This window comes from Phaethon aethereus (genome assembly GCF_964289735.1).
Source record: "Phaethon aethereus genome assembly, chromosome: 26".
NCBI classification, from domain to species: Eukaryota; Metazoa; Chordata; class Aves; order Phaethontiformes; family Phaethontidae; genus Phaethon; species Phaethon aethereus.
Genome location: NC_138602.1, coordinates 4,912,410 through 4,978,489, shown reverse-complemented (window position 1 = coordinate 4,978,489; position 66,080 = coordinate 4,912,410). Strand labels below are relative to the sequence as shown.

The 66,080-nt window shown below is 49.8% G+C and overlaps 2 protein-coding genes across 3 annotated transcripts; both read right to left on the bottom strand.

Moving 5' to 3' along the window:
* Positions 1-1,439: 1,439 nt before the first annotated feature.
* NDUFA13 (NADH:ubiquinone oxidoreductase subunit A13) lies at positions 1,440-2,643 on the bottom strand (the record flags this gene model as incomplete). Its single annotated transcript, XM_082010960.1, has 5 exons — positions 1,440-1,559; positions 1,780-1,849; positions 1,926-1,997; positions 2,354-2,432; positions 2,550-2,643. The coding sequence occupies 5 exons, from the start codon at positions 2,641-2,643 to the stop codon at positions 1,440-1,442; spliced, it is 435 nt and encodes a 144-aa protein (XP_081867086.1).
* A 7,228-nt stretch (positions 2,644-9,871) lies between these two features.
* GATAD2A (GATA zinc finger domain containing 2A) lies at positions 9,872-37,774 on the bottom strand. Of its 2 annotated transcripts, XM_082011042.1 has the most exons (10): positions 35,252-37,774; positions 24,552-24,681; positions 23,878-24,009; positions 22,211-22,300; positions 20,047-20,178; positions 18,717-18,884; positions 17,580-17,859; positions 16,915-17,204; positions 15,867-16,053; positions 9,872-14,931 (listed from the first exon to the last, which is right to left on the bottom strand). In XM_082011042.1, the coding sequence occupies exons 1-10, from the start codon at positions 35,512-35,514 to the stop codon at positions 14,801-14,803; spliced, it is 1,803 nt and encodes a 600-aa protein (XP_081867168.1). In that variant the 5' UTR covers positions 35,515-37,774; the 3' UTR covers positions 9,872-14,800. The 2 variants fall into 2 exon arrangements, with proteins under 2 accessions (XP_081867168.1, XP_081867169.1); XM_082011043.1 differs by lacking the exon at positions 22,211-22,300.
* Positions 37,775-66,080: the final 28,306 nt, after the last annotated feature.

Here is a 66,080-nt window from a genome sequence, read left to right as displayed (position 1 = left end):
ACAGTTCCTGGTGCCTCCCGGAGGGGACGGTGGATGGCCGGGGCTGCCGCCGCGCCGGTGGGGCAGAGACCTCGTGGGGAGCAGGGAGGGGAGCCGAGGGACGAGGGGCTCGGGAGCGTCCGCCGTGTCCCCTCGCGTACCCCGGCCCCAGGAGCCGGGCACCCCGGGCTCCGCACCCCGGGTCCGAGTCCCGGCTCCGCATCCCGGTCCCGCCCGGCCGCGGACCCTCCCGGCCCGGCTGGGCTGCGGGACACCCCCCGCACCGCCGGGGTGCAGGCGGGGGGACGCCGGAGGCACGAGCCCTGCCCGGGGACCCCGGCGGGTCCCCCCGCTGCGCCCCCCCCCCCGCTGAGGCATCCCTGCCGCAGCCATGGAGACCCGGGATGCAGTTGCTTTGGCAACCGAGGCTGTTCGGGTACCAGCCCCCCGCCCCTCGCCCCCGCGGCTCGGGGGCGCGAGAACCCAGGGTGGGGCTGCCCCGGGGGACCGGCTGTGCCGGGGGGACACGTGTGGGGACAGCGCGGGGGCCAGACGCGCCCGGGAGTGCTAGAGGGGGCGGGAGCCGTGCCGAAGGGGACCCCGCGGCAGCGGAGGGTCCCGCCCCGCCACCGGGACCGCGGGAGCCCCCAGCGCCCTCCCGGGGTCCCCGCCGCGTCCCGCGGGGCGAGCCGGAGTGGGGGAGCGAACCCCCGGAGCCCCGGTGCGGGCGCACGGTGAGAGGCGCGGGAGCCCGGGACCCCCATCCCAGTGCCACCCCCCGCCGCGGGGCGCTCCCCGGGCCCGGGCAGTCCAGACTCACCTGAGGTACCGGGGCGGCACCCGGCCGGCGCCGGGCGCGGAGCTCATACCGGGCCGTGGGGCCAGACAGCGGCGGAGCCCTGCGTGAGCGGCGGCAGCGCGGGCCCCCCAGCGCTTCCCGGGGGAGGCGGTGCCGGCTGCCCCCGCCCCGGGCTCGCCCCTCCGCCGGGAGCAGCCCCCGGCCCGCCCCACGCCCCCCCCTCCGCGGGTGGTGCTGCGTGGGGTGGGGGGCGGTAGAAATCGCGTCTGTGCCCTCCCCTCCCGCAGGCAGCTGCCTGCACCCCCCAGCGACCCCGGGGAGCCCCCTCCCTCCCCCGAGCAACGGGAACACGTCAAAGACTCAAAATCGGTGTGTTTCACTGTCCCCCGCCCCCGTGCCAGGAGCTGTGGCACGGCCCAGCTCGGCCTCCTGCACCTGCCCCACGCTGCCAGCCCGAGCCGGGACCCCCGGGCGAGGCAGGAGCCGGGGGGAGCAGCGAGCGGCCCAGCCTCCCGCCGGGGGGGACGGGGAGCGGCGCAGGAACACGCACAACACTGCGGCCGATGCGTGATTTTAATAACGGATGCTGGCAAAGGCAGCACCGGGGCAGCCACCGGCTCCCGCGTAGCCCAGGAAGCGCCGTGCCGCACGGCGCCGTGCCTCAGACATAGTACTGCAGCCCGAACTTCTCGTTGTCCATCTCGCTGGTGGGGCGCAGGTAGTAGAGCTCGTCCAGCGTCGGGGGGACCCAGCGGTCGGTGTGGAACCGGGACTCGCCGACCTGGGCAGGGAGAGTGCACTGGGGGCCACCTGCTTCACCCCTCAGCGCAGCCCCCCACCCCGCCGCTTCCTGGGGGGCTCCTTCAAGCCCAGGCGATCCGAGCTTTGCAAGAGATCCCACCCGGACCCAAGCCCATGGGGACGGCTGCTTCCCGAGGGAGCACCGAGGGGTGGCCCCCGGCACGGCCGCCCCCACCGCCGGACACCGGGGAGCCACAAACCTTCCAGCCGGGAACATCCCTCATGATTTTGGCCTCTTCATCCAGGTTCTGCCGCAGCAGGCGGAGGGTTCTGCGAGAGGGGGAGTGCCTGAGCCCAGAGCGAGGGAGGGCCGCGCCCGGCGGGGGCCCCCTGCGCCCCCCGGTACCTGCGGTCCGACTCCGCCTGCAGCAGCGGCATCAGGGCGATCCGCGCCTCCAGGTCCTCGATGAGCAGCCGCCTGCGCCGGGGCAGAGCTCAGTGGGACGCCGGGATGGGGGGCAGAGCTCAGTGGGGCACGGGGGGGGCAGGCTGGGGGTGCCAGGCTGGGGGTGCCGTGAAGTACCCGGGGGTCCCGGGTAGGGGGTCAGACGGGGGGAGGCGAGAGAAACCGGTCAGGGCTGGGGGGACCGGAGCAGAGTCCCGGGGACGCGGCGGGGAGAGCGAGGTGCCGGAAGCGGCGAGCCTCCGGACGGCAGCGCAGGGCCCCGGGGAGCCCCGGGCAGGGGGCGCGGAGGCGGCGGGGGGAAGCAGGGCGCGGGCGGAGCGTTCCGGGGAGGGACCGGGGGGAGCCCCGGGGCGGGGCGGGGGCGGCACCTGCGCTCCCGGTTCCACTTGACGAGGGTGTAGTAGCCCAGCAGGAGGCTGCCGATGCCGATGGCGAAGAGGCTGTAACCTGCGGGGGGCAGCGGGTGAGGGGCGACACCGGGGCACCGGGCGGGGGGAGCCGGGCCGGGCCTCCCCGCGGCGCCTCCCGGGCCCGGCCCGGCCCCGCTCCGCGGCCGTCGCCCACCTGAGAGGCCGCGGCGCGGGAGGTGCCGCTTGTAGTCGATGGGCCCGTACCCGCCCGGCGGGGCCATGTCCTGCTTCACCTTCGGCGCCGCCATCCCGGCGGCCGCAGGACGTCACTTCCGCCGCGCTCGCCGGAAACGCTCCGTGGGGGGACACCACGTGACAGCACCCCCGCGGAGCGGCCGCCGGCCGCGCCTTAAAGGGGCAACACGGAGGCGGTGGGTCCCACCGCCTCCGGTCCCGACGCGGCCGCGGAGGGAGGAACGCGGGGGGCGGCTGCCGCCGCGAGGTGTCACCGAGCGTCCGGGCAGGGGGTGGGGACACCGGGGGCACCCGCTGCGTTCCGTGCAGGGATGCTCAGCCCCTGCAAGCACGCCCGCTCCCGGTGTACCCCCGCATCCTCCCCGGGGACCAAACCCCCGGCGGGGGGGCTGCGGGAGCTACACGGGAGGGTGGGGGACGAAGGGTGGGGTGCACCCGCTGGCAGGCAGCCCCCCAGCTGTGTGCACCCAGCAGCAAGCACGCACTAAGAGCGTGCACCCGCTGGCGAGCGTGCAGCAAGCGCGCAGCCACGGGCACGCCGGCGCTCGTTACGCGTGCGCTAAAAAGCGCGCACCCACCAGCAAGCGTGCAGCAAAAAAATGTGCAAGCGCGCAGGGGCAAGCGTGCAGCAATAAGCGTGCTCCCGCTGGAGCGCGCACCCACCGGCGAACGTGCCCCCCCAGCCCCTTGCACCCCAATCCTCGGCTGTGCTCTGCCCCCCACGCCCCACGGCCCCCGCAGCTCTGGCTGGCTCCGCAGCCAGCACCCACCGTTTTATCTGTGCAAACCCCCCAGCCCCGGGGGTCCCGGCTGCGCCCCAGCACCGCGGGGCAGGAGCAGGGCCAGGACCCCCGCAGCGCCCCGCAACCCTGGGATGTTTTTTTTCCAGCACCCCCGGCTCCGTAAGCCCTCAGATGCTTCAGATCAAGGTCACTCTTGTCTTAAGCTCTAATCGGCAGCCGTAATCCCTCAGCTGCCGCAGGGACTTAATAACTTTGCAGATGGCATGGCCGCGGCCACCGGGCAGGCACGGGCCGAGATGCTGGAGGCAGCCTCGGCTGGGGGGATCGGGCACCCCAGGGAGGGGGGACACTGGGGCCGAGCCCCACGGGCAGCAGGTCCTTGTTTTCTCCAGCGTTGCTTTGCCCCCCGGCCCCGGCGGCAGCCGTGCGATGGCGGCAGGATTGTGCCTCCCGGTCCTGCCCGCGGGGCTTGGCCCCGCTGCAGCCGGGATCACTGGCCTGGGGGGCACACAGGGGCTGCGGTGCCGGGGAGGACATGGGGAAGGGCGAGTTCAGGGATGCCCACGGTCGTCGCTGGCTGCGGGAAAGGCTCCTGCGCCTTGGCCCACCCCAAGCGACCCTGTGGGTTCGTTAGCGCCGGCACGCAGGACTGGGGTCTGTCTTTGCAGCTCCTGCGGCTTGTCCAGCCTTCGCCAGCTTGCTCGGCTTCCCCGGCACCGAATCACTCCATCACAACGGGATTTGTAGGACAACCGAGCCGAGGCCTCACGGCGGAAGGAGCATCCACCCCGTGACCCGCTCGCTGGCTCTGGGCCTCGTCCCTCCTGCCCCCATTTTGGGCAGAGATGGGAGATAAACCTGACGGCGACCTGTGATTCTCACCGGCGTCCCCTGGGGAAGCACATCTGGAAGGGGAAACGCAGGCGTTCTCTCCTCATCCAAGTGCTTTCCCGGTGGATGCCCCTGGAATAAGCTGCACCTTCGGGCACAGCCATAAATCCGGGTCTCCGGCAGTTTTTTGGCCCGCTGGGAAAACACAAACGTCCCCTCCTTCCCTCACTGTTAGCTTTGCTCGTGCCCCGCGCCCAGCCAGAGCAGAGTCAAACCTCCTCCCCCTTCGCTGCCGCGGTTCGAGCTGCAGCTTCCCTGGGGGGCTCCCGCTCCCCGGCCACGTTCCCACGCCGGGAGCCGTTCCCCCGCTTCCCGTGTGGTCCCTCCATCACCTCCATGGGCCCCATCTGTTCCCGGGGCCAGGCGCTGAGCTCCCGTTCCCCCAGGACTCTTGAGGTTTCTCCCTTTGAGGATGCTCCAGCGAAGAGGCTGCACCCCCGGGGGTCACCCCTGCGGCGGCAGCTCCCCGCCATGCCTGGGCTGATGGAAACCTCCCGCTCCCTTTGTTTTCCCAGCTCCGAGAAGACAGAAAGCCAGCGCTGGCTCATGATGAAGCTGACTGAGCTAACGAGCCAGGAAAATGAAGGCGTGGAGGGGACGGGGAGGCAGCACGGGTGGGTTTTTTTTCAGTGGGGGAGGACGTAATGCAAGTGGGAAATGGCCGAGGGCACGACTTGCACCGGCTCCGGACCCTGCAGGTGCTCCAGCCCCCCACACCACCAGGGAAAGGCTGGAGAAAACCCCCAAAGCCACATCAGGGGGACGGGGGCTTATGATTCAGGGGGCGAATTAAAGACCCTGGACGAGGGGAAGGGGGAAAAGGAAGAAACCCAGCCTCGTTTCCCAGGCTCGGTTCTGGGGCCGGTCTTGTTCAATGTCTTTATAGATGATCTGGATGAGGGGATCGAGTGCTCCCTCAGCCAGTTTGCAGATGACACCAAGTTGGGTGGGAGTGTTGATCTGCTGGAGGGCAGGAGGGCTCTGCAGAGGGATCTGGACAGGCTGGATTGATGGGCAGAGGTTCAACAAGGCCAAGTGCCGGGTCCTGCACTTGGGTCACAACAGCCCCAGGCAACGCTCCAGGCTTGGGGAGGAGTGGCTGGAGAGCAGCCCGGCAGAAAGGGACCTGGGGGTGCTGGTTGACAGCCGGCTGAACATGAGCCAGCAGTGTGCCCAGGTGGCCAAGAAGGCCAACAGCGTCCTGGCCTGTACCAGCAATGGTGTGGCCAGCAGGAGCAGGGCAGGGATCGTGCCCCTGGACTCGGCACTGGTGAGGCTGCACCTTGAATCCTGTGTTCAATGTTGGGCCCCTCACGACAAGAAGGATGTTGAGGTGCTGGAGCGTGTCCAGAGAAGGGCGACGGAGCTGGGGAGGGGTCTGGAGCACAAGTCTGATGAGGAGCGGCTGAGGGAACTGGGGGTGTTCAGTCTGGAGAAGAGGAGGCTGAGGGGAGCCCTCATCGCTCTCTACAACTGCCTGAAAGGGGGTTGTGGTGAGGTGGGGGTTGGCCTCTTCTCCCAAATAACCAGCGACAGGACGAGAGGAAATGGCCTCAAGTTGCGCTGCGGGAGGTTTAGATTGGATATTAGGAAAAATTTCTTCACCGAGAAGGTGGTCAGGCATTGGAACAGGCTGCCCAGGGAGGTGGTGGAGTCGCCATTACTGGCAGTGTTCAAAAAACGTGTGGATGTGGCGCTTCAAGACATGGTTTAGGGGACACGGTGGCGCTGGATTAATGGCTGGACTTGATGATCTTGTAGGTCCTTTCCAGCCTTAGTGGTTCTGTGATTCTGTGACTCTGTTCCCTGACCCAGCCGGGCTGCGTGCGGGGAGGGCGAGGGAGAAGAAAAGCAGGAGAGATCAGTCAACTCATGGAGGAAGAGAAATGCCCGTCCCCGAGCGGCCCAAAGCCCCCGGCTCCCACCTCGGAAACCAAATTTCTGCCTTTAACTCCCACCAGGTCTGGTGGCTTCACAGGACCCCGAGACTCCCCTGGGTGGGGGGCTCCCGGGCCGGAGCGGGGAAGCTCAAGGCTGAGGGAGTCTCCGGCCACGGGGAAAACCGAGGCCGGAGCCCTGCCTGACCGCCAGCTCCGTGCAACGGCATCCCGGGATGCTTCGTACCGCCCGCTCACGGCCGGAAGATGCAAAACCCGCCGGGTTTGTCCTGCGGCGGGGAGGAGGGGGCCGGGCCGGAGCAACACCCCGGCACGGCAACCGCGGTGCGGCGACAACCCCCCCGCCGCGATGCCGGCTCCCCCCCCGCAAGGCGCATCGCTGCGGGGCACTGGAAAAGCCGGGCAGCACGGGCAGGAGCTGCCGGGAATAACGTTCCTCGAGAGGTGGGAAAGAGCTGCCCAGCGAAGAGGGGCTGCCTCGGGTTGGGGGTTTACATCCCCGGGGGGCCACAACCCCCGGATCCCCTTGGGGCGACGCGGGCATCACGCACGCATCCGCTTCGGGAGGAACCGGCCGACGCCGAGGACGGCGCGGGAGCGGGGGGGTGGTCTTGGGAGCAGCCGGAGCCGGGGGGGGGGGGCCGAGTCCCCGGGCCGCCCCATCCCCGCGAGGGTCGGCGTGCCGGCCGCCCCGAGCTCGGGTGATGGGCACAGCGCCGAGCGCCGGGACCGGGGGTTGCATAAATGGGATTATTTCTGCATCGTAGGGGGAAGGAATACATTTGGGGAGGTTTCCACGTACCACCCGAACCCCGATTTACCCTTCTCTAGGGCTGTCAACACAAAACCTCGTACCCCCCCCCCCCAAAACAGCTCCGGCCGGCCGGGCCGACGCACGGCGAAGCCGGTTTCGCAGCACAGCACCCGCTTACCCCACAGACCCGTAATTAGCAGAGCAGGAGGCTCGGACCTGGCGCTAATTTTAGCAGCAGACTTCAAGGAGCTGGTCCTTCCTCTGCAGGCCGCCGGCAAGAGCACCCCAGGGCTGACGTGCCGAGCGCGCTCCTGCTTGTAAGCCCGACTTAAAAGCCTGGCTTTATTACTGCAAAGAGGGGACAAAGAAAAGGTGTGTTTTTCAGAAGCCATTATTTCACAGCTCAGTTTTCCTTTTAGGTAAATAACCTTTATCCGTAGGAATAGAATTCCTTATTCACATAATCATTATTAAGGCTTTTCCCAAGCAGCGCCTCGGCGTTCCCGTCCCTTTCGCCGGGAGGGAGATGCCTGGGCTGGCTCCAGCATCCCCTCGCCCACCCGCTCCCTGCCCTGAACCGTCCCGTTTGTTCCAGTCTGGGATGGCCTAAAACGTATCGACCGCCGCTCTGCGCATCACCCGGAGAGGGCAGCGGGGGATTGACAGGAAAAACAGCTTTTTAATATTTTACTTGCATTTAAAAGGGTTTTTATACGTCTCTCCCTGGTACGCCTTGAGCCTGCTGCAGCTGCAACGAAGAGGGGCTCCCTTATTCAGCATTTATTAATTTAAGAGCAAAGAAAGTATTTAAAGAGCCAAACTTGCCCTTCTTCGACTGTACTGATGACAGCCTAAGCTTTTCTTTTTTTCTGGTCAAGGACAGCCTAAGCTTTTCTTTTTCCCCGGCCGAGGACAGCACGCCAAGGTGCAGGACAGGACGGAGCAGGTCCCGCCGTCTCAAGCGGGGCGAGACCCCGCATCCGGCTCCGAAGCGGGAGCTGATGCAATCCCGCCCCGCTCTTACGCGGCTGCCGCGTCACGCCGCAACCGTCGGGCCCGGGCCAAGCGTTTGTTAAGATCAAAGCGAACCTTGAAGCTCTCCCTGCTCCCGGGGGGATGCCCTCGGCGGGGAGCAGAGCCGGGGGGCAGCCCCGGCACGCGGAGGGACGTCTCTCCTGTAGCTGAGGGGCAAGAGGAATAAAACAGGTTGCGGACGGAGTCGAAGCCGCCCGGCTCTGGGCGTGATGTGTTTTGCCGATACCCAAAGGGCTGCTTCTTCCTCCTCCTCCTCCTCCCAAGGGGCTCAGCCCCTGGAGTTTTTCAGGGTGGACGTGTAGTGGACTTGACCCTTTAGATGCCGGCAGCGTCTTAATTAACGCATGCAATTAGCACGGTAGAATTACCTCTGTGACTTCCCCGACGCTAAGCGGGCGTGCGGGGCCTCTCTGCAGCGTCCATCTGCCCCCGGGCCACGCCAGGTCCGGACGGCAACCTTCAGCTAGGTTCAGATGAAGTCCTCCCCCACTTTAATCCACAGCAGCTCAATGGTTTTGCTACCAAAATAGCCTGGCGTGAACAGCTGGCACGCAGCAGTTTTGCATAAAAAGACTTCCTCGGCGAGAGCCTGCACCAGCCCAGCAATTAAAGTGTCGAGGAAAACAAAATAGCTTCAATTAAACTGGTTCCTGAACTTGCATATTCAGAAATTCAGAGATTTTTCCAGTTCCAGAAGGTCAGAAGCAGCTTGTAAAGGACACAAAACCACCCCCCCCATGAGGGTCCCACATTTCAACCATCTGTTGAAACGCGGCGCAGGGTTCGGGTCAAAGGACGCTCCTCCCGCGGCTCCAAAACGGGGTTTTACGCCGCCAAAAACGAGTTATTCCTGCTTTCACCCAGAACAAACCGCTCTCCTTTCAGGCGTCCTCCGGCAGGGCACAGCCAGACGGCGACCGTCGCTTCTGCTGTCAGCCGGCGTCTTCCTCGCCGGCACAGGGCCGGGGCCGGCGGCCGGAGCCGGGGAGCAGAGCCCCTGGGGCTGGGGTGCGCGGTGAGGAGCGGGGGGGTTTCTGGAGACACCAGTGCTCAGGGCGTGAATCCCGTTACCGCCGTGGTCTTGCCCTTGACCATACGAAGGTACAGGCTGTGTATGCAAAGTTGAGCTGGGGGAAAAAAAGCAAAACAAAAAAAAAAAAGGAAAAAAGGGAAAAGAAGGGAGAGAGAGAAGGGGGGAAAAAAAGGAGGGGGGAAAGGAAAAAAAAGGAAAAAAAGGAAAAAAGGGAGAAAACAGGGGAGAAAGAGGGGGAAGAAGAAAAAAGGAGGGGGAAGAAGAAAAAAGGAGGGGGAAGAAGAAAAAAGGAGGGGGAAGAAGAAAAAAGGAGGGGGAAGAAGAAAAAAGGGGAGGAAGAAGAAAAAAGGGGGGGAAGAAGAAAAAAGGGGAGGAAGAAGAAAAAAGGGGAGGAAGAAGAAAAAAGGGGAGGAAGAAGAAAAAAGGGGGGGAAGAAGAAAAAAGGGGGGGAAGAAGAAAAAAGGGGGGGAAGAAGAAAAAAGGGGGGGAAGAAGAAAAAGGGGGGGGAAGAAGAAAAAAGGGGGGGGAAGAAGAAAAAAGGGGGGGGAAGAAGAAAAAAGGGGGGGAAGAAGAAAAAAGGGGGGGAAGAAGAAAAAAGGGGGGGAAGAAGAAAAAAGGGGGGGGGGGAGAAGAAAAGGAAAAAAAAGGGAAAAAAAAGTGGTTTTTTTTCCCTTCAAGCTGGCATTCGTTCCAGAGCGGGAACCACGGCCCTTCCCTCCGAACGAGCGCTCCGGAGCGCGGGCTGTCAGCAAAGCCGCCTTTCTTCGCCGTGCCGCAGAAGTATTTTGGCAACGTTCTCGTCTGCGCTACGAATCTCCCCTTTCTCCTGCCAGAGGGTAGCGATCCACCGGCTTCTTGGGTTATCCCGAATTATTTAAGTCAAGTCAGCAAGGCATTCAAGTATTTCGGGCGGTTACAGATCTGCTCTCGGAACGGCGGCGCGACCACAGCTGCGGCTCTCCGGCACCCAGCCCGCTCCGTGGGCTCGTCTCACCTTCTGCGGCTCGCTTACTTGGGAGGTCGAGTTTTTAAGACGGGACATGTACAGGGTTAAAAAAAAACAAAACCAAACCAAACCCCGGCACATGGGTAACCAGGGGCCAGAGAGCGGCGAGTCCGGGGCGAGAACGGCCGAAGAGGCGTCTGCGTCTCGTTTTGCGCGGAGAACGCGCGTGCCTCGTCTGCGTCCGGACGGCATCTTGCGACGGCGTTTAATCCCTTCGTGGCTTTTGATGTCAATCTTAAAATTCCCCGTTCTGTTTTTGGGGAAGAGCCTTCCCTTGCCGGGAAGGAGCGGACTGCCACCTCGTCTCCATCCTCACGGATACGCCAGCGGGACGAAGCCAGGCGCGTCTCAAAACCGGCAACACTCGAAATAAGAGGCAGACCCAACACTTTGTCCATGGGTTTATTGTCATTCAAATCCTAAAAATCCCGCACAATACAATATACAGTTACCGATTTCAGACTCTCCCGCCATTGAGACCGCCGATCAGGTTTTAGTGGGAATTTTTTTTAAATTTTTGTTTTATTATCAAAGGTTTAGAGTCACAATAAATACGAGTGACAAAAACATACCCTGCGCTGGCGTAACGTTACTCTGTTACGCTCCTTTGTTAGAGGATTATAAATTCTTCTTTTTTTCCCCCCTCCTCGTTTTAAAAAAAGCACAATGCAAGTTATTTCGCTAAATGCAATATACAGCGTAACTCTGCCTTAAGCAGACAAACACTACTGCGGTTCCTTGAGGTCTTTTTGCATTATATATATATATTTATATATTTATATATTTATTATTAAAAAAAAAAAAAAAAAAAGCCTTCTGTGCCCCCCTCCTTCCAAAAGGAGGAAGCAACAAATGAGCCAAATCGGGTTTCTGATGAGACCTGCCTAAGCCTGCTCTGCTCTACTCGCTTCTGCAGCCCAAGTCCCCCGTTTTCCATTCTGAACTGTACTTTGGTAAATTTTTTTTTTTTTTTCCTTAGTAAGCAAAGAAAAAGTGACAATTAGGTCTGAGGATTCAGAGGTAAATGAATGGTTCCCTAAAGCAATGATAAAAATACCTATAGGAAAAAAAACCCCAACCCCAAACTATCTTGAATTCAAGATTAACCAAGAGCCGTCCTCGCTATCACAGCTGGAATGCCATTTACAGGAATCTCTAGAATACAAAAATTAGCAAAGTCACCCTTTACACGAACTGGAAAAGCTGTCCAAGTCGACTCACTATAAAAATAAAAGGTTCAACCAGGCCACTTGCGGCGTTTCTGAGCGAAGGACTGCAATCTTGCCAACGCTCAGAAATCAAACAGATAATAAATTAGGTTATAAAAAATAAAATTAAGAAAAACACCACCACACAGCTCCCAAATTGCAACACGGGTTTCAAATGAAAATCCGGGGTTTATTTCACAAGTTGCTAAAATCTAAAGTACAATAGTCATTTTCATTATTACCGTATTATAAAATCTTGTAGTCGCAACGTCTCAAAGAAAGGTTATATGGCTTGCAAGAACCAACGCTGCTCTAACCCTCTCCCCAGGAGAGGGGGGAAGCAAGCAGCATCCGAGCGATGTCAAACCAGCTCATGCAGCAGTTTGCAGCGAAGCAGTGGAGGGTCGGGGAAACGGGACACGACGCCGGATACTCCGCCCGAACGGCAGCGGTTTGCGGGGCAGGCTGTCGAGCAGCACGTTCAGTCTCTTGTTCTGAGGGAGCTTTAAGTAAAACGGTCTTTTTTTCTCCCGGGAGAGGGCCGATGAGGTGACCGTCGGAGAGCTCTGCGGCAGAACTAGTAGCCCTTACGGAGGCAGGAACCCCAAACACGACAGCAGTAGACAGAAATCAAGGATTTGTTCTTAACAGCGTGTCTATCCCCCCTCCCTCACAATTCCCAAACGATTTAAACCTTTAGGGCGTACCACCTTTATGTCAATATTCCATCTGATTGAGCTTTTCTGTTTGTTTGGGGTTTTTTTTTTTGTTTGTTTTTTCTTTGCTTGTTTTCTGCGAGAAGGGGAACATACAGATGGGGAGGAGGAGATTTGGAAAGACTGCAGCAAGGGTTTTAACAACTACCCAAACCTAGCGCGGCACCTTAACCAGCCCAGTTCGATACTACTCAACTGAATATGCAGTTTTGACTATAAAGGAAGAAGCAATTCTTCTGGCATTTCACACACGTGTACCCCTGAAGCCTCTTCCCGGTGCATTTCTCTAAAACACAAATGCAATAAATAGATCCTCTAAGTCACCTGCAACGCTCCAAGAATTAAACCACGGATTAAAAACAATGTCAAAACTGGTTTGAATCCCGACAGCCAAGGATCTGTGTAGCATTTTCTCTTCACCTACAAAGCCTTCAAAATAATTCTGCCCCAATACCTAAGATAATATTTGTGGGGTTTTATTATACGTTAAACAAAATCAGATTGCGATCTAGCATTGCTGAGGAAGCAACGTTTGTAAGACGGTATAGGTAGACTTTTTCAGGTTTTTATTTTCAGTTCCAAATCTTAAAATAAGTCTTCTCAATTACTGTAAGGCTTATTTTAAGTCTCCCCTATTCATTATGCTGAAAATAAACTTTACAAGCTGCTGTACTGAACTGGTGGTATCCAAAAAGGCTTTGGCATAGCTTTTAAAACAGGCAAGTTTAATACTTCTGCCCCTTTCCATACCCCTTTTTTCCAGCATCAGCTGAAGCTAAGGCTACCCCAGCACTGGAAAGAAAGGAAGAAGTTATCCAGGCTTCCCCAAAAGGCTTCTGAATTTTAGGTTGAAGAGTTTTGCTTTTTCTTTTTAAACAAATGCATTCTTCCCAAGCGATTTAACGGTGCCGGACATTTGCATCAATGAGGAGATAATGCAGGCATTTGTCAGAGAGAAAAAAAACAACAAAAAAACCTCCACACAGGCAAGGAACTGAAACTCTTTCATAATATTTCAAAGTGCAAAAATAAAATGCACTCAATTTCTCTCTCCACATCTCCCAATCCAAAATATCTTGGAATGAAAAGAAAAATTAAAAACTCAAACCAATTCCTCTCATCCCCATTTAGCTCTTAATATACATTTGTAAAACAAACAAAAAACAAAGTCAAATTGAAATTCTAGGGCTTTATACAGCAACAAATACCATTTTGCAAAACTAGGTTTTCTATACTACTGAACAGTTTTCAAAGTATCTAAATACTGATATTCACACAACAGAAGAGGGGCTAAAATGAACGGCTTTTCTTTTTCACTATGCAATAGTTAGATCTGAAGGGGGACAACTCTATACAGTTATTGGTTTAAAGTTAGATCTAACAGCAACTGCTAAGAAAATAGATTCAGCATAGACTGAATAGTAACCCCTCCCCCCCTTTTTCTTTTATATATAGATATATAGATATATATATATAATTTTCCAAATAATTCTTATCAGCACTACTTCTAGTACTGATATGCAACGTAAGTAGTAAGGCATGTATTTCTGCCACTTGAATTCAACCTTAATTCGGGAGAAGCACAGGGAAGAAGGAGGGAAGGTGACAGGAAGAGAAAAAAAAAAACAACCAACCAACCACCTGGACCTGACAGATTTGGGTTTAACCTGTGGAATCCCCAAAATATACTGAAACCACGTAGAAACCTGTCTTTAAAGCAGGGTTACCTAAAGCTCTATCAAAAAAGAAATACTGAAGTGGACAGAGGAGCATGCTCGGTACGCCTGGAAGAACGGAGCTCTAGAGGGATCAAGGTAGGCAGTCCTGCCCCCAGCCTGCCCGACACGTGCTGCCACGCTCGTCGGGCCACCGCAGCACGGACCAGGAACGGCTGCTTCGCGGCGGGTATCGGCAGAGGAAGGAGCCTGCGACCTGACGGCAGCCTCCCCGTCCTCTGCTCCCTCCACTCGCCCTTTCTGATTGCATGCAGCTTTTGGAATTCCTATTTTTTTTTTTTCTTTTCTTTCTTTTGAGTGAAATTGCTCAAAACAACAACAACAAAAAAACCCTCCAAAAAGAAAATAATCAAAAACAGTTTCACTTTTAAGTCTCTGGAAACATGTGAAAGGCCCAACTGCTCTTCGCTGAATTAGAAAGACTGAAAAAAGGTGTTTTGTCTATTCAGTGAATTAGATTTTTAGACTACCAACAGTTCAAAGTCTATTCAAAACAGAATCCAACAAAAGTGAGAGACTCCTGCACCGGTTCCCACCTAGCAGACAAGTTTTGGTGGCAGCCAGTCCCTTAGGAAAAAACCATACTCAACTGGAATTTGAGTTTGCACTTATTTATCATTAGCTCGCCATCAGAAGATTTGGAAACATTACAATCTGCAGACTGCCTTCCTGGCTGGAAGAGGGGCAGGGAAGAAAAGCAAACATGAACTCGGCTCACTAAATGCATCTGCAAGATCGGGTTGAAATTCCTCTCTCCTTGAACTGACATCCGTGCTCGATCGCGAACGAACACCATGTTCCTGGTGAACGGGTAGTTATTAATAAAGAAACCAAAGGCAGAGAGTCATTTAGTCCTCCTTTTGTGCTGGTGACAAAAAAATCCAAACTAAATACATAAAGCCAAAAAAAAAAAAAAAAAAAGAAAGAAAGAATTCTTCCCCTTCCCTGACAGCCTTCATCATCAGTCAATCCTAAGAATCTGAGAACCAAATGAGCTTAAGTCTTTCCCACCCACGTGGTATCATTTTCTGATAGCAGGGACAGCAGCACTCGATGGGATGAGGAGTGGTCTTCTTGCATCCTATAAAGCCTGGGGCATATCCAGCTGGGATTAAAGCAGATTCCACTGTAATGTGGTACAAAAAGGATGGCAGAAACAGGAAAGTCTTCCTCTTGGGCGTTCCTCTGCATTATTTCCACGTGGCGGACTGTGGGATGGACCGTGGGGGAATCATATCCAGGAGATATTCACGCTGGCGGTCTACTGCTGAAGACGACTTGTGCACAGCTAAACTAGGATTAACAAAAGGTAAAGCCCCACCTGATGAGATATAAAAAAGAAGAGAGAACAAGTGTCACAGCGTGATAAAAACATGAGACAAAACGCTGGCAAAACCACGCTACTCGCATTTCACCCACACGAAAACCGATCATCTAAGCACGGGGCATTACTGGCCACAAAGGTCGGAAAGCTTCGGAAGATGAAGGCTTCCAAAATCATTTGAACAAAGAGGAGCAAGATTTTGAACCAGAAATGAAAACTTGAGCAGGCTAGAGCTCTCTGCAATGAAATTACATTTTAAATGATAAATTAAGCTGTCAGTTAAAAAAAAAAAAAATCCATTCAATACTGGGAAAGAAAACAGATCACAAAAGAGCTAGTGTTTCCTTCCTGGAGATCCTAATTATCATTTAAGAAAACAAATTACTCGTCTCAAGTCAGAGTCTTATATAGGTATAAAAAAAGATTAGATTAGAATTTATAATTTCCGTTTGTTCAAAGCAACAGCTTTCGTTATTTCAAACCCTGAGGAACACCGGGAGCGTGCACTGTAGCCTTACCTAGAGCCAAAACATCTATTTACTGCACGTTGCTTTCAGCAGAGAGAAAACCCCAGCCAGGATTCAAACGACTGAATTCAGCTCCCAGAAACGACTGACGAACCCCCGCTGCACGGCGCTGGCCGCGCGTACAGGCTCAACGATGAACAGTCTGACATTGCATCTACTTAGTCTATTTATAAATGCGTAGAGCAGGAGTTTTTATGTGGTAGCACCACCCGATCGCCCCTTTTGACGGGCATAAACCATACCAAAAGCAAGTGCCAACAACAATACTACGAGCAAAGCCTCGGTGCCATCAGGCTTTCATGCAGGAAGTGCCAAAGAGCAAGCATCCTTACCCAAAGAACTATGATTGTTGGACAGAGTGCAGCTAGTAAGTACAAGTAAAACAAACTTTAGAGAAAAATCTACCTGTATTGATGGAAGTCTTCTTCCAGGCGGCAGCGCTGCCCTTGCTGACAGGTCTCTCAGCATGCTTACCTGGCCTACTCCCAAGTGCTGCTGCAGACGATGCATTCTGCAACTTGGGTGACTGGCTAAATGCATGCAACACTCCTCGCGGAGCTCCAGGAGGACCTCGAGACATCTGGCTAGAAGTCTGGCAAGAGAGCAAACGGTAAGACGGGCATAGCAGTTTCCCGTTCCTCCAGCGCAATAGCCTGGATGGATCTGTACTGCTCCTCCCTCCTTTCCTGGCTGCTTCTGCCAAGTCTGGAATGCATTTCAGCCCATTTCAGGGCTGAAAACTTCCAAGACGTCGCTACAAGGAAATAAGAAGTAGCTTTCTACTACTGAAAGCACCTGTAAGGATGAGGAATTACAATCAACTGCAAAGCAGCGAAAAAAATGTGCCGTGTAAGCATCTCCATGCACAGGCGACACTACTTCCCTGTCCTAAATAACCAGTACCTTGACTATTTCAACTCAAAGCAGCACTTAAGCAGCTTCTGTCTTCCTCCAACTGAAAGGTGGTTTTACAAGGTGTGCGAGACCCAGTCTCTGTCATGGGTGGTTGCTACCACCACCTTAAAAAGTTCACAAGCAACGTTACGCGTTCCTGGCTCAATCCAAAAATATTTTTTTTTTCCTATCAGGTCAATTTACTCTTGGTAAAGTACTCCATTTGGTATAGCCTAAAAAAATAATCAGCAACAGACTTTGCAGGATACGAATTAAACACCCTGGATAATTACAGTGACTCTGCAGAAGAAACACCTCTCTCTGCTGTTCTTCAGGTACAGAGAACATAATTTAAGTATCAGATCCCCACATGACAAAAAACACTTTAACCAGCCTGGTTTTAAGCGTAAGCTTAAACTCGCACACACACCCCGTGGAGCTTAAACAAAGCAAGTTCACGTGTCAGTCTCACGCCTGCATACCGAACACTTGTGTTTGGAGCCAAGGGACCTCTGCCCCATCAGCACCAAGATCTGGCTTCTGGCGGACGGAGCCGTACCTGCTTGAGCGAGTGGTGCTGCACTATAGGGTCTGACTTGGCCTGCACAGGAGACGCAGTCTGTTGCAGTATCCTTTGCTCAATCTCCTGCTCTTGCTGCAGTGCTTTTACGAAGGCAGCCTTCAGTCGGTTAGTGTGCTCAGCTTTCAAGGCCTTTTTCTGATTTGATGTCATGCAGGTTTCACACATAATGGTTCCGTTCTTCTCCTCCCTCCAACGGCAGGTGAAGTCAGTCTTACACTGAGCACACATATAGGGCTCGCGAGACGATACAGCAACCGAAACTTTACCTGGAGAACACAACCAGCTTAGCTCAGCTCCATCGGTGGCTTCTATCAACGAATAATACTTGAGAAACCTCAAGAATATTTCAGCATTAAAAAAACCCAACCCAAAGCAAACCCTCCACCCTTAACTCTCCTCAGGCTGAAGCCTTCTGCATTATCAAATCTTTAAACTCTTCACTTCTCCGAGTGTGTGCATAGGTATCCAGCAGATACGTCACTTAGACACGGGTTAGTGGTGATGGACAAACAAGTGGCTGCTAAGAAGTTAACAGCTCTGGGGAGAACTGGATGCACTTTAGGGAAATCGGTGTCTAGCCTATGAGAAATAATAACTTTCCCCCCCGCCCAGAATTTAGACTTTTTTTTTTAGGATCTCACCTTGAGTTTCCAGCAAATTCTGCACAACTTCTTCCAACCCGACTAAGTATATAAATTCGTTGTTAGCCGCACTGGGCAGGAAGTTCATCTCTGGTGCAGGTGGCTTAGGAGGAGGGATCTCCAACAGCGTCTTCTCCAGCTGCTTCCGCAAGGCGAGCTTGGCGGCGGCTTGCCGGCTGGCTGGCGAGTCGTTGGAGTTGACGATGGAAGCGGCGCTGGTCGTAGTAGCATTAGCCTGAGCGGATGTCACGGCTGTACCTTTGATTGAAGTCGGTGAAGCCTGTGAGGAAACACGACACGGCTCGGTGACACGCGCCAGATGGTTCGGCGCTGTCGAGACACGTGCTCCTCTCCGACGAGAGGGGCGAGAGGGAGGGAAGCGGCGCCGGTTCTGACGCCGTGCGGGGCTGTTTGTGCGCGGTGAAGGCGGGCTGCTTGGCACTGGACTGAACTGCCTGCCTCAAAATCTTGTTTTTGTAGGTGACCCAACAGATCCCGATACGTACGTTCACTGCAACGCTGCACCTGTCATCTAACGCTAATTCTTGTTCTAAAGAACTTCACTTTTCTTTACTGATTCTTTTCATAAGGCAGTTTTAGAAATCCTAAAGTAAAAAAAGCCAAACAGGAGTCCTTTTCCTTATGAGTTTTCCAAAGCACTGACTTTAAATAGTTTCTTTGTCTACACCACTTGCATGGCAATATCCATGTTAGCTGTTAAGTTGCTGCCTCAGTATCTCGTGGTGTTTCAAACTGGAGCGCTAACCCATTTTGAGCTCTGTTTACCGGAACACTCATTTATGCTTCTTAAGGAACAGAGAAAAAGAAATATTCTAATGGACAGCTTCATATTGATACCAAAAGCAAAATGAGGCACAACATTCAATTCACTGAAATATATATTTCCTTCCAATATTCTGTAATGTTCTTCTTCCTTCCTATGTACAGGAGGTGAATGTGAACAGACAAAGGCACCGCATGGGAAGAAGAAGGAGCAATAATAAGCGACCACACCGGTTAAGAGGACAGCAGGCCACACCAATTAGGTACAGCGACCGGACGATCAGTAATTCAATCCATTGATCTGTTCCTCCGAGATGAATGTTATGTTTGGCACAAAATATCTTACAAACTCACCTGCGGGATATTGACAAGCAGGCTGGTGTTGGGGACGTTGGCGACGCGGATCAGACCCTGCTGGATAATTCGCTGCCCCTGAATTTGTACGCTGGGGACCGATGCCCGCGGTGCCAGCAGCAGCGGAGGCGGCCCCGTGCTGGAGTGCTGTCGGATGTTGTGGATTTGCTGGGAAGACACAGAAATGGGCTGATGCAATGGTGCCATGAACAACGGGGAGGATTAGATAGTGGGAATAAGTGGTGGGAGTTGAATGGGATGACATGAGACAGTGGAAATGAGGCAAGGCAGGGAACGCAAAGAAAGCGTGGTAATTAACATCCGTGTCAAAATGTGTTGTTTTTCTCTTTCCCTCTGTCAAAATGAAACAAGTAGAATGTAACATGAAAAAAAAGAGATGCTCACATGTGAGGCCATCACATTACGGCCAAAAGAGCTGTGCCCCAAAAAAAAAAAAAAAAAAAAAAAATCTAAGTTTCCAAGTTAAACTTCTTTCAAAATGTATAGTTGTTAAGCCTGTTTCATTTTAAAGGCATTAGGAAGGCTATTTCTCAGAATGAGTTTTTCCTCCATAATCAGAACAGAAGGAAAATGAAATAGCAAATCTCTACCTTCCTCCTTAACGCTGGCTATGCAACAGATAAAAGCAGACCTTTCGCTGCAAAATAAAGCCTCATTTAACAAGGAAATATTTTTTTCCTGGTATCCCACGGAAGTCACAATTTTAGAAGACAGTAACAAATTGAACATTGCTTTCCTACTCCTTTAGTGACACGACTATTTTCTGTCATAGGTGATAAAGACCCTGCAAAGCAGCACTTTCAAACTTCCAGTTGACTACCTCATTTCAGCAGCTCTTATTCAATCGGAAGACAGACAGAAAAAGTGAGTTTTAGCATTTGAAAAGGTGAAATTGATATGACAGAAAGAATAATGAGGGGGAAAAAAATGGAAGAACGAGGGATTGTGTTTCATTTCCTCTGCTGCCGCTCTCCTAAAAAGCGGGTGAAGCTGGAAGCCTGTAAATTAACTGTCGTAATAAAAGCAAGCAGACTGCTTTGGCGCAGCTAAGGGGAGCAGCTATGCAGGTAAGGCAGTATCCAGCACCGCCACGGGATTTTCTCATGCTTCACCAGAAGCGTTGCGGGACAGCACGATACGCAAAACTGGAACGATGCAGGATCTTTCAGTAGCGGTACATCTAGCCATATTAAGAAATTCCTGCAAGAAATTCATAGGCTCCCTCCAGACAAGCAGAAAGATGACTAAGAAAACAGTTAAGATGCATTAAGGAAAAACAGAGCGGCTCTACCATAAGGTAATTACTTACCTGTGCTCCTCTGACAAGAGGTGGCATTACTATCTGCGTGTTTTGCTGAGTTCCTAATTTCGAAGAAGTCTGCTGCCCTCCACGGACCAAGGGAGGAGGAATAACAGTGCCTGGTATACGCGTAGAAGAGGTCTGCAAAACAGAAAGTAGTTTACTCGCATTGTTTCGTGCTGGTAGATTCATACGCATGATCTCTTCGGCTGCTTGGCGTGCCGATAAAGCGGTACCGGAAACCTTACGCAGCCATACGCAAGGATGCGACGGCAGCCTGGCTACACGCTCAGGGATTGCTCGCTCTCATCCCGCACAGGATTCAAACGGCGAACAGCGGCCCTGAACAATGCCGTCGTCTGCCCTCCCGCCGCCGAAACGCAACAGCTCAAGAGCTGCCGCCCCGAGCCGCGGGCCATAGCCCGGGTACCAGAGCAGGGGGTACGGGAGAGCAGCTCTCCTCTCCGATGGGACGGAGGCAGTGCCTGTCTTGAGCCAACGGCAATACTGTAGGACAAGAGATGTCCGGGCTGGCTTCAGTGCAGTTCGTGTTAAAAAAAACAGTGTGTTTTGGGGGGAGTAAGAGAATGGCAAAATAGGAACTGCTGTCTTCAAGGAGAAGCACAGGGCAGACAAGTTGGAGATGCAGGAACCTGGGGACGGGAGTAAACGGGGCATGGGCAGGTATGTGGGAAGGAAAAAACGAGACAGGTAAAGGGGAAAGCTTTAGAAAAATGAAAAAGAAAAGGAGTCAGGCTAAAGAAATTTGAAAAATTGCTGCCCATGCAGCTTTTTGGGCTGCAGAGTGCATCAAATCCTCAAAGCTTCTCATGACGCTGTAGAAGGTGATACAGTTCCACGCATCACTTGCGTTCCTGCAGACCGCTAATGCTACGCGATCGAGCCTGAGCAGCACCCACTGCTCAAGAGCAACAAACCTCTCCAGCCTCTTCATGTGGCTTTACACATCGTGCCACCTCCCTCACTCAAGCCCCAAACTGACCATCATCTGTGAATTAAGACTTCTGAAAAACACTGAAGCTCCCACTTTCATGAGTTACCACGTGTACACACACGCACATATTTAGGCAGGTGGGAACTTTTATCCACTTCTGTTACGTCTTTCAACTCAAGACCAAATGTTAACTCAATTCCTCAATAACACAGGAATTAGTAGAGTTCTTATAGTCAAGCAAAAGCAGATGGAGGTTAGGTTAATCTGCCCAAACACCGCAAAATTAGACAGAATAACTTCAGTTCTGGATTCTTAGCTCCCAGCTCTCTGTCCAACGAAAGTTTCACTGTCTGATCGCTGAAGATTGAACTTGTGGTCCAGTTCCTCTGAAAGTGCTGTCTTCAGTGAAGGCAACTTGCCTCAAGGAAGAGATTACGCCAACTGACAGATTGCTTTAGGTTTTGCGAATGTTTCCTAAATGGATAGCAAATTTATCCCTTTCCTCGAGCACCGCATTCTAGGGGATTTTGAAATGAAGAGTTGCCATCTTCCAAGTGAAAGCATTCTGTGCTGAAGCGGTTTTGAAATTTGTTTTGAATTAGCCCAAGGTAAATAACCAGAAATGTTTAAAATCCAAAAGCAAAACAAGACACTAGACTCAAGAGGAAGATTAGGTTGACAGATGTCAATTGCCTCTGCTTTTTTTTTTTTTTTTTCCTTCCCCAAGGCTTTCCGACATTTCATTTAATTTAGTCTGAACCAAGATCTTTCCTACCATCATGTGCCATCCAGCCACCAGGCCAAAAGAGAGAAAAATCACACGATTCACTCAGCTCTTAGGGTTAATCAAACTGAGGGCACAATTAAGACTCTTGAGGGTACGGCAACAGGCTGCCACAATATTTCTATGACATAACTCCACGGCATCCTTTTTCGCCAAAGGTCGTTAGTACTCGTATGGATGTATTTACCAGCAGAGGGGATCAGGATGCTCAGCCACTGAAAAATAAGCTTATCAGAGTTATCTCCGTGTGACATCCTACTTTTATCTCCCACCCCAGTCGTTCTTAAAAAGCTTATAGTGGGGTTTTGGGAGTTAAAAAAAGAAAAAAAAATTCCACCTGGCTCCAAGCCATTAATGGGGCTGTCTTTCCTGTACTGCACACCTTCTTCCCTGCTCCGTGCCCTAAACCTGGCAGCCTGGCCCACCCCACTGACCTGGAGGGACGGCTTGCCAGCAGGAACGCTCTGCGGTCCCCGCACCAAGGGCGGAGGGGTGGCCACAGCACTCCCAGAGGAACCAGCAGGCTGGAAGAGGAAAAACCAGAAAGAAAGCAGACGAGTGTAAAGGTGTAAAGCAGAATTACAGAAGCTAAGGGAATAAAAGAGTTTACCTCCTTGCACCTCAGTAAGAGAATCTTCAAAGGCTGAGGTTTTCCCCCCTCCCCCATCCCCTTCGTCCTCCAACCGTCTCAACATGCGTATTTAAATGAAGAAATTATTAGGTAAGTACAGATAAGATTATGCAAGGAAAATAAAAGAGTCTGTACACCAAAAGCAGAGCAACGTGGAAATTATTTTAGCAGTCTCAGCTCAGAGCTCACTTCAGTCTTATCCACCATTACTACTAGTCTCAGCTGATTAGGTTCAAGCATAATGCAAAGTGAAAAACAGTTTAGGAAGACGATTTCAGATACTACGAGGTTTAGGATACGCCATTTCACCCTAATTAGTTCAAACATCCCGAGCTCATTGCTCAGGGTTCAGCAGCGAGTTGAGCGATGCAGGTACTTGCGTTAGTTTTAACCCCATCTACTGAAGCACTCAGAAGTCTGGGAGAAAGGTGCCAAAAAAACCACCAAAACCAGCCACGAGAGCTGTATTAACATCCACCTGCACCGTGAAGTGCGCTTAAATCTACACATCACCCCCCCCGCCAAAATCCATCAAGTCAACATCACGCGCTGTAAAATAAAATTGTTTAGTTGCCATTGTTACAGATACTTGAAATTTAGCCTGTGCCTCGATGGCAGCGCGTGGGGTGTTCGCACACCCCCTCGCCTCCCAACCTCCTCCGCTCTGCTCTTCTCCTGCCACCCTCCACCTCTACCCTTCGGTGCCGGCAGCAGCGGCACACGTTGCGAGCAGAGCGGGCAACCGCTCCGACAAAAAGGTAGACTCTTTTGCTGGGTTTTTCCAATGAAAGCCGCTCTCCTCCCGGCACGCGGGACAGCGCGCGCGGTCGCGCGACATGAGGAGTGGGGAGAAAAGAGGAGGAAGGGAAGGGAGTCCAGGGTGGGAGGGCTGAGCCATTCCTTCCAGGGGCTGCCTGGATTTTTGGGATGATGAAAGCGTGCAGCTAACCGCACGCTTACTTCACCTGGTAAGACCTGGAATCCAGAGCTGGGCTTCTGCCACGCAGCACACAACGCAGCCCTCGGCCGCCAGCTCCCAGAGCCTGGGGTTCAAACGCTCGAACTCTACCTGTCAGCACATTTGTTATGTGCAAGAATCCCCTCTGAATGTGTTTCGGCAATTTCTTCGCGGCATTAAGGACTGGACGGAGCGTTTAATAATTGGAAGTATATTAGATTCGTAAGTGCATCTGAGTTTTAACGAAAAGGTCTTCAGCTTTTGAAGACAGTTGATAGGATAAACTGTCTTGTTGTTTGGTCTTGGCAAGAGAAAAAAGGGAATTCCACAAAAAGGAATGGTTAACAGGATAAACCACTATAAACTTCATAAAGATTTAATGAAAAGTAAGATATGCCTTATTTGAAAGCTATCTTATGTTGCACAGGTTATGGCAACGGCCACAGTTACTTAAATTTTTTCCCCTCCATTTCAAAAGATGAGATGATAAGTATCTGTAGGAAAATAAATACCTTCTGAGTAGTGGTCTCCTTCTGGATTTGACTTTGCCGTAACTTTTTCAATAAAACAAGCTTCGCTTCTTCTAACCGTAACTCTTCTTTTAGTTGTTTAATCATTCTCTCACGCTCCTCTGGACTGCTTTTCTGCAGGGCCAGGTAAGGCAATAGAGGATGGGAAAACAAGGAGCGGGGAGAGGGAAAAGATAGATATCATACAAGTTACAACAAGAACTGACAGCATTTTAATTGCCATATATGTCTTAATATCATCGACATTCCTGCAGTATATGGACGCAAACCGAGTATGGAGAAGGAACTCGAAGGCAGAAAAAAAAAGGTTTTGAGACATTTTCACTAGCAAAACAAATAAACAAAGTAAACTGAAGAGTCAGACAACAAATCTGTGTTACGCCATGCTGAGTAAGGGACATTGTGTCCACTAAAAAGTGGATTCTGAAAAAGGTGCACTTTCAAAGCATATAAAAATCAAGGGGTTAAGAGCCTGAAAAAAATAAAAAAGGACCTCAGCCTTTAACAGCTTCAAGATTCCTCGCCTGCAAATCCATCTTTCTAAAACCACGTATCCACCTGCCTCTGTGATCACAGGTGCCTCTGCAGGAACATGCGGTGTGTTTTCTTCTTTCTAGATGGCACGACTTAAAGCATGTCAAGACAAGAAGACTCACCATGAGTGCCTCTGTGTTGGTCTCCTTTAATGCTATTTTTGTTAAACCATTCATTCTAGGGCTAGAAGGTTCATTGTCAGATAACACTATAACGTCCGGTGAGGGGACTCGCTTTTCTCTCTTTATTTCACTGCAAATCAAAAGGAAAAATACAGAGAATGAGTTAATAAAAACAAGCAAACAACTGCTTCATGCTGCCAAGTAACATTATTTACAACCTTCTGCTAGATTGATCCCAATCTCTCAAATTCTGAATAAACCCGACGTGGATGAGCTCCATCAGTTTCTGCTCTCCTTGCGGATATTTTGTACTTCCCAGTACAAAAGCGTGCCAGGAGGCAAGACGCAGCCACAACGCGTAACAATGGTGAATTCCTTCAAATCAGAAGCTTTTCCATCAGTCACTTCACTCCCACCTGGAAAACACGGAGGCTTTCCAGGGCTCTGCTTGCACCAGGGGAAGACCACATCCCACCCCTAATCCAGCGACAGAGAGGTCGCTTGCTACTTCTCTTTCATGTGCTGAAAGGCAAAACCATACCCCCTTTCCTTTTTCCTTTCCTAATTAAGTTGTGACTCTTCCCCACCCAAGTCACTGAACCTGAAGGAAACCCAGGACGAACAACTCACACCTATTCACTTGCCTAAGTCTAAGTATGTTATGGCATTCACTTTTCTCTACCCCAACGCTACTGAATTCTTTTCCGCCAGGAAACCTGTAACAGCCTCACCACAGATGGGCAACATCCAGGCTTACATTGACTTTAACTCTTTATTTGGCTTTAACACTAGTGTCCTGAGCGATGGCTGCACCTTCCACCTGAATTCCTGACAATAAGTCACCCCTTGGCTCCATTGCTTACGATTATCGTATGAGAACAGAACCTTAAACTACGTGAACCAAACCGGACCGAGACGACGTGATGCGACTACAGACTCTCCTGCACAAGCTGGTATCTGTCAGATCCCCTTTGGTACCAGGATTTGGGATTTCAAGCTACAAAGCCTAGGCATTCAGAGCAAGGTTTGCAGCACGCGATTGCCGAGAGGTTTAGCAGGAGCTTCGCAGGAACGGGACAGCAGTCTTCTGCACTGCCCGGGAAACGACGACAGTCCTTGAGAAAGGACCAACGGCAAGAATTTTAGGAGAATGTAACACAAATAAATTGCTTTGTTTTTCTTGTAACCCAAAGCCAGAAGCAGGAACAGTCAGGTTTACAGTGAGAACCTTCTGGCTTACAGTTACACATTAGGCAAAATGCAGAAAGAATTTGTATCAAGCACGATGAAACCAATACTGAAGTGTGGCTTGTACTGTTCACAAGCTGGAGATGTGGCGTAGCAGCTTTGTATTTTTAAGGGTCAGGCAATTACTTCTTAGACTAAACAACAATTTTTAGACTTAGCTGATACGCAACATTTATTAGAAATTCAACGATTAGCAGAAATTAATCCTTATTATCTTATTTTAGTGATGCAAAGGATATTCGCGCTGAGTAACAGCGCTGAAAAGCCGCGTGCCCCGATAAGCTTTGCGGAATGCACACCTTCGGTAAACGCTCCGGGCAGGTCAAACGGTGTGTTGGATACTGCAAAAACGGCCTCGCATACTGCAAAAACCAACTTTAAAAAAAACAATTTCCACGTTAAGTGGAAAAAATAAAGAAAAAATAGAGGAGTGTCCTCTAGAGGGCACAGCAAGCCAGTAAACTCAAGTCATTTAAACTCTGAGGGGGTTTCAAAAGTACCAGTGGCACAGTGAAGTATTTCCAGCTTTTTCCTGTCTCTTAATGCACTGAACTGGCTCAGGTCACTCTTTGCAGGGAAGTGACTGGGTCGGGCCGAGCTCTAACTGGCTCGGGAAACCTGTCCCCACCCCGGCGAGCAGCAGGCGTGCAGGGAACGCGCCGACGCGTTGAGCTCGCCGCTGCCGAGTCCTTTCCAGGCGACAGCTGGAGCGGCTCCGCGCGAAGGACTGAGGCTTAGCTGGAGTCAAGCGCTGGCGGCTCCTCCTCACACTTTTAAGGTTAAACCCCTCACGAAAAGCATGGAAGAAGTTCAGTTACCTACGAAAGCTGAGACTCGCGTGAACGTGGGGATTCGGCAACCCGAACCAGCCCGCTCCCGAAACACAAGGGCTCTTCTCGCCAGCTCCACCCTGGAGCCAGCCCACACGGCTGCAGGGAGGGAAGCTGCGGAGAGCCGTGGGGCGAACGCGTTACAAGCCGAACGCATCCCCCAGTACGAGGCGCCGTCAAGGATTATTATTCGGCTACAGGCGACGACACCCGCCGGCGACGCGGCAGCGCGGCGCGCAGCCCGCCGGGCCGTCCTCCGCAGGGCGGCTGGCGGAACCTGGGAGCCGCCACCGCCGCCGCGCTCCAACCAACTTTTCTCCGGCCGAGGCGGCAGCGTCCGGACCCGCTTCAGATGGCGGCACCGGGGCTCTCCCCTCCCGCCTGGAGCGCGGCCACCGCCGGGTCACGTGACACGCCGGCCACGTGACCTGCCACGGCAAAAACCATGGCAACGGCCGGTCCCAGCCGGTGCTGCCCGGCCTTCATTTTGTGAGGTGAGGTCAGGCTCAGGTGCCGGCAGAGAAAATGGAGCGGCCATAGCCAGGGGACCCCGCCGGCCCTCGGCGTCCCCGCGGGCGGCCGTGCCAAGGGTCGCTCGGCGTTTTCCAAGGAGGAGGGAAGGAAAAAAAAAAAAAAGAGTGGAGAAACAGAAAAAAAAAAAAAAAAGAAAAAAAGAAAAAAGCTCCAAGAAGGTCCCCAGACTGCGGCGTGGAGTCCTGCTAGCCCTGTGTTCAGGTGGGATGAGGAGGGCCAGGCTGAAGGATGACGCCCGCCAGCCCCCGGCCCTCCCGGCATACCGCAAGGAGGACGGTCTTCGTCCTGGACTAGTTCAACGACCCGTGCTGGTAACGGGACGAGACATCTGTAGCGAAGTGGGATCGGCAGGAGTCTGCGTTCACCAGTAATCTGAATACTCCCATCTCTGAAAAAACAGTATAAAATTTAGGAGGAGGGGGAGCACAGCTCGCAGCCCGCCGGCCAGGCCAGGCAGCATGGAGGGAGAGCGGCCGATCACGCTCTCCACGCGCGACCGAGCACGGGCAGCTGCTCCGAACGCTTCTCGTCAGCCCACGGCCAGGGCACCAGGAGCCGCGATGGACGTCGGTCTGCCCGGCCAAGGCGAACGGCGGCCGCTTTGCCAAGCCACGATGCCGCACGCGCCTTCCCCCAAGGCCCTTCCCCGGACGGACCAACAGCAGGAGCTACCGCAGCCTGGATCAGGGATCCTCTCTGCTGCGGGGGTACCCCTGGTTATCTCCTTGCACTTGGAAGAGAGCAACATCAAAATGAAGTGTCTGTGCAAGATACCATCGCTTTGCACAAAATAATGATTAAAAAAAAAAAAAAAAGAAATCCGCCTAAGCCCTTTTGTAGGACCACAACATGAAATCTGGAACGAGAAAATAAACCCTTGTCTCTAACAGCTCTGCAGTAAACCTCGTCCTGTGCTCAAGGCTGTGTGTGAAGCAGGAGACAAGACGACCAGGATGGCCCGTCACTAGCCTGATGGTACTTCATCTAAGGGCTTCCCCAAACCCCTGTGATTTCTGTTTTGCAAGCTACATTATGATATTCCTGACAGCTACGGTACGAGACGCTGATCTAATAAAAACTGCATTAGAGACCACTACATTCAGCATTTTAAAATCATGTATTTCCACAGAATTGTGAGTCAGATATATTTAGGACCATCTACCTACACCAATTTTGGGTCTGTTGACATGCGACCTCACAGAGGAAAACTCTTCTTCAAGGGGGGAGATACTGTAGGTTTTTTTAAGGCGACATATATTGACCACAGCAAGAAAGTCGACGCATGTTCAGTATTACAGGATTTAGATCCTCAGCTGCGCAACCAACTGCATGGTGGATGGGGTGCCACAAGATTGAACTCCAGAAATGTAGACCAGAACTCTGCAAAACAATCTTCCTTCAAAAAGGAGTTTGCTTTACTCTTTTGTTAGTCTGTGTGTAAAGCAAAAAATTCAAACCAGATGTTTCAAAATAAGACAGACAATGGAAATATCACCACTTTCAGAAAAATACTGCCACCAGCAGTTAATAATTTGGGATAACTGCCCTGATACTATGACCTTTATCCTCTGAAGCCATCAGGCATATCCTTTAGCTAAATAAAGACATAGTTCTATTATTCTTCCTTCAGCTTTCATAAATGTTGCTGTCTCAATCATTTGGACTCTACGCTAGAAGATGAAAGCGGGATTGCTGCCCAGTTACGTACACCCATTTAAGCATTCACAGCAATAAAACACAATTTAACAGAGACCTTGCAGAAAGTTTGCGTAAGGAATCAAACGCAGACCTCCTAAGTCACTAAATACCCAAAGAAAAAGGCCACGCTTCCTCCAGTATCCTCTTTTAAAACCTCAGAGCGCAAGGACACATGCATCACACTACTCAAGAGCTTTCCTTAGTGTCTTGGAGCATCCTGTAGCAATTCAGAGCACAACAACTACTCCAGAAAAAAAAAAAAGCAAAAAAAGCCACTTTCCCATGGGGACACTGTGTATTTATTTGCTGATTTGAAGGAAAGAAGAGGGTCAGGTGGCCGAACCCAGCCCTGGAGGTTTGCTTCTACTTAGCTGAGCTAAAGGAAGATTCATTAAATTTTTGTCTTGAAGATGATACAGCTGAGGTCTAAGGCATCTCGAGGTGGACTCAATTTTTTTAACAGATCTACCTTCCTGCGAGACAGGAGCTTCAAAGAAGTACAACCAAGGAAGACAAAGTTTAAACTTAACACTAATAAGAGAAAAAGAGGCACCCAGGAACTACTGGCTCTAGTAGAGGGTTTAATTTCAGAGGACTCACGCTGCAGCTTACAGAGAGCTTCACATGAGCAGAGCTGCCGTATCGCAACAAGCAGTCTTTGCATTTGTTCATCCCGATCCAGAAGCATTACAGGAAAAATAAGCTTCCTTTTACGGATCTTATCCATGCTCTAAAACGCCCTTTCGATCACTCTTCAAAAAACCAACCAACCAACACCCCCAATAAAAATACAATCAATGCGATGATGACTTGGTTAAAGTTACAGAACTACTGACCCGAAACATGAAAGCCCCCACTGCAGAGCAAGAGCCCTGTATGGCCCCATCCTGCGGTACCCCAACATATTCTGCCCATCTGCAGGTAACCGAACGAAGCGTCACAACTGGCACTCAGACTAAAGCTTCATTTGCATTAGCAAATATGCAACAGTTTTGCCTCAGTCCATTCAACAATCTCTTGTACATGCTTATCCAAAAATATTTGGCAAGGGAGGAAGACAAACAAGGAAAGAAAAAGCAATGCAGCAGGGAATTTTTTTCCCCCTGAAGTTGTTCTATCTACACAAATCAAAGAAGTTGCAATGGATCTAGTGACTGTGGTGCAAAACTGAAGCAAAACAAATTTCATCCCTTCCTCTGAGTATAAAGGAAGGAAACTTTAATCAAATTACATCTGCATTTAAAATAAAACATTAAAATTCCCCAAGAAACTCTGGCATCATTTTTGTCAGAGTATCCTTTAGCACAACACATACCAGGAGGCAGAGATACAACATACATAAGCTGAGAAGGAGATCTGAAGTATGGGGCTGAGCCATATTTCCAGGCTCACTAACGGGAAGAGCGGAGCCTATTGCTCTTCACTGGCGCTGCCGTGAACACTGTTCCCAGTAAATTCCAGTAAAGCGGAGAGCCTGGTCAGCCAACACAGGCTGCATCCTGATGTGCTCAAGAACCTGTTAGAATTTCAGAGTCAAATCCATTCATTTAGCAAGTTTTAAATGTGAGTTGGCCAGATTAAAACCAAAACAAAAAACCTTCAAAACAACCCAAAATCCTTCAAAGCACCAAAATTTAGCATCCAAACCCTAACAGGAAAATTCAGAGCACAGCCACTAGGCCAGCTTTCACACATTTTTCAGAACAGTTTATTAGACGTTATTTTTAATTATCTCATTTAACAAAAAGAGAACATGATTACTCCGAGGTTCCAGAGCAGTGCAACATTTGTCAAGCACACAAATCATTACCAGCAAGACCTAGAATTAAAGGAACTGAAGGGTTCAGATAGATTTGCCTGAGCGCGCTAACTCGGGATGCCTACAAACTCTTCAGTCTCATCTCTCCTGGCGGTTTTTATTTAAGCAAATAAGTTGGGCCAGCTCACATTTAATTTCAAGCAGCACGAGCTTAAAGCTGTGGGTGTATGTGATACTTGTGTGTACCACAGATCAGGAGACAATAGATGGGTGCAAGCAATTTTTGGGGAAAATAAACCGAACGTATAAAATGCAGACTTTTTGGCTTATCCAGACTTGTATTTCGATTGGAAGGAAAATCCTGACTCTGTAGCTTAATGCGAGCAGATGACACAATACATACGGTGGTTTTGGAATGTGGGGTTTTTTGTTTGTTTGTTGTTTTTGTTAAAAAATCAGAACCCAAGAGATACAAAATCTGTAGGAATAATTTCTGTTTATCAGCCAGCCTTAAACTGCTTTTGATCAAGCCACAATTAATACAGGTAAGATAGTTAATATGCTAATTTACCACTCTTGGCAAATAGAGAAACAGGAAAAATAGCAAGATGTTCAACTGCCTAAGAAGTTTTCCAGTTTGCTTTACAGAGGACACGTTCATCCAAAGATTGCTAACGAGAATGCGTGAACTGGGGATAGTTAGACAGAAGCCAACTCCTGCATTTGTGTTTTACGGACAGTATCACCCTTACCATTGCCATTGCGCTTGCGTGCTGTGACAAAACCATTTTCTCGCTCGCTCTCCCTCTCCTTGTATGACTGAGCAGCCTTGCTTTTTAGAATTTTGAAGTGAAACATTATTTTGAGGATATCTATTTGTAGAGTTGCTTTGATTTTGAGGATTTAAGATAGCACAGGGCAACATCCAAGCACAACGTGGCTGCTCACGGGGTCAAGTAGTATCCCTGCCTGTAACCCCGCCACCTCTATTTATGAGCAAGGTTTTCCTACAATTGGGTAACAGTATCCTGCTCCTGAAGGATCCTGATGCTTTTGCTCCAGAAGAGAGGATAATTTGTCCTCGTAGACCTGTCTGGGGACAGCAGCTCCCATCCAGATAGCCAGTTACTCGCTGTCTCTGCCAAGCCTTACCGCGAGTACACCAGAAATCGTGAGTTTAACCAGTACTGCGTATGCAACTAGTTCATTTTGTATGGTTCAGGAAATAGTGCTAGAAAAATAAACCGAACTTGGAAAATGGTCAGAAGGTGTACTGCAGGTGAAGGGAGCTGCACCTGGAGTACGGTAAACGCGACGCAACGCAGCAGGCAGTACTATCCAAGAACCATCCCGGAGCGAGCGCCAGCCTCAACTGGAAGCAGCTGATGCTCAATGCAGGGCAAACGTGGTAAGAAACTCATGTACTTAAGGGGAAGGAAAGAACAGAGGAGAGATGAAGAACTGGGAAAAGGCAAAGCAGAGTTTGAAAGCACAGTAAGTCAGGATTCAACCAGGTTTGACAAATGTTCTGATGTTCGCCAGCACCCATACCGATGTAAATCAGCGTATCCTCAAGCAAAGCCATTTACGTTGCACGATTTTACCACCCCACTGCAAACCAGACGTCCTTATCAAGAGGGGAGGACCCTCCTTCCCCCCATTCCTTCTCTGCAGTAGGTCTAGGATAATTGCACACCAGCACAGCTAGCTCCCAGTGCTGCAAAAACGCCAGGGAGAGGAGCAAGATTTTGGTTTGGCCTTGTGTGACCTCTCATCAAAGACTTCTACCACTACAGACTTCCTTCTGTTTCTTCTGGCATCAGAAAATGTGCTCAAACCAGATCCTATTTTTAAATTTAACTTCGAGGTTTACGGGAAAAAAATATTAAATATATTTTAAAGTTTAACGCAGAGATATTGCCAGGTTTATATTTCAAATCTTGAATATCAACTGATTTCAGAAAGATAATCCGTTCAATCAGCTTTACGTCAGCTGAACTGTGATTATTGCTGGGCCACCTTTTCCAAGGAAAATACTATGTTTTCAGTTCTAAAAGCATTAAGGAAGTTTAAAAGCCAAAACACCATACATCACTAAGCATGAATTTTACCCAAGAAGTTTGTAGCAGTTCAGTCATTTTAAGCAACAGCTCTTTCTTCATCTCAGAAAATCAGCTCCACTGCTTTAAAGACACGGGTCTTACGAAAGCTGCAAGCTACATTCCTCTGAAGATCAAAGGTCTGCAAAGGTAAGTCCCACACTTAAAAAAAAAAAATCCTTATGAAATTAAGATCCACCTTCCCTACAAATGCCAGTTGTGTTCTTATACATGCAAGGGATCAGACTCATCCAGAGACTAGCTTCCTCTCTGTCACGGGCATCTCCAGACTCCGATTGCGTTCGCTTGGAGATACTTGCAGCCTGAGCCGGGATCAGCTGCTCAGCACCACATTTATGCTCCGGGAGCGGAGCCACGCACGGACCAAGGGCACCACCACGACGCAGGAGCAGAGCCCCAGAGCCTGGGAAGCTGCTGCCTTACTTCCAGAAGTTTGTAGAATCATTCAGGCTCATTTGTGTCATTTGAGATAACCCAGGGTTTAGTTCCTGTCTATTAAGAATTTTATATAAATATGCATGATGAGCGGTGTCCCAACCTACACACAGTATCCAAAGAGCTTATCCAAAGCCTCATGAAATTCTTAACTATATTTATTAACTTCAGCAGAATTGGGATCCAACTGCCTCCTTATGCAAGCATATTTTTTTTGTATGGGGAGGCCTCTTCTCCCCTCTTTGCAGAAACTGAATACAACAATATCCTATTACCACCTGAAATAAGAACGCTGTACAGAGAGGGGATGTTCTCTCATCTCTAACTACGTGTTACTGTTCCAGATGCTCTCTGGAAAGCTAAGCGTACAGCCCCCTTGCTCATCACCCCGTTTGCACGGCTTGCAAGAGAGACCGACACCAACAGGGCAGAAACACTGGCACACGTTTCAAAAATATTACAAATTCACAAAGGGCTTATGCATGTGGGGGCAAGTACTGCAACAGAAGAGTTAAAGAGTACCCGGTTCTAATTTATTCAATTTTTGGTATGAGCAATCTTTTTAGATAGTCTTCAAAAAAAAAAGGGCACGCATACCCGTGTTAATTAGTAGGTAGCGATTACACCAAAAGACACCTTCAGAGATTTACTCCTAGTGAGCACAATACAACTGCGTGACATGGAAGTCACCCATTACCCCAATTAACTGCTTCTGTGCAAGACCCAAGCACCTCCTAAATATCAAAGTAAGCAACTTGTATAATTGTCCCTTTGGCAGAAGGCTTATGGAGAAAGCTGAAAACTATCACCTTCCCTCAATCACGCTGATGGAAGAGGTCTTGTTTTACATATACTGAAGCAGTATTTGAATAAAGTAGTCAGGCTCTTGCAGTCTAAGTTATTTCTCTTAGAAAAGCACCAAAAGTTGGGGGAAGTCTACAGATGAATTGCCATTAAACATCAAAGATAGCAATTTTCTTAGTAGCACCCATAAGCACTCCTCCTCCCAGTAATTCCTGCGCAGTCGATAAGGATCTCGTGTTTTCAGCTTCACACCTCAAATCTGCACTGCTGTAACACCCGACATCCAAGCAAACACAGATTTATTTTACTCCAAGCACTGTTTGAGCCATTTTGCACACACAGGTGGGTCTCGGTTCTTAGGTAGTGCTACTCCAGCATCAGCTGGTGTCAGAACCAAGGAATAAACGAGGCTTCCAGACTTCCTCCTCAATATATGGGATCTTATCACACTACAAAGAAAAAAAGCAAGACTCTGAAGGGCCACAGAATTTTTGACAGAATTTTTATCCTGCTACAGCCAGAATCTGGTTTTAAAGTGATGCCTGTAAATCTGTATGTCAGAACCACCCAGTTCATGTGCGTATCTCATATACAAGTCAAAGGAATAGCTTTACATTTTTATAATAATAAAATCCTCCAAAGTGATAAGGAACTTTGAATTCATGCCTTCAGATGTCAAAATTCAGACATCTTAAGGAGGCTGGACTTTCAAAACAGTACTAAGAACGTGTCCTACAGAGGATTGCTGAAGACAGGTGCCGTCTTTTCAGAATACTTTCAGTGTCAAAAATCCACAAGTTACTTCAAAAAGAAAAAGCTGGACTTATCCATACATACTGCTCTGTCAGGGAGAATCAAGTTGCAATTAAAACGCCTCTGTTTAGACAATTATAATCTATTATTTTTCCTGTATCACAGCTCAGTTAAAAAACCCCAAACCACTCTTCCTCACATAAATCTCAATCGGTAGCTCAAAGCGCATCCTCTTTAGAACTTGTACGTTTTTCTATTCGAGACCGTATTTCTTTACTCAGCTGCTCGTCACAGCTGCCACTGCTGTCAAAGCTTGTGGAAGAAAGTCAGTAAGGAAGTTACACAGAAGTAGCTGTTGCATCCCACGTGAAGAGCCAGAGGTGCAACATACACGTAAAATTTTAATTCTCTCTACCTTTACGATGCAGAGAGCTTCTTCCTAGTGCCATCAGACCACGTTTTACTCTGCCGGTATCCCAAACCTTACAGTGCAACTGCAGCACGTAGGTCGTAACTCACCTTTTTGAGGTACTCATGTCCACCGGCTCATCTCCCGTCTGAACCTCCACTTTAATGGTTGCTTTCACCTCTCCACTTTTTAATAATCCTTGCACTTTTCCAGCTCCAGGATCTGTTTTTATTTTCATGTCGCCTTCAGCATTTATATCTGTTCCTAATAGTCCTTTCTCCATTTTTATTTTTTTACCGTCCACATCGTTATGTGTTATCTCACGTTCTAACGCTCGTTTCTGACTTCGTGTCCTGCATGCTTCCTCTGTCATTGTGAGGCTCTGGGGAGAGAGGAGACACAAAGGAGTTAAGCACACTGGAAAAAAAGTAAGTTGGACAAAACACCTTAATTTCAAAACAGGGCAAAGTACAGCGGTTACCGCAAAAGAAGTTCAGAAAGAGCAATGAAAGTTTTGCCAGTATGCTCATCTACCCTATCTTCAAAATACATCTCAGTCTGAAGCTATTAAGCACCCAGCATCACTGTACTTACAGTTTTTATGTTAAGCAAAAACAAACAAACAAGAAAAAGAGCAAAACAAGAACACACGCACAAACCCCACTCAGCATAAACTAGAATCACCAAGGAGAAAAAAAAAAACAAAAACAACGCAAACAAAACAAAAACAACAAACCCTGCATTAGAGCACAGGAGAATATACAAACCCCCACGATGAAAAAAGTTTGGATCTTTACCAAACGGCAGGAAGAATGTATGTATTTGCCTCACATGCAAATAAACGCAATTACAAAATTCTAGATTAGGATCTCCCTGGGACTGCTGCCATGTCTTTCTGAGGACCTGAGCCCGACTGCGAGTTTCGGGAATCAGCGACTACGGGGAAAAGGACCACCACACCCTGCGTGAGGAGAGGCTTCCATAGTTCTTGACAGCCTGCTGCCAGGCGCTACGGCACCGCCATTGTAATACTCAAGTTGAGACTTTCTCCCCTCCTGGTGAAGGAGCCAGGCTTTTCCAGGCTGCAGAGGAAGCCCTGGGCTCGGGGGAGCCAGGCTTAACTCCTCGCCTGCCGGAGGCGTGGGAAGTTCTGCTCCTGGCGGGCTCGGACATCTCAGCCCGCACTTCGGTACCTGCGGACACCCATCCATGGGACGCGGAGCTGAGTCAGGCTTTGATCCCATGACATCACTGGGCTCCACATGACCCTTCCCAGGATGCAGCCTGCGAGACAAAGCACTTTCCAGAAACCAGTCTGAGCCGGCGGCAGGCAACCCGCAGCGGGGCTCACCCCGCCGCCGGCCGGCACCCCCGAGCATCCCTCCTCCTCGAGCATCCCTCCGGTGCTCGGGGACACCGAGCGGGTGGCATGGGATGGGGGGGGAGAAGAGAGAAACACCCCCCCCCCCCCAATTTTTTAATTCATTAATTGGTTGGTTTATTTATTTTAAGCGATCCTCCCATCCCAGCATCTTTCTCTCCTCCTTTTAAAATGGATTTCAAGAGCAAGGCCAACACACAATAGTTGAACAAAGTGTTTGAAATGTTTTTTTACGGCGAGAGATTAACATAATTATGCAACATAATTAACCTCTGCTCACCCCACCCCCCCGCTATTCAACAATGTCACATAAGCGCTATGTGAAATGACCATTTTGATAGCATAAGCCGCGTGCGAGTGACCGCAAGTTTCTCTGCGTGGTGTCGGATTTTTTTATTTTATTTTTTTTTTAAAGGGGGGCGAGGGGCTGGGGGGGGAGTTAAAAATCATAGTCGATACCCAAGTGCCTCCCCTCGGCCGATCTGCATTTACAGTGTGACCATGCTTGAACTTCTATTAATGGAAGAAAAGTGTGTTTTACAGAAAGGCTACCTTAATTTCGGTATTTATGCAAGTGAGTAAGCGGTGCACAGCCCAGGCAGGCTGCCAGCAGCACGGAGATTTTCGGTGCAGCTCAGCGTACCCCAGCTGACAGCAAGCAGCCTTTTCCAACCCCACTCCGGCTCAGACGGCTCTGAAAGCGCAGCTTTTAGCTATAGTAGCACCTCAGTTTAAGTACCTGTGCTAACAATATGGCAGCATGACAACTGCTTCTCCCCCGACAGCCTGACCGGCAATCGCAAATCTTACTCCTGCGAACTCGGTGCAAACGCAGCTGAACTCAGGGCTAAAACAAAAGGACTGGCCAGCTATCGCCCAGCTTGCCTATACCGAGATGTGCCATTAATCACAGGGACTTTCTTGAAGGAAAACTGCTTAGTCAGTCGGAAACCTTTAAAGAAAAAAAAAAAAAAAGCAAGCCTGGTTTGGGTTCATTTTCAGTATCTTCACATTCTCCAACCTCGCAGGGATGAGAAGCGGCAACTCCGGCAGCCTGTGCTGATCCGAGAGCTACGGCAGCACTTTACACGACGCTGTACTTCTACTCCTTTGCTTTTCCCAGTTTTGACTGGGATGGAGACAAGCAATGTTTTGAGCCGTACCTGCATATTTCATAGAAGATCACACGCAGAGGTGCCGGGCAGAACTCTGCACACCCACGGCGGAATCTCGCTTACCTGCGTTAACCAACGGAAACGATCTAAACCGTGTAACGGCACTATGTTTTATTTAGAAAATTAATGTGGTCAAAATCCTAGCGTAAGGACAGGTAAGGCATACCGAATGCTTCGCTAGGCACCTGTTTTCCAGCTAACCAAGACAGCTCAGGGTGATGGAGAGAGGCAGGCATTAAGCACCCCACTCGGAGCATTTCCAGGGGACACCCTTGGTACACAAACTCCTTACAAAGGTCAGGCTGAACCGACGAACAACCTTGACGAAAACGCACGATGTACCTTTACAACAAAACCCTCTCCTGTTAGGTGTTCTGGAGGACACCACATCTCGCAGCCTTTATAAACCGGCATTTTTTCTTCCTGTAAGCGTCGTCCCCTTATCGGATGCTGACCAACTTTACTTGGAAATGGCCTCAGCTTCCCTGTGCGTTCTCTACTCGCGGGCGGAAAGCGACGCCTCCGATTGCCTTCGGGGAACTGTGCTGCTGCTACAACTTTTCTGCAAATCAAAATTCAGCCCAAGTTTTTGTTAAAAATTCACAGCATTTTGTCACGGCGATGAAGGCTGGAAAGCAGCACCTGGGGACAGCAATTGCTAGGGAGAAGAAGAGTATCTGTAGCACAACCGAAACAGCATGATGCGAAGATCTACGTTACTGGAAAGACCTTGGGCTGAGATTGCACTAAGATTTTTACAGCTAAATCTGAAGATAGCAAGCGCAGGCTCAAGGTTTATATATGCTGTAAGAGAGAGAACTGGTTGCACAGTTCCCCTACCACGATAGTGATTAAATTGTATTCATTGTAGGTGAGCCCTAAAACCAAGCTCCCTAAAACAGTTTTAACCCTTTCAAGAAATAGTACTAGAAGACATTTTGCTAACATGGATACAGATGCAGGGAGACCCAAAGGAAAATTAATGCCGCACTGAGAGAAGGGGAGGAGGAAAAAAAAAGATAAAATAATGAGAAGGATTTATTTCAAAAGGCCATTCTGCCTCTCTTTTCAGGAACAGAGGTGAAAGCTGGTAATGTCAGAGACTTTTATGGGAAGCACCTGGGTGGATGGGCCCCATCTCCTACACATCAGAGGGCACCGAGAAGCGTGCGTACAGTTTAGGTAGTCCCTGGCAGGATCTATTTCACACAGCACACTACAAAACTCTTCCCAAAACAGCCTAAACTCAAGGTTTGTAGGAGAAGGTTAAAACCAGACGGGTGCCCAGGAAGAGAGGAGGAGGAAGAGTGCAGAGACCTCCACCAACAGCGATGATGTCCATCTTCACGGAGAGAACGTGAGCGGCTCCTCGCACAACAGGAGGAGGTAAGCGGGAAGCCCACCTGGGAAGGAAACTCTCTCTCGATGGCAAATCTGGCAATTTGCTTAATCCCCAGAACCCAAGAACGTCATGCCAGTCATCACACGAGAGTTTACCACCACCGTTTAACAGCACCTTACCAGTCCACTCTGTGACCAGCCCTCAAGTCTGCTGGATATATTGATATTGCACCTTCACCAATTGATGCCACTAGATGAGAATAAATCAGCTGGATGTTTCAAAATATCCAGGCTGCTTCAAAGATAATATATCACTGCTGAAGCCATTCCCAAAATCCTCACTTCTGCTTCTCCACCATTAACAGCAACAGAAACCAACCAACACGAACAGCAAACAGCTTCATTTCAACTCAACTACACCTTTTATTTGAAAGAAGGAAGAGAAAGTAAGGATTACACAGTAAATTTTATGTTTTATGGAAGGTTCTACTTTTTACGACAAGGAATGGGATAGCTTGGGGTGGAGTGCCCAGGACCTAAGCAGCAAATACTCTGCTCTAAGTGCTATCGCTGTAACAGATTAACTACTACGATCAATTCAAAAGGCAGTTTAGGATACCGTATAAAACGCAGTAAACTCCTCGGACTGCAGGCCATTACACTGGTCACCCTGAAGCCTTGTCAAGAATTCCTCCAGGCAGCTCCGCTGCCCTCTGAGCACACTGGCAACAGGAAAAACCCAAAACCTCCCGAGTTCACAGTTCACGCTGAACATCGCGTACGCTTGTGATGCCACCTGTGCGCTTTGCACTGGGAAAAGGGCTGAAAGAGCTCTCTTGCCATCTTCTAAGACCAAGACAACAAACCTGGTTTAACTCGTCCCTGCTGGAAAAGACGCCGGTCGTGTAGGTCACTGTGACGTGCAGCCCACCCCCTCGCAAAGGGCTGGGGATGCTGCAGCCATCGCCTGCTTGCTTGCTTTTGCTGCTGCAGGGAAAAGTTACAGAAGAAGAAAAAAACCTCACAAAGTTCCAGTTTAAGACTTGGGAAATGAATTACTTTGTGCTGGTTTTTCCAGCCTGCAATAAACCTGAGCAGCTGCAGAAGCCATGCCCGGCTCACCCGGCTGCTGCCTGAACAGGGCATGAACAGGCAACCGGGGCGGCAGCCGAAACAGGTTTGATGCACAAGCACACAGAGAACACCGACACGGTACATGAAGACAAAACCACAATTGAGGGGGAAAAAAAAAAAAAAAGCACACTTTGCTTGCTGTTTGTAATGTACACTTCCACTCTTCCCCACATCACATTCAGAGTTATCCGTATCGCCTCCTCTCTCCCATTCATGATTTATAATTTCCTAGTTCAAACTCCAAGTAATTCCTTCACAGAGAAGTAGTTCTACTAACTTTTCACTGTTTAGCACAACTTGGTAGTTGGAAGTTAAAAGGACCGAAGTTAAAATCACATCCCGAGGCTGTTAGAGCCATCAGCGGTGCTGGCGAGCACCAGCAGCAGATACGGGTTCGGCACAGACCATCTGCAGGCGGGCTCGAATCCCACTGCAGCCGCACACTAACCCATCCAGCTATGCAACACTCGCTCTTTTTGGTAGCCAAAAACAAAGATCAACAACCCTCTTCCCCGGCATAATCTGGAAACTTTCACAGCAAAAGAGAAAAAAGGAAAGAGAAGGAAAAAAGACAAGGTTACAGAGGAGGAAACAGGGAGGTTAAGACACATTCTATGTCCCTCAGTGAATATTTCATAAAGGTGGCCGATCAAAAACTTCCTGACACTGAAGTCGTGGGTGCGCAGCACGGCCCCGATGTGCGCACCAGCCAGGCCTCCTAAAAGTGCAGCCCACGCAGCCACCTTGGATCATCCACACACGCTCTCCCCATCATGCCTAGAATTTAATTTCTCATCGCAGGATCCAAGCGCTGCAACGAGAAGTCGCTGTTTCAACCGAGCTTAATTTCTTGCTATGCCATAAGTGTGGTTCCCCCCGGTCCCCCCGCATCTGCTCATTGATCACAAAGCCAGGAGTGAGATGTCCTGGAAAAAGTCATTAAAATTTTTGTATCTATATGTGTGTCTCGTACTGTGCGCACGTGTAGAAATGTGCATACACATGCACACACAGAGGAGTTAATGACCTTATCACATAGATATTTAGGAAAATAAACTTTAGAAAGCCAACAGAAGAACTACATCTTATTTTTTTAAAGACTAAATTAATACAAGAGCAGTAGGACAAGAACACCAGCTATTTTGAGGGTTGGGAAGAAAAAAAAAAAAAATCATCCCACACCTGAATTCAACTGGGCAACCAAAAATCCATCCCTCCCCCGACCAAGGCAACAAAAAACGTGAGAGCAGCCAGAGGTGGGTTGATCACTTTGCTCTCTCAGCCATCATTTCCATACCATGAGACCTAAAAAGAAGCAGCACTGCAAGTGCTGAAGCCCCCTTCAGCAGAAGGGACGGGAGGAGGGTACCTGCTCCGCAGCCCACCCGCTGCTCCCAGCCCCTGGCTGGCTGAGCACTGCAGCCCACCAAGGGTTAAGCCCTGCCATTTTGGTGCCATTCACTGATATGTCCATTAAGGGTGTTACATAACAAAATGGCAGCCCTTAACCCTTCCCTCGCCGGGCTCCCACGCTGCTCAGCTGCATGTGCTCATGCCAGCCGGCCACTGCCGCAGCACCTCCCGGCTGCGCAGTCCTGCTTCTTTTTTTTTTTTTTTTTAAACTATTATTATTATTTCCCCCTTCTTTAAGCATTCAGGGAAAAATAAAATGAAGTTGCTCAGGGCTCTTAAGTACTTGCAATTAAAAGGAGAAGGGAGCCCACAAGAAGTTTCCTCCGTGCCACGGGTGCTGGGCATCTGGAGGCAGCAGAGGGAAGTTCTCCGCTGGCCAGGACACAGCAGCGGAGCGGTCCACCAGCAGAAAAGCATCATTTCGGGGATACCAGCCCAACGAATCGCTGAAGGGAAACAGCCAAAACGCGGGGTACCGGAATCCTGCGCTGTCCTGAAAACAAACACGACGTCCCCAGGGCTGCTGCCGGTGGCCGGCCGCAGCGGGGAGGCAGCCGCGGGGATGCTGCACCCGCGGGGATGCTGCACCCGCAGCGGCTCCTCCGGCACCTCCATCCCTGCAGAAGCTGCTTTTATTTCCATCCCAGCGACCAGGCACTAAGACACAGGCCGTGCCCGTGTGGCAACTGCTCGAAGTCATTATAGCGCAGTAGGAAGCAATTCAGCCTAGGTTTGACTAAATATTTACCAAAATGAACAGATAAACATTTGGAGAACGGCGCTGAAGTCGAGCTCTGAGCACCACAAACACCAAGTTCTGTATTTGGCCAGAAACGGGACTTCAGTAGCTGAAGTCCCACTGCTCTAGGAGCCACCCTTCTGCTTTCCACAGTATTTGTGTCAACTCGCCTTAAAAAAAAATTAAATAAATACCACTATTATGGCTGAGTTTGGTTCCATTATTAAAGTGTGGAGTCTAACCACTAAGTGCTCTGTGTAACGAAGAGAGAAGCATTCATGACGCTTAACAAGAAAGCTCGACGTGCAACACAGATTAAACATGTAGCTGTGTAAACGGAAAATAGCTCTTGCCCGTAGAAATCAATCCAGTAATCTGCTAAAATGTTGTAGGAACTTGAGAGAAATGTTCACTATCAAGGTGATCTTAGAAAAAATAATTGTAATAAAGCATTTAAAAAAAGGCGCATAAAACCAACAGGTTTTTCTCCTGAATAGTTTTTAGTAGCGTTGCTATTCTTTAGAGTATTCAACCTAAAAAACCCGCAAAAAACACGACCCTCACTTCTCAGTCCTGCCACAACGACACGGATTCCCTGGTTCGCTCCGCAAAGCGGTGCCAGCTTTCCGCATGCTCTGTGATCGCGATCCGTAGCTGTAGTTTTCAGGGAAGAACCGCACGGTTCAGCATGGAGTTGGTTCATCGTCAGCCCTGAGCTTGCCGGGGGAGTTCAGCCACCCTCAACACGAGGCAGCGAAAGAAGAGTGAAATCAAAGTCATTTTGTTGAAAGGCACCAGCTATGATCAGGAGCACACGGTCTGGCTCCACCTCGGCGAGAAAGACTCTGCCTTTCTTCCAGGTATGGATTCTCTAGGAACATCGATCCTCACAGATACTAACTAATCGTTAAAAACTGTTTATCCCGTGTTTATTTTGACTCAAAAATAAAACCTTCCACTTAAAGGACTGCAACTTGATCTAAACTTTTAGTTGATGGGAACAGATTTAAATATTAAGTAACGGCATCATAGATTGCAATCAGATCCTCTCCCCTTCTTCCACCCCCTCCCCATTTAACGTCTGCTTCTCGTTAGAGGAGGGATCGAGGTTGGTTCATTTATTTTAATGCAAGAGCAGCAAAATTAGCATCTTTAAATATTCAGTCACAACAACAATCAGCTTTTCCAGCATCACATGCTGTGCATATTATAATACAGGCAATTCCTTGGTTTTCTGCATTTTAAAAACTTAAGAGAAGGGAGGCTCTCTGTGCACGCAGACCACCCGCACCGGCTTCGGCATCACTCCCCTCCAAGAGGTGCCGCGCTGTGGATTCACGTTCCACCCTATATAAATTATTTAGTACAGCCTCTGTATGATTGTAGAGGGAATGGGCGTAAGTGGATACAAAGGACAAGGCACCAAAAGAAAGATCTAACCAACCAAGGAATTTTCTTATTTGCCAATCACTATTCTAGTTCTTTTTAAAAGAACTTTAAAATAATCTTAATTCTAAGGTCCACCGCTTTGGGTTTAAAGAGCTGTTTTTGGAGGCTACTACTTACATGAGGGATTTGTTTGACCTGAATTCTCCCCCAAGTTCTATGGATCTATTTTTGTCTACAAACTACTAGGCAGGAAGTCTGCTAACGACTATGTCTGGGCTTTGTATTACCAAAAAAAAAAAAATCATGGAGATTCCTCAATGCAGGATTGCCGTTAAATACCAGTTTCGATTACGGTTCAAAATGCAGCATTTGGATGACAAGTTGAATTGGCAAAATATGATAGTATTTATGCACACTGCTCTACAGCTGCAGAGAGCTATGTTTTTCAGGTGTTTTATGGTGATAACTCACCAAACAAGAGAGCAGATCAAGAAATGGTCCATGATTATGGTCAAGACATCTAAGCGTGACACTCTCTACAACTCTCGCCGTTACTTCTACTCCTTCACCTCTGACTGATGGCATTAAGAAAGGGGGTTTTATGATTTCATTTTAGCCTTTTGGTCTCACAAAAGATGGCACTGCTTTGCAAGATCTGGGAACTTATGTAATAAATAGCCAAAAAAAAAAAAAAAATTCAGTGGTGCTCATGGCTTGCACAATGTTAGTTCTGACGTTGACTCTGGTAAAACATCGTAAATCAAATGAGTAAATCTATGAGCAGGGACATCAACACCTACACCAAGAAAAACGAGACTGGAAGAAAAGCAAAGACCAGAAATGCTTAACATCGATCACTGGACCTTGGCAAAACATTTTTCAGGGAATAAACATTGGAAAAATCCTTAAATTGCTATTTATGAAATGCTTCATTTGACAATACAGCGAGACAGGTGAGCACCATCACACACAGGACAGCTGATGAAAACCGCTACTACACCACTAGAGCATTGCCAGAGCTACAAGAGAGCTGCAGAAATTTCATTTCCATTCACAATTTTCCTTCTGGGGTTTGCACAAATGATCAAGCTATACAGAAAGTCTCAAGGGAGGAATTTCTGTGTGCTTGCTTTTGCTTCTCCTCTTGTTGAAGACCGACAGTATTGTTGGAGCTGTTGTGAATGCCCAGTTAAAAGGAAGGGAAACACCTTTCTCCCTTAGCAAGCTGGGGAGATTTACCTACTTCGGAGCATGGATTAAGTGCTAAGTGAAACGCCACTTTTGGTCAAAGCACGGGAACCGAATCTTGATCTGAGTTTCATCTCGAAGCTCTACAGCTCTTCCTTGGCCTCCTGGACAAGGCAGGAGCCAAGATGCAAAAAACCAGCACGATAATTCCACCTTCCCAGCCCACCTCCCCATTTTCAGGACTGTACCGGCGGAGAGGGGGTGTCTGTGCAATATTAGGGTCTCGTCCTCCGTCTGTTCACAGCTCCTACCTGTCAGTGAAGTTCATGGGTTCCAGGTGGGGTCCTCACCAAGCCGAGTGGCTGAAAATGACTGCAGCGAGGATCCTGAGGGAAAAGACAAGGCGGTTAATATACAAGTAGGTTACAGTATACCTGTGGCGTATTTGATGACGTGCCCACCACCTTCACCCAAAACGTGCTCGCTGATGAGACAGTCGTCCTTAAACATCAGTGCCCGTGTAAAAGGTGAAAAGACTGCACCCTATTCTTTTGACTGGAAAGGAACTGCAAATCAATCTTGTCTTCAAATGCCTTCGGATTAAAAACAAGAACACCCAGAAAATATTTTAAAGTTACAGCTTTGCTTAATCCGTATTTCTTCAGTCTTTGCTTCTTGCGTTAACACTCTAGGAGGAAACCAACTGCTTCTTGGTATCTCTGGTTTGACCCAAACACTCACTGGAACCAATAATTCTCTTTCTAATTGACAGTTTTCCCCGAGGAGGAAGATACCTAGGAGACCTGCATTTATCCTAACGGCCGGTACCACAGGAGCTTGCTCCAGGCAAGTCAAAGCAGTTGCTGTGCTCTGCTCCCCATTTTCCTTGGTTGGACAAAAGCAGTACGGGTCCACGCGAGCACGCGGGAGACCACCACTCGAAGGCGCATCTTCAGAAAGAAACTCGTTCACTCTTTCCCAAACTGACTGTGACACCAGCTAAAATGGCATGCTGTTTTAAAGACAACCAATGACAAAAATAAATGTCGGTTCACAAAGGTTTTCAGCTGCTTTCAGCTTTTAATTTGTCCAACAAGCCAGCAGGCCCCCAGATGAGCATTTTAATAGCCAGTGAGATGCAGCAAACAATGCAGTATTTGTCCAGTATTACCTACACAGAGGTAATATTACTTAATACTTAAGTGTCAGGAACATTGAGAGATGCAAACGAAGACGGTCATCTTTGGAAGTGTCACCAAGGTCACACGCATGCTCACACATGGGCTCAGTTCAGCAATTCGGTGACAATCGGGTGTTTTCACTTAAAGGACATCAGAGAAAATTTTAATACCAAGCTAGATGCAATGGCTAAATAGTGTCGGCAGTTTTGGTGGGGTACCACCCCCCCACACCCTGTAACGTGGATGAAGTCAGTTGTCCCCCTGCTCCTGGTCCCACTTGAGACCACATCACCGTTCCCTGCAGAAGCTTCCATGAAGCTGCATGTAGAACAGGGAAAGGAGGGGGAAAAAGACTTCGTAGAGAAGTTTTTGTCCTGTAGGACAGCATATAAAAATAATTCTAAAAGAACACGCTCATGTGTTTATCTGCTTCTTACTCCAGAAAATGTTCTGCTGGCCGACGCTTGCTTATGCTTTACAAAAATCCTTTTATGAGCCTGTACGTACCCTGTACGATATCCAAACTTTCCTTTCCCTCTCTACGAAAACGCCGAGGGAGGAAACCCACAGCCAGCGTACACTGGTCAGTTAGCAAAATGACCCGGTTTTGCCATACTACCGGACCGGCCGCTACCCGCGCCAGCAGCACCAGCCGAGCCCAGCGCCCCTCTCGCAGCCCGCTCTGGCCCGGCACGGAGCGAATAATCCGTCGAGGGCCACAGCGTTAGCAGCGGGTCCCGCAGAGTGCTGCGCACGCCGCCGCGCCGCCGGCTCTCTCGGGGCAGCCGGCAGCCGCGCCGGGCTGTAGGTGGAGCACGGTAATTGATGCACGCTGGCTGCCAAGACGACTCCTCTGGAAGCTCGGCCTCTTATTTCTGCTAAGCCACCAAGAACTGAGTCATTTCCCTCCTCAAAAAAGTCGCAGAGCTGTTTTCTTTTGTCCAGGAGGCAGGACAACAGCTCACCGACTTCCAGTCCTCCTCTCTGGAGAGGGGACAAGGGCTGTGAAGGGTCACCCCTCCGACAGCCACCCGCGGATCAAACTGTCCCCCCCGACCACGCTCCAGCAAGCTCAGAGAGGTTGTGCCCCGTACGTGCCCAGTACATCACCTCCGTTTTACTATTTTAAGCACCCCAAAAGGTTCCAGCGGGTTCAGTAAATCGCTACAAAAGCGCAGATACGGAAACCTAATGAATGGATACGCAATTGTATTCTGGTCCCTGATCAGCTATCTAGAGGGCACGTCTTGCTAATTATAGCTCATCCTATTAGTCCAATGCTTTTCTGATTAGAAGCCCATTGAAAACCATTGCGATAGCCACTGCAGGGCCTTAACGATGCTCTAAAACCCAACAGATACGGCAGTACTTCCATGCTGCAACTTGTGCATCCGGGCTGGACACGAACAAACACTTCTTCATCGTCAAAGATGACAAAAAGCAATACGCACGCACCGCATACCGGGTCGTGACAAGTGCTACGGGGTAGTTACGACACTTCTGCAGCGAGCAGGAAGCCGCAAGTTGTAACGTTGCTGGGAGGAAAAAATAAAAAAAAATTAAAAATAATTAAAAAAGGAATTATTCTGCCTGGTAGAGATAATTGCTGAACGGGACTGGTAAAGGTCGCAGTGGAAGGGGAGGATTCTCCAGGCATCAACTCCGCACCGGCTCAGCTCTGCCGGGAGGACGACATACAAGGCACCTCCAACACAGAGGGAGCTTGCGTGCTGCACAAAGTTCTCCCCGATAAAGAGGAATACGATTACACAAATGAGCTTGGAAGCAGCCTCGCCTCAGAGTGCTCCCCGAGTTTTGGAGGGGCTCGGCAGAGACCGTTCCTTCCGACGTCCTCTGGACGTGGGAAGCCTAAGCTACCGAATCGTATTTCCGAGGCTCCGGCCAGCCTCCATTTTTAATGAACTGTAGCATTAAACTCCCATAGTGCTCGTGTCATGGGACTAAAATAGTTTTCATCTTGCGAGGACACCAGAAGAGCAGTTTAACCGCTTCAGTGCCGCGGGACGCTGGCGGCGCGGGACCAGGGCCACCTCTCACGCTGACCCACATTCAGCGCGTGGAAGTTTCCACTGAAACCCAACAGACCATCGGCAACGAGCTGCCCAGGGAGGCAGCCGGCACCACGGCCCCGGATCCCGCTCTGGCTCCCACGCTCCGTCCCTCCGTGGCCGGCTCCAACCGTGGCTTAAGACTTCTCCTGCGTCTCCAAGACGGGAAGTTCGCTTCCGCAGCGCACGCCACTAAGGAAAATAGGTTAAAACACTTATAAATATATTTTGAAGGATTAATTCTTAAAGCGTCTGCTCAGGGAACCTCATAGGAAGCAGGCAATTAAACAGTTAATACTCGGACGCGAAACCCTGTCCCAGCAGCAGCTCCGAGCTCCGACAGTGCTCCCACCAGACGTCCCCGCAGAAGCAGCGGAGCGCACGGCCGGACACGCGAGCCACAGGTCCGGCGCGCTCCGGTGCAACGCTGCTGTCGTCCAAGGGCACCGACGGGACAGCCGGGGACACCGCGCGCTACCCGTCTTGTAGGTCCTGCATCGGCTCCTCCACCGTCGGGAAAACTAAGTCTTTAGTATCCTATCGCTCTGCAATTTCCTTCAAAGGGTGGGCGTTTCGTTTAAGAAGAATCGCAGTTCTCATTTTGACACAGCAGCTTTTTAGAACCGTAGTAAGTTCTAAGTTTGTTCACGAAACCAAACAGGCGCTGGACTGAACAGTATCTCTTGCTAACTTGCCAGAACAGAAATCAGATCTGTTTGCTCAGAGCCTACTCTGTCACTCATTAAGTTTTTTATCCTCTATGAAATGATTAAAGTTGTAGATCAGAATACTAGGGACCGCATTTTTAGCAACATTACTGAATCCCATCAACACTCCCTAGAAAAATTATGATCCAGTAAAATTCAACAGAGATTTAGCCCACAAACAGGGTTTTAAAAACATTAAATTTTCAGAATAAGACGGGCTACGGATTCTCTAAGAAGATTGAGGCACGGAAACTATGATACAGGTACCACACTTTAGCATTACTGCTGTACATACCTCCTCAAACAACCGAGATAAGGAAACTTCTGTACTTTTTGGAAGGCTGAGTGAACTGGTAAGCAGAAAAAAGGAGTCACATTTCAATTTAAGTATCGACAGAAGCTAGCCCCTTGTCTGTCTCACGCATTTGGGCTTTACTTCCATAAACATTTTTGAATACAGGGGTAGAGTCTTCAAAGTATTGGTCTTGAAGGAGAACTCAAAGCTGTACGAAAGTATCAACCTGTTTTTTTTAAGCACCAAAGTACCAGCTGAAAGTATTTGTGCACGCTCCAAAAACGCAGATTCCTCCCTGCACACATCTCAACAGAACTGGAGGAAGAGCCACGGGATAGAAGCAACGGTCACGGTGCACGTTTCACGACAGCGTAAGCAACCATCGTGGAGTGGAAAAGCACTTCTCTGGCTCGTTACGAGTGTGCCAATCCATTCTGTACCTGGCGTATGCTGGTATTTTTCCAAATATTCCAGCACTGCTTTTCAACTTCTGCGTGCCTGAAGATTCAGGGGAGGGCTCCCGAACACCCTGCATACCCACTCTTCGGTTTTAGCCTCTCTACAGTGAAGTACCACCTTGCAGGGAGGGAAAAAAAGCTCCTTTCAGATGCTCGTTAATACCACCGCTACCCGTTTATTGTGTACAAATCAGGTTGCAAATAAAACCTGTTACAAATTAAGAGTCTCTCCCACTCGCTCCCGAATTCCTGCGCCGGATAAAACACACGACCGCGCTCGCAGGCCGTCAATAGCGTTTGTAATTACCCCCTTCAGATCGATGCCGGCGCTCGAAGGGCAGGCGAACCGGGGGCTGCCGCAACCCTTCGGTTAAGCCGGTCCGTAGACGGGGATCACGCGCTGCGCCAGCCGGCGAGGGCATCGTTTGAGACGGCAGCAGAACGTCAGATCGAGAAAAACTACTTACTGGCAGCAGCTGTTCTTCAAGCACGTCACCCCAGCACATCCTTCTTGTGGAGAACGCTCATCCTCCAGCATTTGCTCTCTACCGGATACTGAGGGCTGCCAAATCCGAGGGAAGTGCACGCAGGCCGTCAAGGAGAAGCCCTGCCGTCACTTCTGGATCTGGGAGAGGATGATCTACTAATTACGCTAGCTGCAAAGCACTCCATACAGATCTTGACACCAATTTAGCAGAACTAGAGTTCAGCTTTACTCTGCCCTCCCCATTCCTGCCACTCGCATACACCAGCGTGCAGGAAAACAGGAAATCGCGGAGTGAATTTTCTCCAGAAAATCCACGCTGAACCTTTTGAAAAACACTGGTACAATCTAATCTCTTGCAATCAAAACCTACGGTTTTGAGACCAAAGGGCAAGTGCATTTTGACTTCTCTCGTTCCTTAGCCTGCAATATCGCAGTGGTAATTACATTACCAAGCTCCTTCCTCCCTCCCCGACCAAGCACACAATCTACCTGTGCTTTTACTGAGATTTGCCAGAATTCAGTCAAGTGTGGATACCTGGAAGATGCAAAGATAAAGAGGTTCCAATAATGCAGTTCAGAAAGAAAAAAAAAAAATCAACACTAAACACAATTATTTTTTTTCTCTTCCAGGAAGCCCTGCTATTCAAGACCTTGCAAATCTGGCTTTCTGTAACCAGAGCCTGGAGTACCCAATTACTGCTGTCCTGGTCAGCGGTTCACAACGCTGGAGCACCCACAGCAAATGCAGCAGAGTTTACAGATGCTACGTGGAAAACGCAACACTGGCTAGCCCTGCGCGGAGTCCCAGGTCAGCACAAAATGGAGTGCATTTCTCTGCAGGTTGATTCAGAAGATCAGGCAGGCTCAAAATACCCAGATCATGATTTGGTTGGCTACTCATGAATAGAAACACCCATGATTGTCTAGGGTTGCACCACTATGGGCTCTAGCAGCCGAGCATGCAGATTTATGTCTTCAAATGGGGGGGGGGGGCAGGTTCCCCAGCAAATCTCTGAAAAACACAGTTATTCAAACAGTTATTCCTCAAAAGGTCCACAGGAAACCACTCCAGGACCCCTCAGTTTCATAAAAGCAAGACCAGTATGTTGCAAAATGAGCGACAAAAGCTGATATTTCTAGATAAAGTTACCCTTAGAGCAACCCTTTGGGTAAACCAGTTTCGTTTAGCTTGGGTTTTGAGTGCTGTATTCCCTTGTACAGAAGCATTTAAGCAATGTCATGTTCTCAAAGGAACAAAGAGGTATGATAAGGAATTAGGGAAGTGCATGAGCGAAACAGAGAGAAGATACTATTTTTGTTATTAGTTTTACAATTAGTACTGCGAAACAGGAGTTAACTCAGAGAAAGGACGAAACCACTGATTAAGGAGTTGCCTTGGAGCCAGGTCCAAACAGTTTTATACATCTGCTTCACATCTATCCAAGTTAATCTTTGTAATTACTATATGGGTAGACCTGACTCATTAAATCAAAATCTTTGCAAGCGGCTGACTTGCAGGAACAACAAAAAAAACCATCCTGCATGTCAGAGACAGCAGTCATGAACAAAAAGTAGTGCCTGTTTCAAGAAGAGGAACTGTAGTATCTGCTGTTAAGCAAAAGGAGAGAACACCAAGCCGAGCTAAAAATAGATTCACGGGTTTTGGTTTGGGGGTTCTTTGTTTTACACATGGCACACTTTGAGCTATTTTTCAGTTACTCTGCATTTACGGCCAATTATGTTGATACTCGCCCAGGGCCAAGATCTACTGGATTCACGGGGCGAGCACCAAGGGCTCCTACCACCGCAATATTTGTCATCCAGATCAATCACGCCGGCTCTGCGACTCCGACACTGCAGGACCCGTAAGCTCTACGTTCCCTTCGAGATGACCAAGCCTGTCCAGCTATCCTCCATCCACACCGAGTACCTGCAATGAAGTGGTTTTAATCAAAGAAGTGCCATCTAATCACCTAATGGTGCTCATCTCCACGGATTGTTGCATAAACATGTCTTTCAAGAACTGGAATTACTATCTTCTGTTTTCAGCCGCAGAATATATTTTTGACAGAGGAAGGGGTGTCTCTTTTCTATGCAAAGCAGCAACATTATGAAATGCATGCGCAGAACTGTTTGGCAGAGTATTACGCAGGGGAAGAGGGATGCATGCATGAATTTATCGCCTCTCTCACCGAGTGCCCAACAAGCCCAAGGAAGAAGACTGGAAAGCTCTGGATCCTTCACTAGGCGAGACGGAGACCAAAATGAGTGGCAACGTTCAGTTTAAGAATGAAAAAAAAAAAGCAGGTGGCAAATTGTTATTTCTAGCTCTGGTGGAAAAATCCGTTCTACTTTCATAATCGAGTAAGACGTCCTTTTTGTACGCATCATGTTCGCTCCGGAATGCCGTATTTGGGGGTTTGCTTTCATAACGAAGCTTTGCCGTGCTCCGCGGGCAGCGTGCGCTCGCCAAGGCCCAGTGACTTTAACTGGGCAACCTGGCATCAACTAAAGTATGATAACTTGATTCCTCCTGAATAATTTGGTTTGTGCCTACCTGGCTTCAGCATCAGCTACTGGAAACACAGCAGTAACTTTTTTTTTTTTTTTTTTAATTTTTGGTGGGGGGAGGAAGCTCAAGATACCATCCTCCACTAATGACAGGTTCTTAATCTCAGTTGCAGGAGGACGTTCGTAACCCATAAGCTAATCATTCTGTAGCAGCAATTTCAGTTTCCCCAACTATATTATTTAAAAAAACCTAACCAAGGGTGTGTGTAGAGAATGACACCGTTCAGAAACCCAAATAAGGGAAGGCAATGGCAGCTTGGCAGCGACCCAGCCGCCACACCTATTTACGGGGGAAGCCGAGCACAGCCACCGTCATTAATTAATTCCGAAGCCTCGGCACACAAAACTTGATCTGGATGCACGCTGCATCCCCCACCTGAGATCAAAAGGGAGCGCCGCACGCCGAACATCACAAGCCCGGCTCGCACAAAGCCACGTCTGAGTTAAAGACAAGGAAGGCAGCGGGGCTGATGTTTAGCCCCTGGTCCTGCAGTTAGAAGGGAAAAGGAAACAAAAGTTGTCATTATCACCCATGGGATCGAGGGGGATTTTTAATCCCGAGCAAGCCTAACCACTGGTAACAAACCTGTAAGGGTCCCTCAACCCAGAACAGGCAGAAAGCGAACGGATACCGAGGATGAGCAATACAAAATTCAGCCTCTTGGTTACTTCAGTGGTTTTACGTAAAACAACATCTAACTTCCACAAAAACATGAGGGCATTTTGGGTAGAAAACCACCAGAGGTGTCACAATTACACCGAGTAACATTTTGCAAAGGAGATCTTATCGAGTTTGCGTATCTAAATGTCCCAAGGGATCAATAACATGCGCAATATTAAAACGAGTCTTATTTAATTACTTCTATAGTCTTCATCATCATAATTCTCAGGCACCTCACAGAAATAAGTTACCCATCAGGTCTTAACCAACAGGATTCACATGCTTTTGTTCCCCAAGCCGCTTAAAAGTCCTGGCTGCTTGTTAAACCATCATCTTCAGGTTTAAAAGCAGGCTTTGGCCGAACAAAAGGAATTAATACGTCCCTTTCTGGATACCTTTGCTAAAGGAAGGAAAAAAAGCAGAGGAATCTTAAATACCTTCAACAGAAACTAAGGGAATAAAGATCGCAGGTAACGAGTTCGGAGGTGTACTCTGCCTCTCAGGTCCCAGCTTTCCTGCAGCGCAGAGAAGCGTGCCATCACAGTTGCAAAGCCTACGGTATTTTTTTAAGGATGGCAAGCAAAAAAGTTTACCTTCTTCAGAATTTAAGCTTTTCCCACCACAGAAAGCTTACAGACATGCCATATACCAGACCACCCCCAAAGACGCTATGCCTTCCACCTCGTGTTCTAAGTTACTGGTTAATTCTGCTTCTATTTTGACTATTCATAAACTTTCCCACAAGCAGTATTTGCAAAATATATTAAGACCTGTTGGTATAACAATCAAGAAGTTTCTCTTGGTGATCCTCCTGTTTGATCCTGCCATCGTGGCCCACAGGAGCAGTCCCTATAATATTAGCAATCTTTCATGAATTGCAAGACATTAAATTAATGCCAGCCTTAACTGTAAGGGCTACCTACTATCTTGGAGCATAATTTTAATGAAAGTAAGAATTATTATGCATAGCCAACCTGGATTAGTCTCAAGCTGAGCTTCTGAAAGTTACGCAAGGATTACTTTTCAAGTTTTAGGGAGAATGTCATCTCCCCACTAGTACCTTTCCTCTCAGAAAAAGCTACACCACGAGCCACAGTCTTCTTGCAGTATCATCTGTTTTCAGGGATAGGTACAGAAAAGCTGTTACAAATGTCGTCTTCCTTTCCCCCCAGCTACAAAAGTGAATTTGAATTTAAGAAAAGGCCCAAGACATCACACTCCTGTCACATTTACAGAGTTAACCAAGGGAAGGAGACTGCCCGCAGAGCACCCTCAGCTCTTCAGGAGCACAACCCCCAGACGGAGCGAAGCTTCTCCGGATACCCTCCAAGACACCAAACAAAAGCACGCAGCCTTACTATGAGGCAAGGGTTCTTCCACTACTGAAACAACTGGGCATGTGCTTTTAAAGACTACAACTCATCAGCCTTAAAAACAAACAAGCAAGCCAGCAGAAAGCAAAACGGGAAGTCCATACTCAGGAGCATCCTACAGCGCACACCACTAGCACTGTCCCTGCAATTAGCACATATGCAATTTCACTATTTTACAAAGAAACCCAGAAGATTTTTAGATTTATATCGTCTATGAATCTCAAGAGGCGGTTCAGAGTGTTTGTACATACCACAACGCTAGGGACACATGCACAACTGCAGCACCTAATTCTGTTGGAGACAGGATTTTCTAAGATCCTATTAAATATGAATGCCTTTAGTTCACTTCCTCTAATTCTTGCAAGCATTTCAAAGCTCGTGATCACACGGCCGCTTCAGCAAATGAACACACTGGGCATAGCTAACAGGGCTATGGCAAAGAAGTTGCTCCCATTTGCTGCAATAGGTAAATGAGCGTTAGCGTGAAATCTAATGATTCCATTTTCTGACTAATTTTAGTAACTGGAAAGTCTTCAGTATCTGCAGCATAAACCAAACTAAGAGAAAAGCCACTACTGACCGTCTTCAGCAATACTTCCCCTATGGAACAGTCACAAAAGTGACCTTGCTGCTGCGATGAGGCTCACACCGTTTCAGCAGCATCCCATACCGGTGCTGGGCTCCGTTCGGTCCAGCCACGCTCTCGCCATTTACAGAACTGTTTTAAGAAAACCTGCTGCTAACGGCTGTGCCGGCCACGAGGTGATTGTCTGGTGTGGTTTCAGCAGCCAACATTGGCAAGAGTCTCTCCAGACAAGAAACAAGTTAACCAGCATCACTCAGTTGGAAGTGTTCTACCAAATTAAAAAAAAAAAAAAAAAGAAAGAAAAGCAAAGCTTTCTTGAATGCCAACTCCTATAGTCTTACAGGTAGCAAAATTGCGTATTTGTACCCCAAAGTGAATGAGACGGGTCATGTCAGAAGCAATTCCAAGACTAACTGAAAACTCAATCAAGGCTTCATTTTTTTTCCATTGAAAAGCTACAAAATAAGCCTTTATTCTTTCAACTCCATCAATTCGGCACTTTAACGCAAAGACCCCATCACAAACTACTACTTATTTTGGATATTTAACAGAGAAGGGGGGAAAAAAAAAATAGACCACCTTGAGATCAGCTCACTTTTACTTATCTTGTCTTTACTTACCCATCACTGTGTTTTCATCTGGTCTCCCATCAAATACGACTGAAAAAAATAACCACCCTTTTGAGGTGCCATCTAACATCCTTAGAAGTTGTTGTTACCCACTTTTATCAGAACTTTGAGTAACATTTACTGTTAAAGAATTAGTAGCTATGACAAAAACAGTTAGCAGAACCTCTTCCCGGCAGGTGAGGCAGAAGATCTATTTCGATGCTCTCTGCTGGAACTACCCACGTTACTTACACAGTTAAACAGCGGAGAGTTATTTTCAAAAATAAGAAAATCTCACACCCCCTCGCTTGCTCCTAGGTGTTTTACAAACTTCTTCAGGTACCTGACTTTTTAAATACCCGTTTATATTCAGCTGAAGATACTGGAAGTGGGGGGAGAGGGGGAGGAATGGTGTTTACTTCATGTCAGGGCTTACCCCCCCGCCTTGTGGGAGTGCTTTTTTATAGGCTTTGGGGTTTTTGTTCCCATCCCTCCAGCTCCCATTCACACTGCTGCAGCGAGGGCAACAAAAAGCACATACTGTTATGGATGACTGGAAGCGTGGTGGACTGCCCTCGCGAGCCACACGGCTTGGGCTACTGGGTCCAGTGAGATCTGGGTACAACTTTTAATTGAGTTTGGTTCGTGTTTATACAGGAACAAGCCCAAGTCAGAAGGTGACGCATAAGACACCCAAACCAGAAGACGAAGCACTCACACACTGATCCCTTTCATGCCGCAGCAGAGTTCACTACAGGGCGCCGCAAATTAGCAGGGAAACTGCATTCAAGTTATTAGTCACCTTGTAATTGTTAAAGGAATTGGAGACCAACTCTTCTTCCAAACGTGGCAGGAGTAAAGCCTTTCCGGCAGGGCTTGAACTTAATGCCAGATCAGCTGGAATACCGAACTTGCCAACATCTCCGAAGAGACAAGTCACGGCCAAACTGCCTCACCTGGAGGGTCTCCCAAAAACAGTCATGAAAACTCCTTTACTCTTGCAAAACACTGACTGTTTTTTTGTTCGGGGGTTTTTTTTTGTGGGGGGAGAGAACAGGGGGGCAGGGAGGGGAAAGAGAAGGAAAGGAAACAAAATGTAGAATGAAGAGAGGCTGAAGCGCTGAACTCAGAGTAAAAAAAAACCCAAAATGTAAAACCCAGAATTTACGAAGAATGAACACAAACAGGACAGATTCAGATAAAGGTGTGTGTTAAATAGCTCTTTGACACCTGAACGAGGCTTGAACTCCTTGAGCGCGTTAAGACTCCGATCGTTTTCATGACACAGACCATTCAATACATCCTGCTGAATGCAAGCAGAACCTGATCAACCCGCAGAAGGCTTCTAAACGGGAAAGGACCCCCGTCAGGTCTGGGTCAGCGGATTGGTTTGTTTTGCGCACAAACCAGAAGTCAGAGGGAGGACCCAAGGAGCCCAGTTGATGCCCAAGGGCTCTCCAGGAAGAACAACAGTGGGAGGAGAAACAGCCTCCTGAAATTGAGCCTTCTTAAAAATAAAAGACAACATAAACACGCCTGATCATAAGCTTCCACGGGTCTTGGTTAAAGGCACACAGAGTCGACCCTGCCCCCAGGACAGGCCCACCAGTTATAAGGGATATACAGGAATTAATTCTGCGGAGCTCGAAAACTCACCAGACTTGTGCACATCACCCACAAAGACATCAAGTCCTGAATTAACAAACATGAGAGTCAGGGGCAAACTTCCTACTTCCCCCGGCCGGGGGTTTGCCAAGTCCCCGTTAGACACGTGATGCTCCTTCCCCGTATTTGTCTGGCCTTCAGCGTCTGTGGCTGGCTGTTAAAATTTACTCTCCTAGATCTTTCAAATGTTTGCATTTCCTAAAACAACAAACTGGCATTGCAGATCATGCGGTAAACCTGACGACTCTTTTTTTCCCCCTCAAGTCCTACCAGCAATTTTCATTTGAAAAAACGAGATGACACTGGGTTAAATAATTTCAGAGATAAAATGTAAAGAAGGTGAAGATTAAAACAAAAGGAATTGTCGTTATAAGCCACATTTTGCATGCTTCCTTTATAACACACACTTATACCCATTTTGCAGATGGGATAGCCAAGGCATGGAGAGGTTTAAGTGACTTACCCAAGGCAATACGAAACTTCTCCTCCAGGGAGAAGAGGGAAGCAAAGGTAAAGGTGAGAATGCGTTAACACAGCACACAGGACATTAGCTGGTCCTGAGCAGCGTGATTTTCAAGATGCAGTAACAGGGGCGAACACCTGGCATTGCCTACCACACCTCTGCGCTGCGCTGGATCCAACAGCTCCGGCCAGACGCCGACTCGCTGCTGACCAGCGCTGTGCCACGCTCAAGCTGCAATGCTGAACTCCGGCAATCCCTACTGATAATAAAGACAAGGAGGAGAAAAAAGGGCATTGCTCCAGCTGCACGTAGCAAAGGTTTTCCACTTTCTGCCTTATTTCAGTATGTTGAAACAGCAGCACATTCCAACCTTTCTGGTTCAGAGTCAACGCATCGAAAGCGGGCAAAACTTTTCTAGCTAAACCTTGATTTTGTCCCAAATAATCCAAAGGGCCTGCTCAGATTTTTAAATTTTTTTTTCCCCCCTCTAAATGCCCTCGTCGCTCAAAGAGGGTGAGCTGTGCTCACAAAGCGAGAGTCACGATGCTGCTTTCCAGCCTCACTTGCACTAGAAAGAGAGAAGCATAGCGGACAACAGGTTAAAAAACCCCAGCACAACGAAGAGGAGCTCTGTAATTAAGAGGTAGGGAAGCCGTACGGGAGAATTCCTCCCTGCCCCGTGGTAGCCGCAGTCTCCCAAGGTGATGCCGAACAGGTCACACAGAGACACACACAAATGCTCGCGGGTAAACACCAGCTGTTTACTGGTGCCCCGCTGGAGAGTCCCGAGACCTGACACACCAAGAAGTCAAATACCAAAGAACACAATTAAAGGCAACGAAAGCTAGAAATGTCGGTACCTTCAGCAATCGGTGCGGGGGGAAGGAAGAGAAGTGCTGAGCAGCGAAAAGCCAACATAGGAAACTAAGTATTAATAAACCTTAACCTTTGTTCTGTCCCTGTCCTATTAACGCTTGCTTTGGGCAATTCACTCTCCTTTTCCCCGCCTGAAAATGGACATACGATTCACCTGACAATGAGGCTCACCCATGTACACGGGGCATTCAGACCGAGTGGTGCCAAGCAGATAGAAAATATCAGAAAGACGTTAATAACCCTCGGAAATTGCAAGGGATGTGTAAGAAATAAAGCAGGAACCACTAATTGAGTGAGCGTCAATGCATTCAACAGATGTCCAGTTCCCCAGGTGAAGGGATGCCACAGAAATGCAGAGACAAGGAGAGGGAGAAGAAAGCTAGAAAAGCCTAAAAAAAAAAAAAAAAAAAAGCCCCATCCCAAGGAAGTCTTTGAACCAGTCAATCGTAATATGAATGCATAAATAAGCAGAATGTCTATATATAAAGTGCCAACCTCTATCTTTTAAGTTTTAAGGGCACAAGTGTAAAATGAGCAGCATGGGTGGCACAGGGAGAGCAGAGACAGCCTGATAAAAAACTGTCAAGAACAGACCTTCAAAGAATACAACTGAAAGGCTGCCCTGGAGTTTTCTAGTCCATCAGTGGCATGTTCTTCTCTTAACATTTATTCTGTCTAATGCAAGGAGAAGAGGAAAAAGTGCTCATGTACCATTTTCTTCCCCTTCCCAACCAACATAATATGCTAACTACACTGCACTTCACCTACTGGTCTACAGACCGTGTGCTGTGATACCTCAAACACGAATAGCATTACACAAAACCAAACGTTACTTCCCCAAGTCTAAAAATAAGTCTACCGTATCTTCAGATAGCACAGTCTCTAGGAACATTTGGAGGGGAAAAAACCCCACCATACAGTTCTGTGTTACTTAGTGTTGAAAAAGACATAAACTGGAAGTTGAGAAATGCCTGGAACAGGGCTGTAATGCTCGTCATTCTAAGAGGAGGAATAAAAAACCCGCCAAATCACAGTTCATTTTTCCTTTTATTTTGTAACAGGAGCTCAGCATGTGTATTTTAATTCAAAAGGGGAATGCACACACTGCACGTTTTCTTTCCAACTTTTTTGTGGTGACCTATTCGAGCAGTTCCTATGCGCAAGATGAAAGCCTCAACCTGCACAGGTACATTATCACACACATGAACTCTGTACAGAGCACACAACCTTCTACCTCACAAGACACGTGAAAAGGGAAATACAGCTTTTTGTGAAACACGAGCAAAATAAGCACACAACTGCTCCCCTCAGAGTATGGCAGCAAGAAATCAAAGTATTAAAGCCTGGGGAAGAGCTCACAGTTCCTATGTGCATAATAAGAATAAAAAAATAAGTTCTGATGCCCAACAATTTGAATTTTAAAATGCATACGTACACTTAATACCTATTATCAGCGAGTAACATCTGGATATTGCATCTAGAAGTTTGTGGTTCAAAACATGCTTAATGAAAACATTCTAAATTTAGTCAGCAAAACAACATTTTCCACTCAGAAGTTGCACATAAAGCGAGTGATCCATCAAAGCAGAAAACCTGAGCTTTGCTGACCACTATGCCACCTTGTCAGTTCTGTCCTTCCCCATTTCTTGTACCAGATACCGCGACTTTCGCTTGGTCGGCGCCTGGCCAGGGACTTTACAACACGGATACCATTTCAAGAGGTAATGAAAATTACGTTAGTGAAAACATAAGACAAATCTCAGCTGTGGTCTCGTTACACCTGAATGAATTTTAGACTTCATTTTTAAAATACTTCCAGCACTATCCAAGAGATGTCAGAAGTTGACTTCCTTCATCCCAAGCACCATTCCTTCTTCTTCCCCCCTACTAAAGTAGCAGAGCAGGAGTGATTCAGTAAGAAAGTAAGAATGCTTACAGCCCGTACGGATGGGTAGGGCTAACGAAGAGCACACCCAGAAATAGAAGTGTAAGACCATAAGACAGTAAGCCCGGAGTTCCTTCCACAATTATAGTTCCTTTGACAGCAAAGGGATAATTCCAGTTCAAACCTGAGGCCGTGCAGAGAGGTCCCTGAAAGGGCCAAACGTTGTACGTGTGCTGCTGTCTGGCCGAAAAAAATGATCCGCATCCTTCATCTCGCCTTGCGTAAGCCTCCCGAACATCACACGATACACCAGCACTGCCTGAATCTGAACCAATGATTTTAAACAGCTCCACATATGACTACCAGCCTGTAATTACTACAAAAAAGTCGTAACGCAGCTATATTAAGTTACAGTATTAGCATACTGACACTGCATCATATGCCAACAGTGTTGCATCATCACCCGTTGATGTAACCTCATGACTATGTAACGCTGTTAGGGATGGTATTAGTTACTCCTCTCTGCTTCCACCTCTGAGGAAGGAGAAATACATTCGGCTACCTCCATCCCGCTCCCCACCCGGACAGCGAGCGACCACAGAGAACAACGCGCTCTCTTCCAGTGAAACTCAGCAAGGTGGCTTTTACCTCACGTACAGAGCTTGGTCCTTTTCACACTCAGGCAAAGTTCAACCGGAGCACGCAAACTGGCAATAGAGCCGCTCTTCTTCCAAGGAAAAGCCAGAGGAACATCAGCCCGTTGCTCACCCACAACCACGCATAAAGGGGTCAGCTTTTACAGCCTCGACGTCATGTGCCAGGCTGCGCAGCCTCCCCGTTTTCACAACCAGATAGTCCAGGGGGGAGAAAAAACAAACTAAACTCTTCCCAGCCCTGAAACCAGCGTAATTTGTGATCCTATCTGAGATACTTAACCGCAGAGCCTCGCTGCCTCCAGGATATCACACCCCTTTTTGCGTCCAGAGCTTGACAATCCAGACGCACCAAAAGCTACGCCAGCAGCGAGTAATGGAGGTGATGTACAGGAACACGCGTTCCGTACGTGTCACAATCTCGGATGGCTGTGAGGTGGCACCGAGGGTAACGCCCCAAAGACGACCCTCTCTCCCCACCACGTACAGCAAGGAGCGCTCGGGGCGCTACCGGCCTCCCCACTGCCCAAACGCCAGCAGGCGTCAGCGCGGTATTGCCACCACATCCCAGCGGGTACCGTCCCGAGACGTGGCGGGACCGACCGTCACCAGAGCCAGGCCCGTGTAGCGCACGCACACGGCAACACAACGCCCAGGTGGCCACCGCACAGTTCGCTTACACAAAAAGCTTTCCTCCTGCTACACATCCCTTTCTTTCTTACTTTCTTCTGCCGTCTCCTGCCTCTGGTTCCCTACCACCTCGTCCTCCCCACCAACAGAGTCTCTTACACTCCTGCTTCTGCCTCCCCACACCTCCTTCCACTTGAGACGCTGGTCAATACTTTGACTGGAAGAAAGCAGGGTTTCGTTCTCTTCTCCCGCTGATGTACGCAGCTTCCAGCCTACTGGCATGTCTCTTATTCCCAAAGGCCCCTCTCTGTTTCACTTCCTGTGTAACTCTCTCTACAAGCAGCTCTGCCACCTCTGCTTCCAGCTGCATTCACAGGCGGGCAAGCAGGGGAGAAGGATGAAAGTCAAACACCTGCAAAAGAAGCTGGAAACGGGGATTAGGGCCATGCCTGCAAAGTAGCGCTCCCCGACGCTCGCTGCCGTATCCATCAGCTTAGGAACCTCTGTCCTGGGGAAAGGGGTTTACTGCACAAAGTACAAAAAACAGGAGAGAGCGGGGCAGCCGAAAAAAAATGACAAGTAAAACCTAAGAGAGAGCGAGCGTGTGTAAAATAAATAAATAAAAATACCCAAGCCAAGAAGTAAGCAGATGCTCTGGAGAAGCAAGTATGTGCGTCCTGGCGTACGGGCTTCCCCAGCTTTGTCGTTCAAAAGCAGTAACGCACGGGAGACGGTTTTCGGTCGACGAGAGCGGCAATTCCTGGATACGCGGAGCGCGACGCGTGCGCTCGGGCAGCGCCGCTTCCAGGGGACTATCCCGGCCGGGGCCAAATCCTGCCCGGCCGCTCCCGCAGGCGCCAGGAACGTGCAGTAATGGAGAAGCCGGGGCAGCGGGGCACGGCACCCAGCGAGACCTTCACCCGCCGCCCCGGCCCATCACCGACACGACACCCGGGGAGGAGGCTGCTCGCACCCCCTCGCCCGCGTGACGGGAGTCGCGGGGGCGGGGGGGGGGGGGGCGCAGCCCAGTGCACCTTGAGCGGCAGGAAGGGCGGGCGGGGACTCTTATTGTGACACGGGCCGCAGCCTGGCCGCCAGCCGGGCCAGTGCCACGGCGGGGGCTGCCCGGGCGGGGGCTGTCCGGGGCGGCCGCTCGCCCCCCGCCGCGGGCCCCGCGGGGTCCCGGGGGGCAGCGGGGCCCGGGGCGCTCCCAGCCCCGCGCCCTCGCCCCGAGCCGGCCCGGACGGCGACGGAGGAGGAGGAGGAGGAAGAGGAAGCAGGCACGGCGGAAAGCCCGTAACAACTTTCCGAAACAAACGCCTCGCAGGCTGCCGTCCCAGCGCCGAACAAAAGCCGGTGGCTCAGCCCCGGGCTCGGGGCGGGGGGCGAGCCGCGCCGCCAAACTTTTCGTTTACCGGCGAGGATGCGCCCCGGGAGCCCCGCTCCCCGCCTCCCCTCTCCTACCCGCCGCAGGCAGCGGCACGAACCCTTCCCTGGCAGGCAGCAATCAGCCCGGCCGCCCGGGCAGCAGGACTTTGCACTTCTCCCGGGCTAGCGGCGGCTGCCCGCGGTGCCGGGCTCTCCCGGAACTTCCCCGGCAGCGCACACGCATCCCCAGCGGCTGCCTCTCACTCTGCCGCCGCCGCTCCCTCCCCCAAGACAATAAACCCAACGAGAACTTTTAATCTGGGAACTCACACGCCGCGGCACCTCCCCGCCGGTCCCCGCGCATCCGGGCGCCGCCAGTCCCGCTCCCCGGCGGCCGGTTGGCTTCCCCCGCGCCTCGCCGCCCCCTTTTCCGCGCCGCCAGGGATCCCCGGCTAATCCTCTCCGCCGCGGCTCCCCTTGCCAAATAATGCGCTTCTCACACATGGAGTCGCGGCGTCACTCGGCGGAGCATGCGCGCGGCGGACCCCGAACCACAGGGCGGCCCGTCCTGCGCCGCAGCGGCGGCGGGGCTGGCGCGGCGCCGCGGGGACGGCAGCGGCGGCGGCAGCAGAGGCCGCGCCGCGCAGGGGCCCGGCGCCGCTTCCGGGCAATGGTGGAGCAGGTCTGTGACCCGGGGCACCATTGGCCGGAGGGGTCGCGGCACATGGCAGGCGGGCGGGGATTGGTTGCGGCGCGGGCGGGGGGCGCCGCCGCGGGGTGCGCGGGCCCCGCTGCGGCGCCCGGGGCCACGTGGAGCGGCGGCGGCCTGGCCGCGGCCTCCGGGCCGGGCGGGCATTGTTCCCGTCGCGCCGCCGCCGCCTCCCGAGCCGGGCGGAGGGGAGCTGCCGGAGGCGCTGCGGTCCGGTCCGACGGCAGGACCTCCGCTGACACGGATTGTTCTCGGGGCTGCTTATCTTTTTTTTTTTTTTTCCCCCCGCTCCTTCCTGAGCGTCTGCCAGCGCTGATGAAAGAAACGGGAGAGCAGCGCGCCGCTCCCGCGGCTGCCCGCGCCCGGCCGCTCCAGCCTGCTGCAGGGCAGCGGGCGAAAAGCAGCGCCACGGCTGCGGGCAGGGCTACCGGTGCTCGGAGGCCTCGCTACCGAGTGCGGACGCGCGACAAGCAGCCGACGCTAGAACTCGCTGTTTTCTTACCCCCGGGAGCTTCGGGGTAGCTGGCACTACTGCTGCCGACGGCAGAAAGCAGCCTGGAAGTATCTGTAAATGCTCGGTGGCCCCGCTGCCAGTACTGCTGCCGGGTGGGATGGAAAAGTGGCGTTCGGGGAGTAGCCCTGCTCCCCTCCCGACAGAAAACTCGTTAGAAGGGCTTTCTGAAGCCATGTTCACCAGATCTTTAGCTCAGCAGGTAAATTATTTTAGACCCAATTAATAGCAGAGGAAATTCTGATTTTTTTTTTTTTTTTAAATTCCCGACCCCTTTAACACACTTGCAGACCCCTGGTGTGGTTTTCCAACTAAACACCGGTTTTCTCCTGGCCTCTGGCAGAGGCAGCTCACTGAATGCCGTCCTCACCCTCATATTTCTTTGCCCCGTTAATCTGCCCCCCTGCACGTCTGCCTAAGGGGGGGTGGTATACCAACAACCTTTGCAAGCTACCAAAAGATCCAAATTCTAGGTTTTCTATAGCAGCCTAATGCCAACGAGCCTCAAGATCTGTAGTTTTCCACGCTTCCAGAGACGGGTTGTTTTTTGGATGCAGTCTGTTGGCTCCTAAGTCACCAGCCTGACTACATCTTCTTCACTAAACCCAGTAAGTCAGTCTCAGGTTGAAAATTTTCAGCAGGGCTATAAACCATACTTTAGGGTCCTCCTTTCCCTCTAAAAGGATGAAGCTTCTGGCTCCACAGCTGTCTCTCTGAAACGTTTTCTCAAACCTAGCTGAGGGATGCAGGTAAAAATGGGAGGGATGTCACAAGAAGTTAAGGTAGGAAGTTACCCCAAAAGGAATATTCTGCCAGACCTGGTGTGCGAACGCTCCCCACCAACGCATTTCCAAATGTGATACTTATTGAAAGAGATATAGAAGCAGAATAATTAGCGATGCGGGTTTTTTTTCATATTTTGATGGCTTCACTCTGAGGATGAAAGTTAATTTATAGGTGCTGTGAAAAGACGGGGACCCTCTCCTGCCTCTTTGTGGGTTACATCCCCTTATTATACCCCACGTTCAAGCACAAAGGATTTCCGACAGTGATGGCTCACTCGTCTGCAACATTATTTTGCCTCCCGGTCACCACATCATCCAGAGTCTTGCCAATTACTTTTTTTACATTAAAAACGATGGACAACCCCTTGTCAAAAGATCTCCAAGAAACGCAGAGGGAGAGCCGGCATGGGAAGGGAAAGCCACATCACCGCAACGGCTGGCTTGCTCTCCGCCGTCCCACCGGAACCCAGCGGTGGGACCAAGCGGGAAACCTCTCTCCAGTCCCTCTTCACAAGACCACCACCAGGAAAAATTCAGTTTCAGCTGTTACAGGTCAGGTAAGCCCAGAAATCCAAACCACTCATCTACCGTCCTTCAAGCATGATGCTTGAAATACTGCCACAGACTGAAGAGAATGC

Bases quoted from the DNA above. Each gene is read 5' to 3' on its own strand.
- GATAD2A (XM_082011042.1), bottom strand. From the start codon at position 35,514: ATGACAGAGGAAGCATGCAGGACACGAAGTCAGAAACGAGCGTTAGAA. The intron at 22,301-23,877 runs GTATTTATTTTC...TTCCTCTTCCAG, and splicing joins AGGAGACCACTACTCAGAAG to CCTGCTGGTTCCTCTGGGAG. The intron at 20,179-22,210 runs GTCAGTGGGGTG...TCTGTTTTGCAG, and splicing joins CTGGCAAGCCGTCCCTCCAG to ACCTCTTCTACGCGTATACC.